This window comes from Pinus tabuliformis, chromosome 3_2 (assembly GCF_031772625.1).
Source record: "Pinus tabuliformis cultivar Carrire ecotype Pingquan chromosome 3_2, CPIR1, whole genome shotgun sequence".
Lineage (NCBI taxonomy): Eukaryota > Viridiplantae > Streptophyta > Pinopsida > Pinales > Pinaceae > Pinus > Pinus tabuliformis.
The window spans coordinates 339,009,326-339,081,414 of record NC_142302.1 but is presented as its reverse complement, the minus strand read 5'-3'; positions in this window follow the sequence as shown (position 1 = coordinate 339,081,414).

The window sequence follows — 72,089 nt, the reverse complement described above, 5'->3', positions numbered from 1 at the left end:
GGTTGAATCGGAACTAAAGTAATGATAGTTTGCATAGGGACCTGAGAGGTCACGTTAGGAATAAATGGACCAGAAGTAGGCATATCATTTGATGACAAAATTGGATTTTGGTATAATGAAGAAGCAATGGGAGTTCCTGAAACTAGGTGAGCCAAGGTTGCATAACGATGTGGAAGCATAGACCCACTGTTTTCTGGAGGCGTTTGGGATAAAACTCTTCCTACATAAGGAAAGCCTTCTAGAGGAAACTCATATCCAGATTCATTATCAACGCTAGGAGTGTGGGTAGCGGAGTCTTCTCGAGGACCTTGAGGAGAGATTGGAATCTCACCTTCTGAGGCCACAGGTGGAAACAACTAGCGAGGAAGAATCTGAGATGGATGAGGGGATAACTCCAAAGGAACACCAGGTTGATCTTATGGACTATAAGGATGTTGAGGAGATATCACAAACGGGTCAAATAGCGGATTTGAAGGGTATAAAACAAACCTTTGTGGACTCTCAGGGGTTTTTGGATCAGACTCCTGAGATGACGATGAGTCTCGAGGTGGAGGATGAGAAGCAAGGGGTTGGATGCTTGGGACAATTCCAAGTTCAAAGCCTTGAGCTTCAAGTGACTATGAAATTTTAGGATGAACTCCTTGTGAAGACCCTTCAGTATCAGACGATGAAGGGGAACTGTGAGGTGAACGCAATGGTTCAGCCACGATGACTTTCTCTCAAGAGTAGAAGGAGAAGAGATGATTTGTTGAGGGTTAATTAAAATTAAAATTTACAAGGAATTACTCAATGTGAGGCCAAGAAGCAACTGCATGGGTTCGACATGTTATTGTTGGCAGTTAATTTTATGACATGAAACAACAAATAAATCAAAACGGGTAATACTAGAGAAGAGGGTTTACCAAGTATCAGTGAAACATTATATACACCTTAGCTAAAGCCAAGGACTTGACGTATGATGACCGATATTCCCAAATGATGTGTTCAGTGTATCATGTTTACAAGGTGGCTGACTTGTTTACCTGTGGCTAAAGGATAGAAACCTAGTGGTGTCTCCCAATATATACTCGGGGGTACGGGGAGCACAAGTCCGTATTAGCGTTGTCTAATGCATAATCGTTTGATGAGAGTGTCCCTATATACTTGTCATACTGAAGTGCCTCCTATATACCCGAAATTATTGGAGAAACTTCGATATACTTCCGTACTGGGACGAGATTTCACCCCCAGGATACAATGCAGGTAGTTAACGACAATTGTTATGTTTAAATACATTGGAACACGTCTCTAGCCTAGACCTCTAGATATTTGTGTTAGGTTACAAATGCTCCTTAGGTTAATTGAGGTAAATTTTAAGTTTATCTTGAATTAGGTTTCAGTTTTATGGCTCAACGATGTCACCTGAATTCCTATAATGCAACTAAATGAGAAAAATGAAATATTTTCATTCGATGAAGGCTAAACTAACGAGGGAAGAGAGACAACCAAGAAAATGCATCAATCAAGAAAAATGCATCAAAACATAATTCTTTAACTTTCCAATGCAAAATGTAAAAATGAAATCTACTCTTTCACTTTCACTAACAAATGCAATGCCAAAATGAAATCCTATGAGAAACAAAAATCACTTTTCTTTCACTAAGATGCACTAATCTTTTTGTTATTTTCCTTTCACTTTGATTCAAAAATGCAAACTAATGCAATGATAAAAGGGGAAAATGCAATCGAAAACAACTAAAATGAAATTTTCATTCACTTTTGGTTTCGAATGAAAATCGTTTAAAAAAAACTCGAATGAAGAAGTCCTTTCACTTTTCTTTTTGAAAAAATGAAATCAAAACAAGCATTCACTTTCAATTTCACCAAAGCAAACAATTGTAATCTATGTTTGACAATGGAGCAAAATAAATTTTCAAAGCACCAATATGACTCAATACTAATGAAAATAACTTCACAAAATGAACCAAAAGCAACTTGAAAATGGTGTCCTGACTGTAGTAAAACTCCAAAATGGAAGCAATCAATCTCACAAAGACAAGCCAAGCAATGAGTGAAGGGTGACCTAGACCTAGAAGGCAACCAAGCTCCAAACATACATCAACAAAGACAAGAGACAATTGCAATCACACAAGGATAACAATCAAGACAAACACACTGTAGTTACACTAGAAAATCACTCACAAAGGTTGAAAACCACTGAAAACAAGAAGAAACCCTAATTTTTCTTCTATCCTCTGGGATCAGCATGCCTGTTAAAGGAAAAATGGCGATGAAAGGCAGAGCAGCACGACTGTAATTTGAAAATCAGCACTGTCAGTGCTTCTGTCAAAGTAGAAAACGCGTTGGGTGAGAAAAATAAGGAAAAAAATTAAAAAAAGACTTTAAGATCAAAGCAGGCTTAACACTCTCAAGCAAAAACCAATGACTGCATAAATCTACAATGATGCATACAAGCCAAGAAATCGACGGTTGGTCAAACTCATCAGAGAATCTGATCGAAGGAATGGATGGAAAGGTTATAGCTTCCCCAGCAGAGTCGCCATTTTTTGTCTAGGTAAATCCTCTCTGCGGACAAAGATGATCCCTCTAGCCCAATGAGTGGGACTAGCAACCTATGTGACAATCTACAAGACACTTTCCTAAATTAGAATTGAAATGAGAGAAGAAGAAGGAAACCTACCTCGTTCTGATGATATAATGCACTCTCTTGTTGAAGATCTTGATTTCTCGCTCCTCAGGCTTAGTTCTACTGCTCACAGTGTTTGAATGCCTACACAATAGATCAAAGGCACAACAAAGCATACAATTGAAACAAGCATAATTGAATGTAATCCACTTAACAAATCAAGGAGCATTAATATAAATGATGCATTAATAGAAGATTTTGTGGAAAGTGAACCAGAATTTGTATATATTAATGAATAAAAGAGGAAGAATACAACCAAATCCTTGATGTCAATAAGCCCTCCTTGAGTGAATGTCCAAGTCCAAGCTCAAGCTCTCCAATCACTCCTTCTCCAAGCCAAATGAGTAGCATGTAGGCACTATCTTAGCATAAGGGTGCAAATAATTAGAGACCAACCATTTGGGAATGGGAGAGGATGAATATATAGGTAGGGAGAGGGAGTTAGGATCTCACCAAAGATAGGGGAAGGCCCTCATCTCAAGTAGGTAGCTCATAGTGATAAGATCAAAGGGAAATATTGGGAGAATTCAATGACATCCACAATGAAAAACCTCCAACTCGTCGTTCTGGAAGCCTTTAGATCATGAAGCTTCTTGTCCTCTTTGGGAAAATTTTGCTTTTATGGATGAACACGAGTATCCAAGTAAAAAGCACGCTGGCAATGCGAGGCCAGTATAATGCAACCTGCCATTAGCACTAGTTGCTAGTGTCAAGGTCACGCTGATTGAAATTAAGGTTTTAGAGCTTACTTCTTTAGGGAAGGCTCAAGGGATGTTTTCATTAAGTCTTCAGGGAGGATCTGGAATTCATATCAGGATGGGTACACTGCATAATTTCCAAGTTTAGGGAACTCTAGGGTATGAAACAGGGAAGTGCAGGAGGTGTGACAAAATATTGTGTAACAGGTATGCTTTGAATACATTGATTGAAAGGATTATTCATTCGATGATCTATTACTAACCTTGTTATGACTAGCTGTATTGAATCTTAGTGATTCTTGTTTGGGTGATTCATCTCTTGATAAATCTACCCACCCCACTCTTATCTATTCTTGTAGAACCCTAGATAGGTTCTGGAAAACCCTAACCGAAGGGTATGCTATTGTGAATGTTTAAAATCCTTAAGTTGATTAGGGATATTGTGAAATGCTAGTTGAAGTTTATTGATGATGTCATGTTTGGGATTTTGGTATGATCAGGAAATCCTAACTTGTTAGGATGAAATTATAAGATCTAAAATCCCATAACCTTTGAAGTTTTGGTAATATAGGGTTTGCTATGTTTCCACATTGGAACCCTAGCTCATTGGGGTTTGTTGGAATGTGTATTCTACATTGGAACCCTAGTTCATTAGGGTTTGGTGGAATGTGTGAGAAAGACCCTTATATTGTATTAGAATTTATTTACTTGGTATTTGTGTGTTGTTTGATCAAATCCTAGTACAATCAATATGTTTGTGTGTCTAACTCTTATTGATATTTGTGAAGTTGGGTTTGACTATCTCATGATGTGAAATGTATTTGAATGGTGATGAAATCTAGGCATATAGAGATATGTCCTTTTGGTTGAAGTCCTAGGTTGGTCTAGGTCAAATGTACTTATGTTATTAGACATATGATATGATTATGTATGGTTATGATTTCCTAGATATGTGTTGACCTAGTCATTGATGGTCATGAGTGTTAGGATTCAATGAGAGTCCTTGTCTGAGATTCTAGGATGTTGATGTCTGAAATATAGTGTGTTATAGCTAAACCCTAGTGAAGTTAAAATTTGTTTAGTATGTGTGATATAACAATATGAAATCTATTAAGTGATTGTTGAATGTGAAAATCGAGGGTTTTATAGTTAAATCCTGGTAGTGACATTGTCTAGTGTGAAATATAACAATCTCAGATCTATGCATTTAATGATTGTTGAATTCTAAGGTTTTGGAATTAAACCTTAGTCAAAGTAAAATCTCTGAAATATTATGATTCAAGATCTATGTGAGGTTTTTTAGTTTGTGAAAATGGAATTCTAGGGTTTTGGAGTTGAACCTTAGTCGAAGTAGAAACCTATGATGAATGTTGACTATATAATTTTAGAATTATGAAGAAATTGTTGAAATTTGAATTTTTGGTTGAGTATGATGATTGCTCGAAAATCTAGGGCTTGCAACTAACCTTAGTAGTATTTTGTCATGTTAGTAATTGATTGATGGTTTATTGAAAATTTAGGGGCTTGTAATTAACCCTAGTGGAAGTTGGTCAGGCTGATGACTAAGCTGTGATTGACTTTGATTTATTTGTTTGTATGAAATCTAGGATTTATTTGAATCCCTAGTGAGAAGTATAACATATGTATTTTGAAAGGTTGTTAGATGCTTTGAAGATCTATATTTGTTTTGAATTGTTTCTAGGGTTTTCTATATGTTTTAGTAAATCATTTATACCTTTGGAAGACACATTGAAACCCTAGATGGAATGGATGATCTTACGTAGGAGTCTAGGATGTATAAAGTCCCTAGCAAGATGTTGAAGAGTATATTCCTCTTATCTGTAATTAATTTTGGGTATGTGATATGTATAATGATGAAATTCTTCTATGATTTTTATATGGATAGCATCATGCTTATTTATATTTGGTTGTACTTGTTATCCAAGCTGTGCAGGTACACAATCTTCAACTTGGTGAAGATGCTCGATGTAACAAGAAAGGTGTGCAGGTACACAACCTTCAACTTAGTGAAGATGCTCGATGTGACAAGAAAGTTGTGATGGTTCACAATATTCAACTTGATGAAGATTCTCGATGTGACAAGCATGATGAGGATGATAATAACTTTGATGAAATGGTTGGAAGCCATGAAATATTCTCCTATGTCGAAAAAGAAGAAGTTGATCTCCTGGAGGAAGCATGAATAGAAGAGATCTCCCTAAGATTAAGAGGGAGTCTAGATAAAGAGGTGCTTCCTGGTTAAGAGGGAGTGTCAGATATGGTTCTCTGCTTCATGTGTCATGCACTAGACTAGGACTAACAGTTGTAAGTCTGAGTGAAGACCATGAACAGGAAAAGGAAATTGGAGAATGCATTTTGAAATGCTACTGAAAGAAGGAAAGCAGGATATGATTGAAGAATATGTTGTTGCATATGAAGTAGGAAGAAAATGTATGATTGAGGAATATTTTTTCAAAGATTCGGTTGATAGTCCTACTATGGAAATTTGAGAAGCAACATCTATTTCCTAGAAGACCTCGGAGGTTTGTGTTTGATTGTATACATGTGAAAGTATACTATTGATTGGGTTTGTGTTTTTACATGTGAAATTCTCGAAAGATTTGATAGCATGTTGGTTACCAATCAGTTTGATTGGGAGAGATTGGACACTCTTGATCTACTGGATCAAGGAGTGTTGAGGCTTTGTGAGTGAAGCATTTCCTGGGCAGACATATGGCTGACACTTTGTGTTAATGTCTGGGTCCCGAAGTTGGAAAGGTGGCGTTGGTCATTGAACTCTAACACGCACCTGGATTTTGGGTTGATGGTTAGAAAATAAGCCTGATGGTACCTAGAGGGGTTGAAAGATTGATTCCATCTTAGTCCCACTTGGATATATTTCCCTAGTTAGAAATCTAGTACATGGCATTGTGGTGCCTAAATTGTTGAGTGACTCGTTGGATAGATTGCCTTGTTCAGGAATCTAGTCCATGGCATTGCGGTGCCTAAAGTTTTTCATGGTTCATATAATTTGAGATATTCCATTGTATATGTACATTATGAATACCTCCCTAGTTAAAAGGGAGTGTTGGAAAAAGTAACTATGTTCAGTCTTCAATAATGTACTTGAGTCATTATGTAATGTACTTGTCAAAAGAATAAAGAAAACAATTTGCATTATTGTTATTGTGACTTATTAAAGCATGGGTTTCATGCTTGGGTCACCATGTTTTAGGTCAAAGTCCCAATTAAGGAATTATAGTATTTGTTCTAGGTATATAGAATTATTGTACATTTAAATAGACCCTTCTTGGGCTTTTGAATCATGTAAAAATGTTTAGTATTGAGTCAAATATGAATTATGGAAACTCCACACCATGTCAGCCTAAGGGGAGATCAAGTCGGCCTAAGACCCTATTTGACCCCACAAGAATCCTATAAAAGGAAGGACATAAAATTCATTTGGGGCATCACTTCTCATCAAGTTCAAATTCTATCTGCAGGGAAGAAGTGCGAAAATCTATTTTTTGGGCAGAAGTGCGAAGTGGGTAGCTAGGAAAGTCTGTTGTCGGGAGGCCGAAATGAATGCGAGTTTGGGGGAGTCTAAGGAGTCAAGACAAATCGAAATTTTGGTGGTCTTCTCTCTCTATTTCGTGCTCTGGATTGGGAGATTGAAGTCTTCCAAGTTGGACTATTGCCGGAAGTTGTTGGTTGCTGCAAGTTGCTACATAGTCGAAGTTCCTGGGAAGAGGTCAATATTTTGGAGGTTGACTTGGTGTGGAGGGAAGGTCTGGTCTTGGTCTAGGGTGAAGAGTCTCAAAGAACATTATTGAAAGGAAGAATTACTTTGACTAGGTTTTCCCCTCGAGGGGGGTTTTTCCCTAGCATGTGCCTACATCTTGTGTCCATTGTTTTATGTGCTACTGCTTTTGGTAATTGTTTGATGAACTAAAGAAAGAATATATAAAGAATTTTAATAATAAGAAACATCACAAGTAATTATCAAGATCGCGAAAATCTTTAATGACTTTCTGATTTTCCAACAAGGACTCGGGTGACGGATGCATCATACTGACCACAATTGGTTTAGTATTCTAAATTTTTTTGTTGCAGTCGTTCCAATTGCAGCAAAAACAATTGGAGAGGGTTGCAGTGTAGATGTAGTGTTAGTAGTAGTTCAACAGAGTCAACAGCAACACAAATGCAACAAACAAAGTTGCACAACAGTTGATGGGCAGCAGAGCCAGACATCAGCATCACAGCATAAGATGGTGAAGAGACAGAGTGATCCTTCAGTGGGTTGTAGGACTATAGCACATCCTCACTAAGAGGGCATGTTTATTTATGTAGCATCGGATGTGCTCTAGCCTCGAGATTTTGTAGAGAGGCTAAGACACATGCATTCTCCAAGACCTAGAAATAGTTTGGGAAAATTCCACCTAGAGATAGTTTAATTAAAATAATTAATCATTTTTAATGTATTCCTAAGTCTAAACTTAGGAAATGTGATTAATTAAAGGGTATTAATTAAATATGGTGTGAATCTTATAGATAAAGATGAGGATCAACTCCCAGTTCATGTTAGCCTTCGATTATGTTTTAATATTGGTTGTTGGTGCTCCAATGAGAGATTATAAGAAGGAGCTTGATGGGTAGTTGGAGAACACACTGAAATAGTGAGATATAGAGATCGAATTCTCTAGAGTAGTAGCGTTGAGTTGCTGGAGAGAGATCGAGTGATCTTCTTGTAGTCACGGGTAGGGATAATAGACTAGAGGGGATTTTTCTAGTCCCAGTGAGTGCAAGGCAGAGAAGGCATCGAGAGGTCTAGAGAGGTAGTGCAGTGCTTCAGAGGGAGTCCACAATTTTGCTAAGGAGCGGTCGAGATCCATTGCCAGAAGTCAGGATGTGAGTCTGGAAGGCGAGGGCGTCGAGTTTCTAGTGGGCATAAGATCATAAGGAAGGGTGATGCAGTCCCTTGAGTTGTGACACATTGACTGTGTGATCCCACACAGAGATAGCATAGGGCAGCTGATCCAGAGCTCGGATCAGTGTCGGATCTCCAATGACAGTGTGAGATATTTTCTCACTACCTCTTTGCCAGTTTATTCTTTGTATCAGATAGCCAGTTTGGGAATCCAATGATTTTTATGCAAGTTTCTACTGCATAATAATCAAACCCTTAGTTGTTGCACCGATTTCCCAAGTTGGGTTTTTCCAAGGACATTTGTCCAAAAACAACGGTGTAATTGTGTGTGTGTTTATTTCTCTCTTGTGCAATATTTTGTTTCCACAGTATTTTATGTTGTGAAGGCTGAAATAGATTTTATTTCGATGTTTACTGTGTAACACTGTAAATAACTTGATTCATAAATTAACAAGTAGGAAAAATTTAATCAATTACTGCAGTGGGATTCGGGTTTCTGAATTCTCATAGTACCCATGCCTTCCCTTGTTATCACTATTGCTCCCCCTCGACCCTCCCTCCCTCCTTTCCCTGTTCCTTTTTCTCCCTACCCCCTCTACCTCACATCATTTGTAGGGAGTAGGAGTGGAGGAGGCATGGGAGGGAGAGTGAGGGTATAAGGTAAAGTGTAGGTTCTCTATGGAAGAAATTCTTAGAATTATGTTTGCCCATATTATCACTTTTTTGTGTTAGGTTATGTGAATCATGAGATGACAGACATGTCTAAGCAATGGCTTGAGTAGTATTAACCAAGGGGAATTTAAGTCGTTAAAATCACTTGGGGATCACACCTGGCCTACACCATACTAGCCCTTGAACCGATGACCTTTACACCACGGAGTGCCTTAACATAACTCATTGCCACCATCTCCTCTATGCCCTGTGGGATTTTTTTTTTTTTGAAATTTTGGTTTCATAATAGGTTTTTAAATTTTTGTTTTTAATTATCGTTAATTTTATTTTTGTTCTTTTTAAATTTTTGTAATTAGTTGTAAATACCATGTGGGTTTTTTTGGTTTTTATTTTTTATTTTTTATTTTTTTAATTGTTATTTATTTTTATTTTTAATTTATTTTTTAAAAGTGTCGTGAAAATGAAGTGTTATATATCAAGAGATTTCAGGTTCAAATCCCCGCGACCTACCTGAGTCTGCGGAAAGGGAATACATAGGTGCATAGGGGTTATAGTGGTAGCAGTCAGAATCAACCCCAAGTCACACAAGTACGAAACTGACCCAGTTGTCGATTCCTCTAGTCTAAAAAAATCGAAATTTTTTCTTTTTAAAGGGTTAAAGGAAGGCAAAAACCCATTTTTAAAGTTTTCTTTGTATTATTTTCAAGATTTTATTTTTTATTTTTTTAATTTTGTCATGGATTTCTATTTTTATTTTTAAATGTGGTTTTTTTATCATTAGTTTGTAGAGTTTTTATTTCCATTTTTTTAAGTGTAAATTTTAAAAAATTAATTAAATTAATTAATCAGTTTTCAAGTAGTGATTTAGAAGATGATTTTGTGTTTCTTCTCTACAATGGTATTGATTGTAAAGGTCATGGTCACAATTAAGTTATAATTTTAATGCCCAAAAAAGTGGTATTATTAGTAACATCAATTGTTTATTCGAGGGTCAATTTTAAGGTTATTGTCTAGCTGTCAACGTTGTGATTTCAAACAATCCTGAATTTTGACAACCTTCAAAAAAGTGGTGTTATTGGTGCTGACATCTTTTATTCAAGGGTAAATATAGCCACTAAATGTGACCTCTAAAAAATGAGAACTCTAAAGAATTGTCATTAGGTTGGAAACTTAATTTCAAATGGGATCCAGTTAATGTCATTTTGGTTTCCACCATTTGGTTATGTATTAGTTATTTGTTATTCTACATACAAAATAAAATAAAATAAAATTCTACAATTTAGAAATAATTAATTGTGATCATATTTGTAGGTTTTAACCATGTACAATTAATTGTTGCAAACATATTCTTAATAAAACGAAAAATATTAAGTCCCGAGGATTAGCTCGATTGGTCGAGTTTTCGTCACAAAAGCACCATGCTAGTGGGAGGTCACAAGGTCAATTCTCCTCGATGCCCTCAGGGTTAGGCTCTGCTAATAAGTTGGCGGCATGTGTTGATCCCTTTGGGTGGGTCTACCCATATATTTCCTCAATTAAAAAAAAAACACCATCGCAAACACACATATAAACACAGAGATTTCCTAAAAATCCAAAATTGGGAAAACCAACAAATTTTTTCAATATTATTCTTTTGTATATTGTTATAATACAACAAATCTATCCCAAGGCATCCATGAATGGCTAATCCATTTACCTTAGATTAGAATACAACCATAGTTCCTTAACTAAAACTAGAAACCACAATTTGCCACAAAACTACTTTTAGCAAAACTGTGTACCAAAAATCGCCAAAAGCACAAAAAAAACCATGCAATTTTTTTTAAGGGTGGCCCCTCGTGAACCCCCCAAATAAGGGGTACTTCCACCCCACCCTGTGACCCCTTTCTATGCATCACATAGTGTACGTCGTGTGGGGATAGTCGTGTAAAGAATATAACACATACCCAATATTCTTCAAGTTCTTATTTTCTTTGCACTAAAGGGGTCGCAAGAGTACATGATAAAAAATCTAGGGAAATAATGCCCATTTTTTCTCTACACCAATCAAACTTCTTGGTACTCACAAATTTTGTTAATGAACTTGCAACATTCTTCAAAGAGTCCACTTTTTCTAGCATCACCTTTATGCCTTCAAACATATCTCTCATGAAGTGATATTGAACATCAATATGTTTTTTCTTTGAATGATAAGTTGGTTTCTTTGTTAGGAAGATTGCACTCTGACTGTCACAATCTATCCTTATAGCTTGCTATATAAATCCAATTCTTGAACACCATTTTTGTAACCATATTGCTTCCTTGTTTTCATGAGTAGCTACCATGTATGTAGCTTTTGTAGTTGAGAGTGCCACAACATATTGTCTTTTTCTCATCCAACTGATTGTTCTTAGAAGCATACCCACTCATAGATCTTTTGTGATCCAAATCTCAATCTCAAATTGCATCAATAAAGACATGTATGTCCAACAATCTATCCTATCCTAGTCTTCCTCAGTAGCACAATCCATAGTCAGTAGTGCCACAAAAATAGCTAAAAACCCCTTTGTATTATTGTCTAATGCTCCTTCCCTAGTTTTAACATGTACCTACTCAATACTTCCACTGCATGCGCAATGTATGGTCTAGAACAAACCATTACATATGTCAATATTCAAACCACATTTTCATATGGAACATGGGACATGTCATGTTCCTCTTCCTGTGTCTTGGTACATTGATCTGCAAATAACTTTACACCTATATGAATAGGCACCCTTACCATTTTACATTCCTGCATATAAAAGCTATGCAACATTGTCTCTACATACTTCGTCTGAAATAGCAAGAGTTTCATGTTTTCTCGATCTCTTTCAATTTCCATGCCCAAGATAAAATTTGCAGCACCAATGTCCTTCATGTCAAATTTAGAGGACAAATGAATTTTCACTTCCTAAATGATTTCCCTATCATTTCCAATCAACAACATATCATCCACATACAAAACCAAATAAATAACACAATCACCAATTAATTTAAAATATATGTAGTTATCTTCCTTTCTCCTTATGAAGCCACTTCCTAGTATATAAGTATCATTTTTTTGTTACCACATCCTTGGTGATTGCTTTAGGCTATACATGGAAATTTTCAACCTCCATACTTGCTCCTTCTTTCTTTTCACAGCAAATCCTTTTGAATGCTTCATGTACATTTCCTCTTCCAAATCCCCATGTAAGAATGTTCTCTTCACTTCCATCTATTCTTAATTTAAGATCAATATCAACAACAATTGATAAAAGAAATATAATATAATTTATCTTGGAAACAGGAGAAAAAATATCATTAAAGTGGATTCCCTCTACCTGGGAATAATCCTTTTCTACTAACTAAGCTTTGTGTTTCTCCACTTTTCCTTTTTCATTCAAATTCTTATTAAACAACCATTTTCTAGCAATGGGATTTCTTCTAGTCGGAAAATCCACTAGAACCCAAGCGTCATTCTTGTTCAAGGCTACCATTTCTTAAACCATAGCTTTTTCTAGAGTTTTCAATCCTCTAAATCTATTGCCTCCTTAAAAATTCTATGATCATCATCAGTAATAAAAAAAGCAAATTTTGAATGAAAATCAAGTGGAATATAACTTTCTTATTGTCTTTTTCCAATCCAATCTCCTTAGTTCCAAAGTTTGTGCTTCTTCTTCTTCTAATTTGTGTTATTTTTTAGAGTTTGATTCATCATCCTTCAATTCAAACTCTATATTTTTGGTTCTTTCTCCCTTAGTAGGACTTCTTGTTTAACAACATCAATGAATTCTCTCAATAACACATCTCGACTATACACAAACTTCATAGTTTCTAGATTCCAACGCTTATAACCTTTAAGACCATATTTATGTCCAATAAATATGCACCTTTTAATTTTCTTATCCAACTTCCTTCTATTATCCTTTGAAATGTGCACGTAAGAATCATAGTTATTTATACCCTACGATTTTTAAGAGAATGTTTCTTACCAGGCCATACCTTATGTGGAGTCTTGTCATCCAACATTGATGAGGTGATTTATTTACCAGATAATACACAATGTCCGCTACCACTACCTGGAATTCCTATCCTAACTCAGCACCACTGAGCATGCTCCTTGATTTCTCCATCAATGTCTTATTCATCCTTTATGCAACTCTATTATGTTAAGGTTTGTATAGAGTGGTATTTTTCCTTGCTATACCACACTTCTTACAAAATTCTTTGAATTCATTCCCACACAATTATCCGCCATGATTTATCCTTAGCACCTTAATTTTCTTCTCTATCTGACTTTCCACAAGAACCTTAAATTCTTTGAACCTGTCAAAGACTTCAAATTTCTTCTTAAGGAAATAAATCCATGTATTCCTCAAGAAGTCATCTACAAATGAGACATAATACATAAATTTACCCAACGATGGAACTGACACAGGTCCAAACACATCACTGTGCACCAACTGTAATATATCGTTTGACCTCATAGAACTAGAGTAGAATCTTGCCCAAATTATGCTTCCCATATAAACAATGTTCACAAAAACCAAAATCCAGAGTGAAATTAAACATACCTTCTACCATACCATTATTGTGTAATAATTTAAGGCCCTCCTCTCTGATATGTCTCAGTCTTTAATCCCATAGCATAGTCTTGTCTCTAGAAGTTGTAAGAGTTTTTCCTTCTTCTACTCCACTCTCAGAAACAACGAAACTATTGCACCATCACAAACATTGCTTTCCAACAACTTATATAGAGTTCCAATCCAAACTCCCCTCAATAATACCATTGAAGCTCCTCGAACCATCTTGTAAGTAACCTTTTCAAACATTATTTTACATTTTCCTTGCTCATGTTGCTTACATAAATCAAATTTCTAGCTAATCCTCATATGTGTAGAAAAATATGAACTATTCTAATCCTTCCACCCATGAACTTGAACTTGAATTTTTCTCATCCTATGCTTCTTGTTATCAATTCATCTTCTAAGAAAACATCACCACCATAAAATATTTAAAACTCAAAAAACCACCCCCCTGTGAGGACTCAAATGAAATGATGTACCTAAGTCGATTAGCCATGCCTCATGATCTAGACGAAGAAGCCAATTTTACATCCCCTCCTTCATCTGAAGAGGTTTTTTCTTCTGAAAAAGGAGCATCTTCAAGTCCCTTCCCTTTTTGAGCAATTTTAAATCTACAATATTTCTTATAATACCCTTCTTTTTCATCTCCAACATACATTAACAAACTTTCATGGAGATTTATATCTCCCACTTAAGGAATTATTTGTATCTCTATACTAGGAGAATCCTCTTACATGCAAGGCATCTTTGTTTTTTTTTTCCATGTTTTTCCATCTCGTCTCCTCTAATAAAAAGTATTAGACTATTTCATTTAATCTTAAAGTAGTTGTGTTACTACCCATGGAAACAAAAAGGCTACCCAAAATTTTAGTAGAGAACATAACAAATTGATGCACTTATCTTCATCTGGACTATTAATATCAACATGTAATAGCTAACTTACCATATTATTGAAGGTGTTTAGACACTCTATCACTAATTCTTTGTCCTTCATCCTCTGATATATATCTTCTTCTATAAGAACAATTTTTTCAGCAAGGACTTAGACTAATACAAATCCCCTAAGTTGTCCCAAAAATATTTTATTGTAACTTCTTCTGAAACATTCAGTAACGCTGACATTGAGAGACACAATCATATTTTTCTCTTTTCCTTACAATCAAACTTGGTCCAATCTTCTGTTGAAATCCCTATTGGTTCAATACCTAATCCATGGTTATCCACATATCTTTGTCCACTAATAAATATTTCTTTTTGAGCTTTCATAGCTCAAATATCTACCCATTTAATTTCTTGATGTATATATTTGAATTGTTCGATATTTCCTTTTCACCAGAACAATCAATTTTGTAGATCTCCCATTGTAATAGAGTTTACCACATGCCCAAGCCAATTTCCTTAGCCAAAAAGGCATCCCCTTGAAGCAAAAATTTCTCTAATACCAAATCTAGGTTTTAACCTCGTACAATTATTTGCTACAAATAGATTCTTAATAAAATAGAAAATATGCAATCGAAAATCGCACATAAACATAGATATTTTATCCTAGAAACCCAAACCTAAGAAAAATACCAAGATTTTTCTATATATATACTATTTTGTACAATATTACAATATAACTCATATATCTAGTGGCATTTGTGAACCACCAATCCATTCACCCTAGATTAGAATACAATTATAATTCATTAACTGAAACTACAAAACCATGGACTAAACCACCATGCACCATGAAACTGCTTTTAGCAAAATCGTGTACCAAAAATCACCAAAAAGAACAAATAAAAAAAGAACAAAACAAAACAAACAAAAAATTGAGTACAATGTGCGTCACCCATTGTATAGTGTGTGGGAATAGTCGCGCAATGAATATAACATATACTCAACAATGTTTACCATCCCTTAAGATCAAGAAGGTCTATTAGACAAATAAAAGGAATATTTATAAACATTCTTCAAAATTTCATTTATGCATTTGATCATAGTGCAAATGAAAATATGAAGATCATTTTTTTAGTTGGGGCCTCTTAAAAGGTAATTTTCTAATTGATTATATTATGTCTTGTATCATTAAACATAGGGAATGTTAAAAAAGTAGAGTTTATCCTCAACCTTCTTTATATTCTAAATTTTACAAATACATTCATCCCAAGTTTTTTTTTGTATTAGTCCAACAACCAATTTCACTATGGAGGTTAGGAAATTGGTTGTAATCTTCACAATATTCATTTGTTTTTTAAGTTCATAATGTAGAAAAATGGTTTTGATCAACCATATTAGATTGATCAAATTCTTATATGATTTCAATTTCTTCTTATTCCATTCCAAATCTTAACTTTAAAATTCACTGAGATATAAGAGTTGATATCATCAACGGTGTCAAGTTGATTGTTTTCCTTTATGTTCCACTAGTTATGACTAGCCTCAAAATTCCTCAAAATTTATGGGCTAACCTCTTTTGAAGCTATCATGGCTACTGCACAAAGTAGAATCCATAATAAGGAGTCTATTCCACTCAACTTGATAAATTTATGCTTATATTAAACATCTAAGAATGCATTTAAACTTGATAAAAATATATCTCGAAGCATTCAAGAATAAGGTAAGGAGCATTGTGTTCTATTTTAAAATTGTAATTAGACCAAAACCCACAGGTGTTAGTCAACGATCACACCTCTAGAGATAAGGATCCATGAGAGGCGGTTAGTCCATGTCACAAAACACGCAAGGAGAATTGGTTTATTGAATGTCCAATAATCTCCCCCCCAATGCGAGCCGGGTGTATACCGAACTGATGACCTACGCTCTTATACCAGTTGGAGCCTTAATTCTTGAAGCCCCACATAAATTTGTATGGACTAGTTTTAAATCTATGTTGGTGGATGAATGTTCCTTTGTTTTGAAAGGTGCTTGGGCTTGCTTCCCATTTGGCATGATTTGCAAATTGTATTGTTTGGCTTTGAAATATTTGGAAAGTCCCTTATCGCTTCCTTTTACTAAGATTTATAATATGATCAAAATTCAAGTGCCCTAGTCTTCTATGCCACAACCATATTTCATCAATTTTCCCCAAATAAAACTCCTCATTTTCTTCCTTGAGAATGTATACATTATTTGAGGTTCTAACAGCCTTTGCTACTATTTTTCCTGTGTTTCTTGACTTTATTTCACAATCAGAGGAGAAAAAAGTAACATCATACCCTTTGTCACACATTTGACTTACACTCAATAGGTTGTGCTTGAGTCCATCTACAAAAAGAACATCTTGAGCTTTACCCTTTCCATTGTCTAGACTCATTGTGCCTTTTCCCATGATCTTGCCTAAAGCGTCATTACCAAAAGTGACATTTCCTAATTTATTTTCGTTGGGAGATGAGAACTTATTTTTATCACCATTCATATGCCTGGAGCATCCACTATCCACATACCAATAGCTATTTTTGTTTTGGTCATATAGGACAAAGCCAAATTTGTCTTTGTTTTCCTCTTTTTTATTCTTCCAAAACTTGGGTACTTCTTGTATTTGCTTATCCTAAGAAGTTGGTTTGAATTTTCTAATTCAACATTCAATTGCTTTATGGCCAAAATTGTGACAATTATAGAATTCAATAACATCAAATAAGGGAGAAAAGGGGATTTTGTCTCTATCATTATTTCTATGTGGATTTGAAAATCTGATATATCTACTTGACTGGTAATAATCATTTATTGTATTTCTTATTTGATTGTGTCTAAGCTATGTTATGCAATTCACAACCTTGTGACCAATTTTTTTGCAAAAATAACAGTAATTATAGAAGAAATTTATGTACCTAGGAATAGCTTTTCTTTGTGGATTTGATCTCATGGGAACTTGATGACTTTGTCTTTGAGGGAATCAGGGCTTCTGATTATTTATTTCCTTATCTTTAAAGTTGTTTGAAACGTTACTATAGAAATTTTTTGGTTGTTGCTGAGTTGTAATGTTATTTTGTCGTTGTTCATTTTTCACGTGTTCAGTGTGTTTGTTGTTTTCAATCTTCTTTGACTATTGTTGAGATGTATTGCCGTCATTTTTCTTATTTTGTGATTGTTGATTTTTTTCATTCCCTTGAATTCCATTGCCATTACTTTATATGAGTGCTTTGATGAAGTTGATTGGTCTTTTGTCTTCAAGTTTCTTGTTGCTAGTTTCTCCCTCATAACCCAAGCTAGTCTTTATGAGATAGGATCTCTGAGCATTAAGAATTTCATTAATATTTTCAGATCCTTTAATATGCTTTAGATTTTGGTTTAGTTGAGGCCGGGTTTTATCCAATTCCTTTCTTAGAGAGACAACTTTGTCTTCTAGTTTTTCACATTCCTTACCTTTCTCTTTCAATTGTTGCAATAGAATGTATTCAACATTTTTAGCTTATTCCAACTCTACCCTTAGAAGGAGTGATGAGTCTTCATATTCACATTATTCTTTTACATATTTAATCAAGTCTACTTCAACCTCTTCTTCGCTTAATTCACATTCATTTTGTCCTTCATCTTGGGTTTCCAAGGTCATGAGAATGAAGTCATTGATTCCTTATTCATTAGAATATTTTTCATTTTTTTCTTCTGAGAAGTTGTTGTCTTCTTGGGTATAAAATATTTTCTTTTTTGAAACTTTTCTCCTTCTTAACTCTCTTATATTTATTCTACTATCAAGTTTATTTTTTTCCTTTTTGAATGGACACTTTGATGCATAATGGCCTACTCTTCCATAATTAAAGCATTTGAAAGGTATCTTACCTTTATATTTTCTAGTTCCTTTCTTTAGTCTTATGTAAAACTTAGCCTCTTCTTCATCTAATCTAGAACTTTAGCATTCTTGGTCATCTTCAGTTTTCCTATCTGCTTTAAATGATTCTTCCCTTTATAGGTTGTTAATGTTCCAAGTAATTGATCCATTGTTAATTTTTCAAGGTTAGTCATCTCCTCAATGAATGATACCTAAGCATTGAATCTGGTAGGAAGACATCTCAACACCTTTTGAACTATAGTGGACTCCTTCATAGTTTCATAAAGACCCATTATGACATTCACTATTTCATCCACTCTTAGGAAAAAAATTGTTATATCCTCATCCCAATTCGGTTTTAAAGACTCAAATTGCATTCTATAGACTTATAGTTTGGCCTATTTTACCTTACCATCACCTTCATAGCCATTCTTTAACTTGTCCCACATTTATTTTGTAGTCTTGCAGTGCATAACTTTAACAAATTTTGAGTCAGACAATCCACCTATGATTGTATTCATTACTTTGGCATTAAATGAGAACTCAATCTTATCCTATTTTTTAACCAATACAAGTTGCTTTTCATGTCCATTCACCATTGCATCCCAAACATTTGCACTAAGGGACATTCAATATGTCCTCGTTCTCACTTTCCAAAAGGTATAGTTTGTTCCATTAAAAATAGGATCCTTTTTTGTAGAACATCATTTTTGGCTAGCCATGTCTCGGTTTTAGATCTTCCTTCCAATTGTTAGACTGATGTTGAAGGAACCTAATTTGATACCAAATGTTGGGAATCATGATTTTTGTTAGACCAAAACCTGTAGGTGTTAGTCAATGGTCGCATCACCAGAGAAAGGTTCCACTTGAGGTGGTTATTCCATGTCACAAAACATGCTACTAATGTTTTCTCATTTGCTAGTGTCTGTCTATATGACATTCTCCAATATTTGCTAATTCTCCCCCTTTGGCATCAATGGCAAAGGGCCTGGATACTCCATACCTGACATGAATACTTTTGTCAATTGACGAAAATGTTTATGTCTCTTGGATTTTGTATACCGCCCCACTGTGTCAATGCACCCATCGCTAAAACTTCACTTGACTTATTCTTGGTGCAATGTGATGACTTGTCCTTATAGTTGTCATCCCACATCATCACACTGCCACCTGTCACCCTATGAGTTGTTCCACGTGTCTCGAAAAGGACCACTTTGGCACCCAAAAGTGCCAAATCTACATGTCGTGTGTCCTTTCCATGTCATGCCACATCATCCTCATGTTGACATGTCAAGCTAGCTAGATGCCACATAATCTATCTCCTTCAATCACATATCACCACATATCTTTGACTCCACATCATTTGTATGGGGAAAGGGTCCAATATATTGTGGTTTTGCAAAAAAATCCTTCATTAATTTAAAAAAAATTGGGTGTTGGATTCACATTAGTTTCCATATTCCGTGGATTCTATCACCGCGGATTTTGTTAACTGTAGAATGAAACATCGCTAGGATCTCCAATCAAAATCTTTGCATCACACTATGAAATCACACAATAACTAACAGAAACATTTGTCATCATGCACCTTCTATCTACTAGAGGAGCCATGAGCTTGGAACCTTGTCGAACTTCAAAATTGAATAACTCCTAATCTCTTAGGAGTTTTTCTAGGTGTCGTATTTTATTGGAAAGGTCTCTTTGAGTGTTATCCAACTAAGCACTTTGCAAGAGCACTTGAGTTGATCTAATGCAGTTAAAATTCCCCCAAAGATGGGCCATTACAAGCTCAACCTAAACTTGACACTACTTGACATTAATAACAACATCTTGCTCAACAATCTCCCCCTTTGGCATTGATGGAAACACTACCAAACATTGTTGGTCATTAATCGCAATACTTCTTGGAAAAACTCCTCCTAACATGCTAATAATGTTTTTTAATTTGCTAATGTATTTCTATATGAAATTATTCAATGTTTGTTAATTCTCCCCCTTTGACATCAATGACAAAGGGCTTGTATACTCCATATCTGAACATTCTCCCCTCAAGGAAATATAATAAGTTGTTGACGATTGTTGTTGTAAGTACATGCCACCCGTGAACTTTTGAGAGACCAATTCATCTCTATTGTTTCAATTTTTGCTTATTCTCAATTTATGTATGATTTTAAAAGTTAATTTCTGAGGAATCTCCCCGTTTTGACCATCCTCCTAAAAATATTTCTCAACATACATTGTTACGCCCCCAAGCCAGCGGTAGTCTTTCAACCGCTCTTAGCGAGGTGCGGCACCACCGAACACTTTCTTTTTACCAATACTTATGTTCGTGGACTACGCCTAACCACTTACTCCTACTTAGTTTGTGTTTCGGAACCAAGTATTATTATGTTATCCTTTATACCAATGAACACCCATACACATTCATTATCAACAGCAATTATAAATGATGAACACAATTGCACAGTATAAAGGGAGGGGCAACTCCCTGAACAATGAGTCTGCCCGATAATATATTATACAACAGTTTACAAAGCTTTACAAGTATACTTGGAAACCCCAAGTTTCATACTTAGCCAAATTTACAATCCAAGGCAAAACTCGGTTGCCTAGCTCGTCGGCACCTCTGCACGGTTGCCGCATGACTCACCAACGCTTCGTTCACCTTGTCACATGATCGTGTTGTTTGCCCAACTTGGGTGCACCTCCAAGTCGCCACACACGGGCGCCTCTACCCGAGACACACCTCCGTTCACAATCTCAACACTTCACCAAGTCACCATGCACACTTGCACGTCGGGCGGGCGCTCACCCGAGTCGCCAAGACACCCGCGCCAAGTCGTCGCACAAACCGGGCGCCACACCCGTGCACGCCTCAACCAACCGTCGGGTGCCACACACCCGTGCACGCCCTCACCCAACCACCGGGCACTCCTGCCCACGCCTTCACCCAAAACCGAGCTCAACCAAGTCTTCCTCGTGCAGCCCTGCCCAAGAATGGGCACATCACTAATTCTGCGCCTCCTCCTTAGTACTGCGCACTAGACCTACGCCTTTACTCTCTTGAGCGAAGATGTTGTGTGATTGAATGATTTTGATCGATGGTCGAATGAGCTCCACACTCTCCCAATATATATCCATGGCAGGGCGAGATGTCTCACCCGGCCGACTCATCCTCCAAGCTCCACACGCACCCATACTTCTTGCAATATGCCGTCGGCTTGCCTTTAAGTCATAGGTCAGCCTTCATAAGTTTTAACACATGCTCCTATGCGTATATACAGCTCACCCCCTTCTCACTCATGCGCATTATCCTTCGCACCTCAAGTCATGAGCTCGCTCTTCAACACAACCGCAGCCACCTGCGCGCACGTACGTTTCACCCGCGCGCCCAGAACTGCAGGTCGTTACATCCTCCTCCACCTGAAATCGTTGTCTTCCTCGACAACATACCATCCTAGTAGCCATCCACCAAGATCATCATCAATGTCTGTCTCATCCTTGGTCCATGATGTTAACTCCTCCACATACTGCAAACATCTCTGCAACATATGTAGAACCATCGTCTCCATCATGTCTCGTCCCTTCGTAGGCTGCCTGTCAATATACTCCACCTGATAAGAACACATCTTTGCACATTGGTACCCCTCATGACTCGAACTAGTCGGGTGATCAGTCCAACCATACGCCCAAATCACAAGAATGCACATCCTTATGCCCCCATTAGTCTTTCCCTGACTTCTGCTACATCTCGGACTCATCAAGAATGTGTCCAATTCCCATGCTCAGGTCCATGGAAACTCCATCCCATCTGCAACATGTTCAAGCCATGGCCTTGTTGTACCAGGGTGTACAACCTCTCCACTGACTCATACATCTCCATGTCATAATAGCATCTGCACAACATCCTTGCTTCGGCATTCCCCATAGAATGTCCATGAATGACACCTCTACACATGCTCCTGCATAATGTCCCTGCATAACTATCATGCTCCATGTCTCCCACCTGATTTCCATGACTCTAGTTGTCCATGAAGTCCAACCCATGTAGACTCCATCCCAACATCTGGCCATCTGCATCCAAGTCTGCAATCTATCATAAAGAAGCCTCCTCTAAGGCCCCTTGTTAAGTTGGTGTAGCCCCTCCCAAACAAGGTCCCTACACCAACCCTTCTCCAAGGTTGTCTATAGAGAAAGGAGGGCCAAGAATTTTCCTCCCTGACTCTCATCCACCCATGTATCAGATTGATGTTGTGTCCTCAAGTATCTATGCACAGCCTCAATCTCCTCACATGTACATCCAAGCTCACCTAGCTTGTCCTTCGTCAACTGAAAGTCATATATGCCCATAGCATACCTGCAAAAATCCACTATACCAGTCGGATCTCTACCTTCATAATCCTCATCAATCACTGCCTCTGAAGTAGTACTCGGACTCCCTTCATTCGCAACTCCATTGTGAAGATCATCAGTAGAAGATGTCTCTGTCAAGTGCTTCAAGGTTCGTGAGATTTCCCTCTCACTTACTTCATTCTTCCTCGCTCTTGCAACGAAGTCAATCAGCTTCCCTTCCTTCGTTGTTTGAGTCATACTCCCAAGTCCTCTTTGCTCCACATCCTCATGCTTCACATTCGGATCTTTGGATACAAATTCATAGAATTCATCTTCGGTATATACCCCAAGCAACTCCTTCTATTCATCGGAATCGTCATGATTCTTCCCTCAGCCGTGATCAAGAGAATGTCCCGGTCCACCATTGGTATGGCTTGTGCAAGTCTCATGAAATCTTGCCCCAGCACCATAGAATGATCATCCATGTCCATGATCCTCAAGTCCAACTTCCCAAACCACGATCCCACTCTCATCTGAGTGTTTTCCATCACACCAGTAACAGCTTTCATGGTAGAGTTGACCGCTTTGAAAGCACTCCATTCCCGCTCCATCTTTGCTTTCTTCCCAAAAGAATTTGTTGCTTTCCTGCTTAAGAAGCTATGAGTAGCCCCTGTATCCACCAAAGCTGCAAATATCTTGCCCTTCACGGTCACCTGCACAAAACTCAGCTTCAAGGCATCACCTCCTCCTATCGGCTTTGTCTTGTGTCTCACATCAGCAACCTTCGTCAAGAATTCGGCCTCAGAAGTGTCAATTGGCTTGTGCTCCAACTTGACATTCCTCCTAAGGTACTTCACTTCCTTGCTTGGCTCTTCTAAGCAACTCGATCCTAGTCTAGCTTGACTTCCTTCAAGCTTGTCCTCCATCGCATTCTGCTCAAGTGCACCAACCAAGTGTCCATTGACTACTTCCATAGAACTAAGCTTCCGAACATCCCCTGGATTGTCACGGTAGTGAGTTCCCAGCCTATCAATTTAGTCGAGCTCTTCCTGCTCAATTACAATGATCTTCTTACCAAGAAGCTTCTTCTTTATCTCTTCCTCAACTTGCTTGATTTCGGCTTCCACCATGGCACTTTTCTTCCTTAACTGGGCTCTTTCATCCAAGAGCTCTTGAAGACCAAGACCACTTCGTCAGATCTCCTCATCAATTTCATTGAGTTCAACAACTGTCGTACTTCTGCATTGGCTCTTGAGTTCTTCAAGTTCCCTCCTTAGTTCCGAACAGCTTTCCCGAATCTTCATGTTCTCAGCCTTCATCAAAACCCAATTAGAACTCCATCGACCCATCTGTTCCAACACTTTGTACCGAAAGACTTCACCTGTATCATCGCTAGATTCACCTGTTGTAGGCCAATCCACCATCTTCACCTTTTAGCCTTCTCCAAGTTCCCTGCAAACATGACCAGCTCTTGTTCCACTTGTATGTGAAACCAGCTTCCTTCACCTGCAAGTACCTATCACCAACTGTCAAGCTTCTTCAACCCTGAATTAGCTTCAATCACCAGCCTCAACCGAGCTCTGATACCAACTGTCACGTCCCCAAGCCGGCAGTAGTCTTTCAACCGCTCTTAGCGAGGTGCGGCACCACCGAACACTTTCTTTTTACCAATACTTATGTTCGTGGACTACGCCTAACCACTTACTCCTAATTAGTTTGTGTTTCGGAACCAAGTATTATTATGTTATCCTTTATACCAATGAACACCCATACACATTCATTATCAACAGCAATTATAAATGATGAACACAATTGCACAGTATAAAGGGAGGGGCAACTCCCTGAACAATGAGTCTGCCTGATAATATATTATACAACAGTTTACAAAGCTTTACAAGTATACTTGGAAACCCCAAGTTTCATACTTAGCCAAATTTACAATCCAAGGCAAAACTCGGTTGCCTAGCTCGTTGGCACCTCTGCACGGTCGCTGCACGACTCACCAACGCTTCGTTCACCTTGTCGCATGATCGTGTTGTTTGCCCAACTCGGGCGCGCCTCCAAGTCGCCACACACGGGCACCTCTACTCGAGACACACCTCCGTTCACAATCTCAACACTTCACCAAGTCACCGTGCACACTTGCACGTCGGGCGGGCGCTCACCCGAGTCGCCAAGACACCCGCGCCAAGTCGTCGCACAAACCGGGCGCCACACCCGTGCACGCCTCAACCGACCGTCCAGCGCCACACACCTGTGCACGCCCTCAACCAAGCACCGAGCGCTCATGCCCGCGCCTTCACCCAAAACCGAGCTCAACCGAGTCTTCCTCGTGCAGCCCTGCCCAAGAATGGGCGCATCACTAATTTTGCGCCTCCTCCTTAGTACTGCACACTAGACCTGCGCCTTTACTCTCTTGAGCGAAGATGTTGTGTGATCGAATGATTTTGATCGATGGTCGAATGAGCTCCACGCTCTCCCAATATATATCCATGGCAGGGCGAGTTGGCTCACCCGGCCGACTCGTCCTCCAAGCTCCACACGCACCCATACTTCTTGCAATATGTCGTTGGCTTGCCTTTAAGTCATAGGTCAGCCTTCATACGTTTTAACGCATGCTCCTATGCGTATATACAGCTCGCCCCCTTCTCACTTATGCGCATTATCCATCGAACCTCAAGTCTGAGCTCGCTCTTCAACACAACCGCAGCCACCCGCGCGCCCAGAACTGCAGGTCGTTACATACATGGACTGATTACTCTTTCCAATTGCAGATGGTTGCTCTATTTTAATAACTACTCTCAGTCTTCTCCCCCTATGAATGTTTCCATTTGTGTTGGTTTCTCACTCTTCCACTTTGCTTTTGAGAAGCCACATGCTAGTCATTCTCCGACCGCTTCCCCCTTTAACCTTGTACTACTTCTGCTAGTCTTAAGGCTCCCCCTATTTTCACTTTCCCTACTTATCTTTGGAATTTTAGTCATACAAGTATCCTTGACTAAATTTAGATAATTTCCTTCATTTAAAATAGATTATTGAAGAGATGAGGAATATATCAATCCAATTATTCTCCAATTTTACAATCTGATCAGCTACCTATTCTCTGAGGAAGTGATACTTGATGGGTATATGTTTGGTTTTTGAGTGAAGAACAAGATTATTAGATATAATTATTGCACTAGTATTATCACATTTGATGGAAACAGATTCATTAAAAAATATTCATGTATTGAAAACATAGTTACTAATCAAAAGAGAAAATTATCTAGTAGCCATTTTTTTGAGGTAGCAAAAACTCACCCCTCACCTAGTTTTGAAAAGTGGTGATTCAAAATACACCCTTTTTTAAGCATATTTTTGGCACTTTAAATTTTCTTATGTATCAAGTATGAACATTTTCTTTAAAATGTTAGTGATTTTCGTGTTGATTTTGAAAAGTATTGATGCAACATGAACACATTTTTTTAGGGCTTATTTTTGACACTTTCAATTTTTTATGTATCAAGTATGAACATTTTTTTTTTAAATGTTAGTGATTTTCATCTTGATTTTGAAATGTGATGATGCAACATCAACCCTTTTTGTTTAGAGGGCTTATTTTTTATACTTTAAATTTTCTAATGTATTAAGTGTGGATTTTTTTTTAAATGTTGGTGATTTTCATGTTAGTAATAAAACATAAAAAAAAATTAAAAAAACATGACAAAAAAAAAAATCAAATGTAAAAAAAAAAAACAAAACAGACAAAATTAGCTTGTAAAAATAAAAAATTTAAACAAAAAAAAATACATATATATATATATATATGGAAATAATTTTAAAAAACACATAATTTAAAGAAAAAAATAACCCAAAAAAAACATCAAAATCGATTTTTTTTAAGTTAAAAAAAAAAAAAAAGGAGAAGAAGAAGAAGAAAGAAAGAGCATAATTAAAAATAATAAAATAAAATATTAAAATAAAAAATTTAAAAATAATTAAAATTTAATAATACTACTACTAATAATTAAAATAAAAAATTTATATCCCGGATCCGGGTGGCATCACCGACTCCACAGTTCTCCATGCAAGAAGTTAATGCCCAGTACTGCCAGCTGCAGAGCAGCGTGGCCTCCCGGGACGTAAACTCATGCGAGCAGGGAAAGAGTATTAATGTGAGATCGGGTGGCGGATTTGCATTAATGTTCTGCGTTGATCGACGCAACATTCCTTCTGTTATAATCATGCCGCTCCATTGTTCTCTCACCAAGCCTTGTGCTCAGTCGCGCAGTAATGGAACCTGGTTTGTGGAGGCTGTGGGTGATGGTTTAAATTTGGTTCACTGCCGCAAGCTCCAAGCCATCTCTCTCAAGGGTAATTTCTCCCCTGTTCTGGATTCATGCTCTCTGTTGTTGTTTGCAAGTTTTGTGGTTGTATATAAGCTCTGTTATATTGTGGTGTCGGTCGTAAGCTCTGTTGGGCATCCCTCTTGCCTCATTTGACTCCATCCTGTTGGTCATCCCGTCCATAACCCATTTGTGTCCTACCTCTTGTCTGTCATCATGGTTCGCTTGGGCAAGAGGCATCGTTCAGGGGGGCATCGTGACAGTTGTTTGCATCCTCCAGTCGGTCATGCCATGGAAACGGCACCGGAACCTTTCAATCCCTCCCCCGTCCATGATGCTGAGCCTTTTGTAGGTTCTGGTTGTAAACCTATTCCGAACAGTGCTTTCCAAACAACGCACTTTAAATTTCAAAGTAATCTGCATAGGCCCCTGGTCACTGCCCACATCACCCTTATTCTCTCGGAAGAGGAAAACCTTGTCTCCCCTTTGGCCTGCATCGCCCCTAATCCTTCTCCAAGCAGGGAGAATTCCTCGGACAAAGACAGCATGGAGAATTGGAAAAAAGAGAAAGCTGAACAGGAGGCTTTTCTCAAAAATCTTCCTCCCCTTGAAGATACAGGACCTGCAGCTGAGGACAAGACTCATGGCGAGGCAGATCATGCCATAGCAATCGCTGACAGCGATTTAAGCGACAATGAAGGTTTGAAGACTGGTGATATAGGTCGGGATGAGAAGAAGGACCATGGCCCAGCAAAGGAGAAGTAGCGCCACTTGGGACTGTCTCTTTTTGTTTCGGCTTCTGTTTCAGGCTCGTGGTCAAGTTTCTATGCAATTGTCCTACTATTTTTTGGCTCCCAGATGGGTATTTGGTGACTCTTTATATGTTGGGTTGCAATGTTTTTTGTGTTTCTGTGCTGGCTCAGTTCTCCTTCTCGGCAACACATGTCTCTCTCTATGTCTGATATCTGGTTTCTTGCACTTTGTAACTGGTTTCCCCAGCTTATGTCTGTAATGGGGCAGTTATGTTCTGTCGAGTGCTGTCATGCCTCGATAATATGTAAAAATATTTTGCCTTTCAGTTAATAGAAGTTAGTATTTGCAGAGAAAAAAATAAAAAATAAAAAATTTATAATAATTAAAAATTTATTTATTTATTTTTATTTATAAAAATAAAAATAAAAAATAATATATATATATATATATATATATACTTTTTTTATTTTTAATGTTTTTAATTTTTATTTTCAATGTTCTTAATTATTATTTTTAATGTTTTTTAAATAAGTTTTTATTTGTTTATTTATTTCTTCCTTTTTTTAATTATTTTTTTCAATTTATTTTTTTAATGATCTTTTTTATAAGTTTAATTTTTTTTAATTATTTCTTTTAAAGTTTTTTTATTTGTATTTTTATAATTATTTTTATGGCGTGTTTGTTTGTTTGTTTTTTTTTTTTTTTTTTTATTTTATAAGTTAATCTTTTTTAACATTTTTATGTTTGAATATATATATATATATATATATATATATATATTTGATGTATTTTTTTGGGTCATGTTTTTCAATTTTTTATGTTAAAATATATATTTTTATTTGTTTGTTTTTTTTTAATATTTTTGTGTTTTTTTTTTGCCTTTTTTTCAATGTTTTCATATTTTCAATATATTTTATTGGATATATATGTCAAAATAAAAAATAAAAATATGGAGAAGTAATAAGTCTAGGAGAACAATTTTTTTTTGATGATGTACTTCTTTAGTGGTTGATAGGATTGGAAATGACTCTTTTTTCGCGTAACCTTTAATATGTTTAATAGTTTCGATTTATTAAATTCAAAAGAAATTTAATTTTAATATTAAAGTGTTATTATTATTATTATTATATATGAAAATAAAATTAAAATATATATATTTCTCGATAATAAATATTGTTTTTAAAAAACAATTTGTAAATTTAAAAACCTTAAAATTATTTAAAAAATAAATATTGACACAAATTTACAAAAAACAAATGTTTTAATGCAGAGAGTATCAAAAACTCCAAAATCACATATAAATTCATTTGTTTTGTAAAGTTGTTCATTCATCATAACTTAAGTGTTTCTTATCCAGTAACTTCAATACATTATATAAAAAAAAAACATTATATTTAATAAATTGTTATTAATATGATAAACTTAAAATAAAAATAAATTAATATAAATTAAATGGTAGTAAATTTTTAAAATAATATTAACACCATAATATTAAGGATTTTTATAGAGTTGATATTTTATCTTTAATGTCATCCTTGGAATTTTAAGGCTTTTCAGAGACATGATATTTTATCTTTAATACCATGCCTAAAAATCATTGGAATTTTAAGGCTTTTGATATTTTATCTTTAATGTCATGTCTATCATTGGAACTGTAAGGTTTTTCAGAGTCATGATCTGTTATCTTTGATGTTATTATTAAAAGATGTTGACAATTTACCTCGGTAAAAAAAAGAAAAAAAAATCTTTTAATGTTTAATTTTTTATTTTTTATTTTTAATTTTCAATGTTTTTAATTTATATTTTCAATATTCTTAATTATTATTTTTAGGTTTTTTTAATGTTTTTTTCATGTTTTTTAAATAACTTTTAATTTGTTTATTTATTTCTTCATTTTTATTTTATCATTTTTTCCAATTTATTTTTTTAATGATCTTTTTTATAAGTTTAATTTTTTAAATGTTTAAATTTTTTTAATTATTTCTTTTAAAGTTTTTTAATTTTTTAATCGTGTTTTTTTAATTATTATTTTAATGTTTTTTTTAACTTTTTTTTTTAATTTATCTCATCAATATTACTTATTTATTTTAGATGTTTCTTTTTTTTCTATTTTTAAATTATGTTTTTTTCATTTTATTTTATTTTTGTAATTTTGATATTTTATAAGTTAATTTTTTTTAACATTTTTAATGTTTGATTATATATATATATATATATATATATATATATATATATATATATATTGGTTCATGTTTTTAATTTTTTTATGTTAGAATATATATATATATATATATATATATATATATATATATATATATATATATATTTGTTATTATTATTTTTTAATATATTTTTTTCAATGTTTTCATATTTTCAATATATTTATGGGTTATATATGTCACAATAAAAAATATCGAGAAGTAATAAGTCTAGGAGAACAATTTTTTGTTGATGGTGTACCTCTTTAGTGGTCGATAGGATTTTGGAAATGACAAAAAAAAATTGCGTAACCTTTAATATGTTTAATAGTTTCGATTTATTAAATTTAAAAGAAATTTAATTTTAATATTAAATTATTATTATTATTATTATTATTATATATGCAAATAAAATTATAATATATATATTTCTCAATAATAAATATAGTTTTTAAAAAATAATTTGCAAATTTCAAAATCTTAAAATTATTTAAAAATAAAATATTGACACAAATTTCCAAAAAAAAAATGTTTTAATGCAAACAGTATCAAAAACTCCAAAATCACATATAAATTCATTTGTTTTGTAAAGTTGTTCATTCATCATAACTGAAGTGTTTCTTATCCAGTGACTTCAATACATTATATAAAAAAGACATTATATTTAATAAATTGTTATTAATATGATAAACTTAAAATAAAAATAAATTAATATAAATTAAATGGTAATAATTTTTTAAAATAATATTAACACCATGGTTGAAAATTGTTGGAATTTTTTCATAAAGGTGATATTTTATCTTTAATGTCATTATTAAAAGATGTTGGCCATTTAACTCGAAAAAAGAAATATATATATATATATATATATATATATATATATATATATATTATTCCAACATCAACGCTTTTCGGTTTCAGGATGTTTTTTGCACAAAAAAATTTGCTATTACTTCCATTTTAAAAAATGTTGAAAATTTACCCCGAAAAAAAAAAATATAAATGATAATAATAAAATATTCCAGCATCAACCCTTTTGGTTTTTAGGCTGTTTTTTCATGTTTTTTTGGGGTTTTTGGACTAGAGTGCCCATATTTAGGTAATAGTTCTCGTTTGATCAGTAACTATGTTTGAAGTGTTTTCTTCATCCATAATACTTGAGTGCAAGATGTTGTTGTTGCTATGTACTCGACTTCAACAATAGATAGTGAGACAAAGATCTGTTTTTTTCTCAACCATGCTACCAATGAGTTTCGTAGAAACAACACACCACCACTTGTGTTTTTTCTATCATCCATATAACTTGCCCAATCTGCATCTGTGTATGTTGTCAGTAAGAAGTTATTTTTCTTTGGTTACCACAGTCCATAGTCCATTGTGCCTTTTAGATATTTGAAAATTCTTTTTGTAGCTAACATGTGGCTTTGCTTAGGTGTTGATTGTTATCTTGCTACCAAATCGACACTTTGCATTGTGTTTGGTTGTGAGGCTATTAGATACAACAAACTGCCAATCATTGATCCGTACAATTTTTTATTAACTTATAGTGACTCATCATCTTTACTTAGCTTACAACCAGTGACCATAGGAGTGTTAATAGGTGAACACTCTTCCATTCTAAATTTCTTCAAATTTTCTTTTATATACTTTCCTTGGAAATGAACATGCATTTTGAAGTTTGTGTAATTCGTAAACCAACAAAAAATGAGAGTTCTCTAGGAATAGACATTTCAAATTCAGACTTCATTTCAACTGCAAACTCTTGGCTTAATGAATCTATATTACTACCAAAAATTATATTGTCAACATAAACAACAACAACCACATATCCTCATTATCAAATTTTATATATAAATTATTGTCAATTGTCCCTCTTTTGAAGCCTTTCTTCTGTAGATATTTGTTTAATCAGGAGTACCATGCCCTTGGTGCTTGCTTGAGTCCATATAGTGCCTTTTTCAACCTGCATACATCATCAAGATTGTCTGATAGTTGAAAACCTTTAGGTTGTTCTATATACACCTCTTTTTCAAGTTATCCATTCAAGAATGTTGATTTCACATCCATCTGATATAATTTGAAATTCTTTTTTTTAACAGGAATGGATAAGTTTTTATTTAGAGATGGAGAGTTGGGTCGGAGCCTCAACAACCTCTATTACATTCCTTCTGTAGTTTGTTCCCAATCCACACAGCATCAGCAAAAAATCAATGTTGTGGTATTACACAGGACACCTTGCACAAAAGTTTAATTTCGTTTCACTGTGATAGGGAGGAACGAAGCCTGAAGGTGTCCAGCGACAAGTCCAAGAAACACCGCATCAGCAAAATCAGTGTTGTTGTGTTACACAAGCTACCCTGCACAGAAGCGCTTAATTTCGAGAAGTGAAACCTGAAGGCATCCGGCAACGAATCCATTCCCCACGTCAGCACTATTCTACGTCTTCCTTCATGGAAATTTTTTGACTGAATCGTTGTTTTATGAACATTCTTGCTTTTGTATGCATAGATAGTGCCTTGGGCAAGAAGAAGTAGTCGAACAGAGAGGGATGAACAGGGAATGAGATCCTTTCTATTATGTTGTAGCAGTGCCAATACATAAGCCAGACAATCACCAGAGATTTGATGTATTGAGTTTTGTTTGTAGCTTGTATTAGAAGAACACGGGGACAGGTGCTTTTCCAATTGGAGGGCTCTGCAAGGAGAACATTGCCGCCATTATCCTATTTTGCACAGCTCAGGGGTCTTCTCTCTTATGGAATAGGTTTCCATACAGGTGCTTCTTCATTCTTATAAATTTCTCCTTGGGCTAAGAGGCAGCCCATGTTTGCCCTTATATCCGCTTCCTTATTTAGATTTCGGAGGATGTGGTAGAAGGAGCTGGTGGTGAAGTTCTGCAGCACTTTCCTGATTCTCTGTAGGGTCTTATTAAGCACTAGATTGTTGAGGTAGCCACCTATATTTAGGATTTTTATTAGTATTTCTGAATCCCCAAAGACTTGGATGTTTTTTCCTCCATTCCCCTAAGCAAGCTAGAAAGCTTTGAGCAATCCTAAGGCTTCTGCTTGGTTGTTAGAGCTTTGTCCTAGACCCCAGCGGAAGTTGTCTTTGTTGTGCCCGTCTGGGGAGTAGATTACTCCCCCTGCTCCTGATATTCTCAAATTTCCTTTGGAGGCTCTGTCAAAGAATATCGTGACTTTTCCTTGTTTCTTCCACCACTTTTGAAAATCCAGTTCAGAGGTCCAGAGCCTCCACTCTGGGTTGGAGCAAGGTCAAGTGGGGTTCTTTTTATTTCTGGCACGTCTCAGAGGTCCACCTAGCCAGCTAATCTCTTCTAGAAGGAGCTCATTTTCTGACTTATGTAGTTGATTCTCGATAGTTTCCAACAGAAGTGCTTTTGCTTTGCCAGCCACTACAATGGCGGTGCGCAGATTGTTCTTGAATATGGCTCCATTCCTTGCTAGCCACACTTCTCAACAAATGTATTTTGGTATTGCATACCAGATCTTGTCCCACATGGATTTACTTTTCAACGCATGAGGGGAACACCCTTTCCAAGAGGTGAATAAGTTAACCACTGTGAGTTGTGCTAGAGTTTGAACTTTGAGCCCGTGCATAGCCTGCGTCCATACTTCTTGGGTGAAGGGGAAGTCTATAAACATGTGATCAAGTGTTTCCTGAGCTGAGTAGCAAAGAGGGCATCTATGGGCCCAATAATTCCTCATTTCGCTAAGTTATCTCCTGTTAAGACCCTTCTGTGCATGAGAACCGAGCAGAAGAAATTTATCTTTGGGAGGCCAAAGGGATCTCAGATGTGCTTCCATAGTGAAGGAGAATGGATATGCGGACATTGGTCTTGAAGTGATGCAAAGCCCTGTGATGTTGTGTAAGCATCGTCTTCCCCCAACCCCACATTTTCTTTGAACGGAGGTGCACAGGAGCCATTCCCAATATCGCAGCAACGAAGAGGTGAAGTTGAGGAAGCATCCTATCTGGGAGGCAGTGGAGAGCCCATCCAGTCCAATTCCCATCAGAGTCCCATGAAGATATATCTGCCAGCTTGTGGATGCCTTGTTGAATGTGCCAGTCCCACATATCTTCAATTTCAGGGGTGGATTTGAGGGGTTGGAGGCCCATGATCTTGTATTCCCACAACCCGATTCTTTTCCCATTTCCATGGATTCTATGCAGGTGATCTTTAAAGAACTCCCAGCCACGACTGCAAAGCTTCCATAGAGTGGTTCCTTTGCAAGAGGCTCCTTCATCCATATTGTTTATTGAGAGTCCACGCATATACTTTTTAATGAGAACTTGGCTTACCGGGTGACGATGATTTAAGAATATTTTCCAAAGAATCTTTCCTCCCAAAGCCAGATTGGCCAACCCATGGTCTCTGACTTGAAGACCACCTTCTAATATTGGCCTTTTCACTATGTCCCAGCTAACTAGGTGAATTTTTTTTTTATTCCCCTTTCCTCCTTGCCACAGGAAGTTTCAAATTAGCTTAGAAAGCTGCTCGGTGATCATTTTTGGAGCCAATAGAAACGAAGCCTGGTAGATTGGAAGGGAGGAGAGGACAGATTTTACAAGGATAAGCTTCCCGGCTGTGGTGAGCCACTGGCCACCCCAAGCAGTCACTTTTTCCTTGATTTTACTAATAATTTCCAGCCAATGAGGGGCCTTGTTGGTTCCTAGAGTTACAGGTAGGCCTAAGTACTTGAGTTTATCCCAGGAGGTGAAGCCCATGAAGCCCTGGGATTGAGCAATCCGAAGAACGGTGTGTTGATCTAATTCCCAGCCATACACAACACTTTTCCTTCTATTAACTAGAGCTCCAGAAACTCTGCAGAAACTTTGTATAACATCGTTAAATTCCCTAGCTATTTTAATGGAGGCACCTCCCATGAGCAGAGAGTCATCAGCAAACAAGGCATGGTTAATTGAGTTTGTTCCACTCATCGCCCTGATGCCTAGAAGTGTCCCATTTAACTTATCTGTTGTCAGCTTTCGGCTTAGGGAATATGCCATCAAAATGTACAGGAAGGGGGACAGTGGGCAGCCTTGCCTAATGCCCCTTAAAGCTTTGAAGTAGTTGGTCGGCCTACCATTTACTAAAGGGGCTATCCATGGCTCTACAATACATGCTTTAATCAATTATATAAAATCAGAGTTGAAGCCAAAAGCGGAAATAACTTGGAGGAGGAAAGAGTGCCTTACTCGGTCAAAGGCATTCGCCATGTCCAGCTTTATGAGCATCCCTTGCTCTTTGCATTGATGGCTAGAATGGATGATTTCCTGCACCAGGATCACATTATCTAGGATATGCCTGCCTTTAACAAATCCACCTTGGTTGGGATAGATGATTTTTTCCAACAAAGGCTTGATTCTATTCGCAAGAAGTTTGGAGAGAATTTTGTAGGATGAATTACACAGCGAAATTGGCCTAAATCGATCAAAAGCCACCAGGTTGGCTTATTTTGGGATTAGCGCTAGGAAAGTGGAGTTTGTGCTTCCTCCCACTTTTGATTATTGGAGGAAGCCTTTGATCATTCGGAACAAATCAGCCTTGATGATGTCCCAGCATATTCTATAGAAATGAATGGAAAACCCATCGAGTCTTGGAGCTTTTCCTGGTTCCATCATCCATATGACATTGTTGATTTCATCTTCGGTGAAGAGCTTCAAAATTCTTGAGTTATCCTCCTCATTTACCATTCTTGGAATGTCGGAGAGGAAGTCTGTTTATTCCTCATTATTGTTGTTGGGAAAAGTATCCAATACAGAATGACCCTATCCCACTCTAAGGGTGACAGTACCTCAGCAAAAACTGAATACAAAGCTATTCAAGATTACTTCTTTATGAGATGAGAGAGAGAAGAGAAAAGGGATCCACTAACCGTTATCTTCCGCTAATGGTTGATCCAATCTTCCCTCTTGCTTCTTGCTCCTAGCTCCTTGCTCTTTCACCGGCCCAGCTACACAAAGATCCTGTAAAAGCACAAAGAAAGGAAACTACAAGAAGCATACATCCATAACTGATTCAAGGATTAGAATAAATCAAATATACAAGCATCAATTCACCATAGAGACACATGCATATAGAAGAACCTCAAATACTTTATTAATGGAAGAAGTAAAGTTCTGAGAGTGTTACAACCATAATAGGCCCAATCCAGCAACACCTCCCAGCAGAAAGAAATCTCCTCTTCACCTCCTTCAAAGCAATCACCTAATAGTTCTATACACAAACCAACAGCACTTCCTTACTTGCACAAAATTCCAGCCTGTACCTGGAATCCGCTGCTATCCCTGTTTATCACTCGTTCCTCAAAAGACGAGTCTTCTTTGAGCTCTTTTCATCTGACTCGTAAAATATGAAAAGTTTGCCGAGTTTTTGCCTTCCAGCTCGTTAAAGTGACCGGAAGAGCTATCCCTCCTCTAGATTTTAATCTTTTTGGACCTGAGGGATTATTACACAAAAAGGTCGAGCGCTTGTTTTATTCGGCTCGTTAAAGTTATCGAAAACTCATCCCTTCTGTATTGTTTTATACTTTTTCGGACTTAAGGGATTAGATGACGAAAAAGGAATTTTGGAGTTAACTTTCTGTACCTTTTCAGACTCTCTAAAAATGAAAAGGACCGAGTTTTCCTTGTCGTTAGACTCGTTAAAATGATTAAATATCGACAAACTTGTCTTTAGACGAGAGCGAGTTTCCCTATCGCTAAGCTCGTTAAAATATAGCGATGGGCTTGCCCGAAGGGCAGGTTATAGAACAAGCATATGTTATCCTCCTCAAGCTTGACAAAAATAAAGAGGTACTGGTCAGAAATGACTGGGGAAAAATTGGGAGAACCTCAAAGCTTTAATGGTAGCAAGTCGCTCCTGAACATGACACTTTGTCCTCCGTATCACATCGGGTTGGGTTGTTTCATCCACCGGTCTCATCACCATGGTCCTCGCCAAACCATCCACCTTTGGGGTAATGCTACCGATCCATCACATTAGTGTCGTTATATGTTCAAGAGATGTGTTCAGAAAGAGTCAACCGTGTCCCATCCACTGCCATACATTATCCTTCATCCACCCATGATCGCCACCCTGAATCATATTTCACAGATTGTTTTCACCTCCACTAAAATCATTAACTCCGTTCCGTGTCACTGATATGGGATTCATTAAGGCCCTCCTTTGACGGATCGCTTCTTGTCGACTTCAGCTCATTATCCAGGAAGTTGATCTAGGAACACCCCCCCCAGTACTTTGAAGCTTGCATGCCTCAATGGAAAGTTTCTCACTTCCGGCGACAGGTATACATCAATGACCTTCGACCAGAATATTTTGCGTGGTGTTCGACGCCAAGTCCTTTATTCACACCACGTGAATTGTACTGCAGTACCTTCAGGGTCATTGTCATTATTGGTGATTCCTCTCGCGCTTGTTAACGGTTTACATTATTGACCGGTAATCAAGCGATGTCTTTCCATGTTCGACTTCAGCGCAATTCTCACATGGATCGACTTGTACTTAGAGTGAAGATCGAACGAGTTTGAAGACCCCGGATCTAGTTTCATCCATCCGGGCTGCGATATATATTCAGGATATAAAGACATTTGTTATGTACATCATTGCAACAGATGATCATCCTACTCAAAGGATGATAATTTCAGCAGAGAATTATCAGTCTACCATCAGACGATCGTTTGTTCTATGTACCAAAATGAATTTATAAAGCTGAGCATGGGAATGCCCGCCTCAGCTAGATCATGAAAGTAGAATGAAAAATAATGTATTTTATTGTATTTTATTACAGGGCACCTCTCAGCGATTGAATGAACTTCGGATCCTCCTAATAAAGCATTTCACCCGATAAACGACCTCATACTCTAGGGGGCAACTGTTATAGACATTTTTGTGCCTAACAGCATGGAGCATGAAATGTCAATAATCTGAGGGATCCAAAGTCCCTAAACATGTTGTTCTTACCCTTAGAGGAACAAGGTCAGCAAACCACAGCACTGAAAATCAGTTCTCCACCTGAAAACAAGCTATTTCTGGATCATGTCAGCTGCTCCACTGAGCATCTGCGCTGAATGTCAACTGCTCCACTCTGTACCTGCGCTGAATGTCAAATCTAATGAAGGCTACCTGCGCTGGGCGAGATTGGCCAAGTGGCACAGTCATTCTGCAAGGTGGCAATTGCCCAGGAAGCTTCCAAACTGACACTTGGGTCAAGGAATTCGCCTTGTGATGAGTAAGAGGGTCTTGATCTCCAAGTGGAAGCAAGAATCTCCAAGTGGACTCAAGAACTGAAGATTAACTAAAGTGGGAGAGGACACTAGTCAGCTTCATGTCAGTCTCAAGCTGACTCATCCTTTCTCCAAATCTCCTATATATAGAGCTCTCTCATGAGGTCTAAAGAGGCTGGAATTTTGTGCAAGTAAGGAAGTGCTGTTGGTTTGTGTATAGAACTATTGGGTGATTGCTTTGAAGGAGGTGAAGAGGAGATTTCTTTCTGCTGGGAGGTGTTGCTGGATTGGGCCTATTATGGTTGTAACACTCTCAGAACTTTACTTCTTCCATTAATAAAGTATTTGAGGTTCTTCTATATGCATGTGTCTCTATGGTGAATTGATGCTTGTATATTTGATTTATTCTAATCCTTGAATCAGTTATGGATGTATGCTTCTTGTAGTTTCCTTTCTTTGTGCTTTTACAGGATCTTTGTGTAGCTGGGTCGGTGAAAGAGCAAGGAGCTAGGAGCAAGCAGCAAGAGGGAAGATTGGATCAACCATTAGCGGAAGATAACGGTTAGTGGATCCCTTTTCTCTTCTCTCTCTCATCTCATAAAGAAGTAATCTTGAATAGCTTTGTATTCAGTTGTTGCTGAGGTACTATCACCCTTAGAGTGGGATAGGGTCATTCCGTATTGGATACTTTTCCCAACAACAATTATCATCTAGACCTTCTTCTTTGTACAACTGCTTGAAGTGAGAGGTTTCAGCCTCTTTTAACAGAGTTGTGCCTTTGAGGACAGTCCCATCAGGGGAGGTAATTTCAGCAATGTGATTTCTAGAAAGACGAGCTCGAATTTGTTTATGGAAGAAGGGAGTATTTTTGTCTCTAGACAGGAGCCAGAGATTATGAGATTTGAGCCTCAGGGATTCTTCCTCCACTTTGAAGGAATGAAGAGTGCTAAGTTGGGCTTCTTGCTCATTCTGAATTTTTGAATAGGTAATGTCTTACTACTCCATATCCAGTTGCAGATCGAACAGCTGCTTGGTGGTCTGCTTTCTAAGACTGGTGGGGGAGTCTGAGGGCTTTTTTATCCATTCTTTCAAGGTTGTTTTGGTGGCCTTTAGTTTTTGTTCCCACACATAGCTGGGCGAACCAAGAACATGGATGGACCAAGCCTTCAAGACTGTGTCCATAAACTCATCCCTTTGTGCCCAGAGGGGCCTGAACCAGAAGGGGATGGGCCCCAGATTTTCCTCTTCTTCGAACATCAAAAGAATGGGTTTATGATCTGATGTGAACCTGGGAAAAAATTTAGTGGATATAATCTTCTTTTCAAGAGGAAGGTGCTCTGGAGTAAAAATATGTCCATCCGGGTTGAAATGTGCTCCGCCCCAGTTTTGTTATTTGACCAAGTGTAGAGCCCTTTTTTTGGCTTGAAATCCAATAGATCCCATTGTTGAATCAGATCTTCCACAAAGGGAAGGAAATGGTCTCTACTGTTGTTTCCTCCTCTTTTTTCCTTTGGCTCAAGGATTAGATTGTAATCTCCTGCTAGAATTATGTTCTTGGGGGAGTAAGCATCTAGAAAATCAGACAGGGTTTGCCAGCAGTCTTTCTTTTCTACATAGAGGACTGGGACATAGAGATTAAAGAGGGCGAAGGTGATCTTACTTGCAAGGTGATGAAGTTCGGTGTAGATCCAGTGTTGCATTTGGAAGGAGCTCTCAAGCTGGAATTTGTCTTCCTCCCAGAGGATGGCGAGCCCATCGCATGTACCCCTTGCACTTGCTGCTTTTCCATATTTTGTTTTTCATTTTGATTTACAGAGATTGAGAAGGGCATCCCCTTCTATTTTAGTCTCTTGGAGCATGAGGATCTCGGGGGAATCTGATTTCAAAAGGTTATTCACTGCTTCAGCTTTTAAGGGATTCCCGATGCCTCTACAATTCCAAGAGACTAATCACATTATTTATTGGCAGAGGGGGGAGCAGACCCTCCCTTGGGAGCCCTGGTTCTAGTATTTATGTCGATGGACATCTCAATCATGGGCTGGCTGCCTTGCATTTTTTGTCTCTCAATCTCTTCTTACCTTACCTCCCTATGAGATTTCCTTCCAACTCTTTTCGAGGGCCTCTTGGTTGTCTCATCTTCCGAGGATCCATAGTTCTCTGGAAGCTTCATCCTTTTCATATCTGCATAAGATGGGGAACTAGAGGCGGATTTTGGAGGTCCAGCTTGTAGAGGATCTGTTTCCTCCACTCTTTTATCTTCTACCATAGTAATGGGTTGTTGTTCGGCCTTTTCTTCGGCTGTTGGGACTAGGGGTTCTTCTGATGTGCTGAGAATTTCAAAGGGATTGTTGGAGATCTCTACTCTTGGAGGGCCTGTGCTTCCCTCCCCTTGTACCAAGGGAGGTTCTCTGCTCCCTGAGAGCACTCCTTTCCCTTTGGTTCTGTTGTTCTATTTAGCTAGTGTTGTTTTCTAGACCTAGATCCATTGTTCTCCCTTCGATTTCTCGGCCTCTTCCTCTGTTTTCTTTTTGCGATGTTTGGCAAAGTGTCCGTATCCATGGCAATGCCTGCATTTAAACAGGATTTTATCATATTCCAGCACTTGAATGTGGGCCCAATCAACCACCGTAAGCTTTATAGCTTCAGGGAGGCCTTCCTCCAGATCGACTTCTACACAAATTCTCGCGCAAGAGTACTGGTCCTTCCTTTCTGCACGATCTATGTATTTGCTGAGCTTATTGCCTATGGTTTCTAAAGATTTTGGGTTCCAGCAGTGTAGAGGTAAGTGAGGTAGGTGTACCCAAACAGGGACAGCCGAGGGAACATCTTGAGTCAGGTAAAAATCTAGGGTCCATTGATTCAGGTACAATCCCTAAGGGCCCATGAAATATGAGCCATTTCTAAATATGAGATTCCTGTCCTCTATCGAGTCGAAGACAAACACGAAGAAACCCTTGCCTACTAAATGGCTTTTGATTCCTTCTTTTACCAGAGATCTCCAGTTCCTTTGCACCCAGGCATCCACAGCTTTGGGAGAGGGCCAGAGCCCAGTGAACTGGCCTATGAGCCCTCGTTCTGCTAGGTTTAGAGCCGATCTACAGGGTTCTTCTGTCGGTAGGGCAACCATGGGGATGGTTTCCAACCTTTTGATGAATTTCTGTTGGTGTTCATTGGCTAAGCATTTGTTGTAGGCAACTACAAGTTTCCTGACTACCATCAGCTCAGGCAGAAGAGGTGGATCAGCATCGGGCCCCCTTCTGGGGCCATATCGGTGGAGCATCATGCAAATGTGCTCTGTAACAACTCGCCGATGGAGATCGCGCGCAACAATTTTCTGCGAACAAACACCTACCCCGTTTTACATTTTTTAAGTAGGTGCCCTTCTCCACTTTGTTGTGCTTGCGTTGCTACTTTGAACTTCTTATGATAGGAAAATGATAGGAACATTTTGATTGCTTCTAATCTTGCTATAGGAGAAAAATTTTCTTCAAAATCCAGTCCTTCAACCTAAGCATAACCTTTGCACACTAATCTAGATTTTTCTTTTGATAATTTTTCCATCTTCATTTAACTTGTTCTTGAAGACCCATTTTGTACCTATGACATTCTTATTTATTGGTCTTGGAGTCAATTCCCAAGTCTAGTTCTTTTCAATTTGGTCTAATTCCTCATTCATGGCACCTATCCAATACTTGTCTTCACTTGCTTGAGAGAAGTTTTTAGGTTTAGTCATGGACAACATGGCAATATGTGCTTGACTAGAAGTGCCTACTAGTTTTCTTCTTGTTTGAACTCCTACTTCCTTATTACCAAGAATTTGACTTTCAGGGTTGTTCTTTTGTACATAAATTGAGGGAGGTTTCGGATGAGTGTATTTTACCTCCTTTTCTTCTTCTTTTTATAATTCTTCATGCTCATTGATGCTCTAATCAGGTGTGTTAATGAATCTTGGTTGCTTTCTTTTGAAAGGTAATTCCTCATCAACTTTTACATCAATACAGTCAACTATTTTGTGTAATATTTTATTGTAGCATCTGTAGCCCTTTCTCTTTGTTGAATATCCTAAGAATATTCCTTCATTAGCTCTAGCATCAAACTTACCTAATTTTTCATCATTATTTTTTATGTAACATTTGCTACCAAAAAAATTGAAGTGCTTTATTGATGTTGGTTTTCCATGCCACAATTCGTAAGGTGTCTTGTCACTGTTTGGCCTCAGATGTGCTTTGTTTAAATATGGATTGTTGTATGAATAACTTCAGCCCAAAATTTTTGTGGCATATTTCTTTCATCCATCATTGCTCTTTCCATTTGTTGTACCAATATATTCTACCTTTTAGCTACTCCATTTTGTTTAGGAGTGCCTACAATTGTAAATTGTCTTTTTATGCCATTTTCTTCACAAAATTCATCAAAATCATTTGAAGTAAACTCCCCACCTTTGTCTAACCTTACACACTTTATTTTGCAATCAGTCTGATTCTCATCCAGGGCTTTCAAAATTTTGAACTTTTCAAATGATTTTTATTTCTCCCTTAAGAATGTGACCCAAGAAATTTTAATGTAATCATGAATAACCAACATGAAGTATTGCTAACCACTTCATGCAAACACTCCAATTGTGGACACTTCACCATTTTATTGAGGAGTGTCTACAATTGTAAATTGTCTTTTTATGCCATTTTCTTCACAAAAGTCATCAAACTCATTTGAAGTAAACTCCCCACCTCTATTTGATGTTACACATTTTATTTTACAGCCAATTTGATTCTCAGTCAGGGCTTTGAAAATTTTGAACATTTCAAACGCTTCTGATTTCTCCCTTAAGAATGTGACCCAAGTAATTCTAGTGTAATCGTCCATAACCAACATGAACCTGCTTAGATACTAATTGTTGGAAACGAGGAAAATACTGAGAGGGGGGTGAATCAGTATTTTATAACTTTTAACAATATTTAGCCAGTTTATTTAACAATGACTTGATCTATTTAATATTAAACAAGTAACCATGGAATGAATACACAACAATGCTATCAACATCACAAATATACACAACACATAGAGACATTGTATGTACATGGAAACCCATAAAGGAATAAAACCAAAGAAAACCACAAATATTTTATTTTTGATGTAAATGCAAGCACCAAATTATTTTTACATCATATTATGTAGGCACCAACCTACCATAGGCTCCAACCTCTTTTTCTCTCCAAGCATCCACTTGTTGGAAGCACCAACTCCCATTGTTCACTGGCACCGACTTGCTAATATTTTTCAGGCACCTACCTAAAAGAGACACCAATCCCATAATAAATGAGGTAAATATTTGTTCTAACAAGTTCTTGTGATCTTTTTTCAACAACACTCTATATGTTTCTGATCCTATGCACTATTCTTTACAACAGATTCAACTTTCACCCAATCTCCTCCTACAACCATTGTTTTTTTCCTTCAGTTCTTTCTATGCTCTATACTTCTGGAAAATAACAACTTTTTCACTATCTCTCTTTGTCTCTCACATGATTTGTTTGATCAAAACAAGAGCAAAAATATTAATTACAATTCAAAGGACTAGTTTATATCAATATCCTCTCATCAATCATATTTTTTCACATTCACGGTTTTTCAGGTATTAAATTGCTTCAAGTTCATGTTGTTTTAAATTCACTCATCTCCTCATTTTAGATTCACATAATTTTTTAATTTATTGGTCTCTGAATTGACATCTTTGGTTCCCCATCTTCACGCAACCATAAAAATTCATTTTTTCATCTTTAACTGTCTTCACCTTAACTATCTCTTAACTGAATCTTGGTGTCCATAACACCAAATTTTATTTGTGTCGCACCCTTACACTTCAACCCTTAACATCACATGAAACTTGTTGGAAATATTGAGACTGGGGCGAATCAGTATTTCACTTAAATTAGTCAATTCTTAAAATTTTGGATCATTAAATGTCATTATCATCATATCAAAACATAAACCAATGTCACATCACAATAACAGTACATAAAAAAATTTAGGTGGAAACCCTTCCAAGAGAAAAACCACCAAATACTTTTCTAATATAATTATGAGTACAATATCTATCATCTCTGACTGAAGGGGAAGCTCCAACTTCCTAATACTCTAGAAAAGAATTCAATTTATCAGGAAGCTCCAACTCTTGAAAGGATGCTCCTACACCCTAGTTTTACTATATCCAACTAAAACTATGCTCTAATGCCCTAGTTTTATCAACTCAAACTGAAAGGATGCCTCAACACCCTACAAGATCTAACTTTCCCTAGTACCACCCAACCACCCTCAAAAATATAAAATAGAGAAATAAATTGTGATATTGTGTACCAGGGACAATGATCCACTTACAAAGATATTCAATAAACCCCATTTTGTTGATGTATACTTAAGATATGCAATGGAGATCCAAAATTAATCAACCCTTCAAAAATTTAGAATTGCATCTTAATGATTCTAAAATTCCTTCTATCAAAAACCTTCACTTCTCTGATTGCAATACTTGATAATGCCTTCAGTCAACAACATTCACTTCAACAATTACTTAATATGAACAATTCACATAACACATTTCATACCTTAAGTCTATTGATGTGAAGTGTGCTACTGACTACAAGGTGTGACGCCTAAATATTCCTTTGAGTGATCTCAAGTCTATTGAAAATTGGACAACCCTCAATACACTACTTCCTTATGATGATCTTCTTACTCTTCTGTTGGAATTAGCCAAGTGTACTACCTAGAAGATGCCACTGATTTACTTTATATTTTTGTCAGGTATACTTCTGAGAGATATGCTTTGAAATGCTTTGTCTAAGTTATTGAATTATTCAACTATGGACAATGGGAAACTTCTTGTGATTGATTTAGATAACAACACTAATTAACCCTTCAAAAATATGTCATATTTGTTTGTAGATATGACTCCCTTATAGACTTGTGTCAACCCTTGATTTGAAATTAATGGTGACTTGATACAATCTATACTTTCCATAAGATGACGTAACAATTTTTATGAACCTTCATATTTGGCACAATTGATAGATCCTTAATCCTATTGCAAATATCTTAAAATAGTGCCATATAAATAGGCAATAGGCTGCCCTAACTTCACCAATAAATTGATGCGAAGAGTATCACATATAATCTCATATTACAAAGATGTAGTCCACATTAGAAACAACCTCAGACTTGCTGCATAGATTAATTTGGATATGCTTCTATCCACACTATTAAAATCAACCTTCAATGCTCTGGATTGTGATACTATCTCAAGTTATTCCCACAAATATCCCTCTACTCTATCACTAAAATTCCATAGAGATGTGACTTAGAAACATCAGATAGCTTCATACCTAACCTCATAAATATTTGAAAATTACCTTAGGGATGAACCTCAGATGGTGGCCTCATGTTGCCGGAAATAGGCCACAAGTATCCACAAAAAAAGTATAGAGATCAATCCTAGAAAATTTTGTGAATGGTGCCAAAGAATTCCCTTAAAAATGAGCCAAACGAAGCCTTGGAAATAGTCCACAAAAGGGTTTGAATTAACCTTAAAAAACATGTTGCAGTGACATGATAATTATCTTTGAGAATACCTTACAGGTGCCCATAATAGGCCCTGGAACAGTCTGCAAAAGGCCTCAAGAACAATCTCATATCATCCTCAAAACTTTAATCGTGTCACAACTGAATCTTAACAAAAAGGTGTCTTAGAAAATTCCCTACGACAAAGGGTCGAATGGCCTCATAGGATCTGAATTTATTCATATATATGCCCACATTTACCAGCGATAAATCATTAACTAAAGATAACATATTAATCCAAAAGCCTCTCCAAAACTCGACCTTATTCTTCAACTAGGCATGAATACACAAGACCATAGGAAATTGTAGATAAAATTTGCAAAAGATGTGTGTAAACTTGTGCTTTTGCAGGGAAAACGAGCCCTTATTTATACCATTTGAAGAGACTTCTAGACGGGGGAGGCCAACCTGATCAAAAGGAGGGATTAGACCTTAACTAAATTTTGAATTTTGAATTTTAAAAATAAAAATTATGGAGCCAAATTTAATTTTCCTTCGAGGATGAATTGAAGTGGATTTTCTTGCTTAAAGGAGGACCTATTTGGGAAACGCGAGGCCCATAAGAATTATCAAAAATATTTTTAATATTAATGCCATCTTTAATCCTGAAAATGACCAATCATCAAGCTGCCATTAGTATTTCAATTTGGGGCTTCTTGACCACATAATGGGGCTCCAACTTTGATGAAGCATTTCTCCTTAGCATTAAGGAGTTATGGGGCACTCCACCTACCATTGGAATTATCACGATGAGGAAAATCAAATGAAGATAGTCTTCAACCTAGAAACATTGATATTCCCAACCAATTTTCTCAACAAATGTGAGGCTTCTTCTGGTTGTTGCTTGGGTTGACATCAATGACAACCAAATTCCAACAATCTCTCCCTTTGGCATTGATGACAACACACCTACTCCCCATGCAACTTTTTCTCCCCCTAACTCCATGCCTCTGATCTTCATCTCTTGATTTATCTCCCCCTTTGACATCAATGGAAAAGGATAACTCCCCTTGACAAAATATCTTCCTCTATTTTCCTGCAATATGCCTTTATCCCCATGTTTGCTTAGCTTGATGAAATGCATATCAATGTGAACCTGGTAAAATATCAAGATTTTACCGAAGATACTCAAATGTCTCTCATGGTAGAGGCTTGGTGAAGATGTTAGTTATTTGTTCCTTTATCCCAATATATTCTACCTTGATATTCTTCTCTGCAACTCATTCTCAAAGAAGTGATATTTAATACGAATGTGTTTTGTTTTTTATTGCAGTACATGATCCTTGGAAATACTTATGGCATTTATGTTGTCACAGAATATAAGAATGGGCTCATCAAACTTCACTTGGAGATCATGTAGAGTTTTCTTCATCCAAAGAACCTGAGTACATCATGTTGTTGTTGTTATATATTTTGTTTATGTTGTGGACAAGGAGACTGAAGACTACTTCTTACTCAACCAGGACATGAGACAATCACCCAAGTAGAAGGATCCTCCACTGGTGCTTTTACGATCAACAATATTTCCTGCACAATCTACATTTGTATAGGTTTTCATATTTAGATATTCCCTTTCAGATACCATAAGCCAAAATTTGTCGTTCCCTTAAGATATTTGAAGATCCTTTTCACTGCCACAACATGGTATTATTTTGGTGTTGCTTGGAATCTTGCCACCTATCCAAAATTCCTGCATTACATCTGATCTCGAAGAAGTCACATATAATAGGCTTCCAATCATTGATTTGTACAATCTTTGTTCTTCTTCCTTGGAGTCATCGTCCTTTCTTAACTTATATTTTGTCATCATGGGAGTACTTATAGGTTTGCAATTTTCCATTCATAATCTCTTCAACATTAATTCCTTGATGTACTTTGTTTGATAGATGAATAGGCCATCATCTTCCTGAGATATCTGGAGCCCCAAGAAGAAGGTCAATTCTCCAAGTAAGTACATCTCAAACTCATTTTGCATATTTTTGGAAAACTTATTACTCAACCTGTCATCATCACTTCCAAAAAAAATGGCATCCACATATACCTTGATGATAGTTAAGTTGTATTGTTCAACCTTTATATATAAATTGTTATCGTCACTTCCTCTTTTGAATCCTAATTGTTGTATGTATATGTCCAGATGTGCATATTAGGCTCTAGGAGATTGCTTGAGACTGTATAAATATTTATTTAACCTACACACATAGTCTATTTTTTCTATAAGCATAAATCCTTCTGGTTTCTCTATGTAGGCTTCTTCTTCCAATTCTCCATTTAGAAAGGTTTATTTGATGTCCATCTGGTATACCTTAATCTTTCTTGAGCAAGCATATGCCAAGAACATCCTAATACCTTACATCCTAGCAAAAGGGGCAAACATCTCTTTGAAATTTATTCGTTCAACTTGTGCATATCCTTTGCATACCAATCTTGCTCATCCTCTGATTCAGTTTATTCCTAAAGACCCGTTTTGTACCAATGACATTTTTGTCCCTAAGTCTTGGAACCAATTCTCATGTTTTATTATTTTCAATCTAATCCAGTTCTTCTTCCATGGATTTGATCTAGTGTTCATCATGGCTAGCTTCTTCAAATATGCTAGAATCAACTGTGGATAACAATACAAGATTTCCTTATTCTTTCGTGTTTATTTTCTTACTTCTTCTGGTTCCTATTATTGCATTCATATCAATGATGATTTTATCTAATGGATGATTCTTCTAATACCATCGTTTGTGATTTTTGTAAGGTTCCTGTTGATTGTCTTTTGTTTCTTCCTAGTTGATAGTTGGCTCTTCTTCTTATTTTTCTTCTTCTTTTATTCTTCCTTCTTTCTCTCATTCTTTTGTTTCTTGCTTCTTTGAAGATGAGAATCCTTGATTGGTCTTTGGCCCATGAACTTCATCAAATGTTAGAATAATGCTTTCTACTATCTTGTTGAGTCTCAAATTATAGCATTTGTATGCCTTGATTTTGTGTGAGTACACAATAAATATGCCTTCATCTGCCTCAGAATCATATTTTCTGATCTTCATATCTTTCCTTTTTATGTAGCATTTTCTTCCAAAGTCTCTAAAGTGCTTGACATTTGTTAGTCTCCCCGTCATAGTTCATATGGGGTCTTGTCACTGTTTTTTTTAAGCATTCCTCTATTTAGAATATGCACAGTTGTCTCCACTACTTGAACCAAAAAGATATCTCTCAAGTTGGAGTCATTCAACATGGTCCTAGCCATTTCTTCCATCATTTTGTTCTTTCTTTCAATGACTCCATTTTGTTATGGTGTCTTGACTGCTCAAAATTATCTTTTTATTCCTTGTTCTTCACAGAAGTGTTGAAATTATTTAGATGTGAATTCTCCTCCATTATTTGATCTTAAACACTTGATTCTCAAATTAGTTTCGCTTTCAACCATCTCTTTGTAAATTTTGAATCATTCAAATGCTTCGGAATTTTTCTTATAAAAACTTACTGACGTCATTATGGTGTAAACATTGACAAATAGCATGAAGTATTGTTCACTTTCCAATTCTTTGGTTCTCATTGGTCCACGTAGGTCGGTGTGTACCAACTCTAACATTTTTGAAGTAGAATGCTCCTTGGTCTTGAACTCAACCCTTGATTGTTTTCCATGCCTGCAATTCTTACACATGGTGCTTGTTGGTTTTGAAATTTATGGCATCTCTATTACAACTTCCTTTTTATTGAGTTTTACCAGATTATCAAAGTTCATGCGACCCATTCTCTTGTGCCAAATCCAACTTTCATCCTCCTTTGTCAAGAAAACACCTTCCTTTCTAATTTCATCCGAGGTGTATATATCATTTGGGGTCCTTGTTGTAGTCACCACTAATCTACTTGATTTCTCCCTTCTTATTTCACATTTCTTTGAGTTAAAAATAAGTGTGTCCTTGATCACACATTTGACTCACACTCAGTAGGTTATGGTTCATATTTTCAATGCACAAAATGTTTTCTTCGATGAAATTCTTGCTTCCAAGCTTAACTGTACCTTTTCCTATAACCTTAGCTAAACCATCACTTCCAAATGAGATTTTTCCATCATTTTCTTCCTATAAATATACAAATTTGTTTTTATCCCTTATCATATGTGTTGAGTAGCCACTGTCGACATACCATACACTTTTCTTGCTTTGGGATTTTAGAGCAATCACACAACTTTCATCCTTCTTTTTCCAAACTTTTGAAGTTTCTTTTGGAGAAACATGTGAAACATGCTTTGTCTCCATTGGAGGAGTGTTCAACCTACAATATTTTGCTACATGTCCAAAATTGTTGCATTTGTAGAACTCTACTTCATTACTTAAGACTCCAAACCTATTATAATTTATGTTTTAATTTTATCGATATTTTCTAGGATATCATTCCTATAGTAGCTTCCATTGTTTCTTTTGTTCCTAGCATAAGATTTACAATCTATAGCTTTATGCCAAAAATTATTGCAAGAATAAACCACACACAAATGAAGATAGTTTCATACCTGGGAGATCTTCTTTGCAATGAAATTATCCAGAAACCTTCTTCTTAAGTTTTCATCATTACAGGTTGTTGATTTTGAATCTTATCTTTTAAGGGCATGCTTTCCTCTTTCTTGATAGGGTCCTTGATGATATCTGGAAAAAAAAAAGTATTTTGTTTGGCTTCTTTTCTTCTTGTCATGGAGCTTGAACCTTTAACTAAGGTTGACTTGTATCCTAATCATGATTTGTTGTTGCATGACCTTTAATTTATAATGATTTCATCTAATTATTTAGTGATGTTCATAAACTTATATTGTACATTCATATTTTGCACTTATTTTCGTAGAGAGACTGTCTTTGCTTCCAAACCTTGCTTTGCCTTGGCACCTTCTTACAATTCCCCTTTAAGTGCTTCTTCATTTTTTTTGTCCTCCTCTAAATTCACTTTTGGATTGATGATAATCTTCTCTAATTCTTCAGTCTTCTTATTGATACTTTTAGTGTGTTCCCTTAGTTCACTCAACTCGGCTTTCAATGCCTTAACATTCTTCCTTTCTACCTTTAGATCTGTTAAAACACTAATAAGATATCTTTCAAGGTTTACCTCACCTTCTTCTTCATCCTCTTCAAGAGATTCCTTTCGATTGTTCCTCGCCATAAATAAAACCCTTCTTGTGTCACTTTCGTGGTCATTGTCGCTTTCTTCATCAAATGAAGAATTGTCTTCTTTTGAGTAGAGACTTTTCTTGAAGACTTTATTTTTACCTTGTTTCTTGTATCTTTTCTAATTTTTATTTACCTTCTTAGGAGCTTCTTCTTCTTTAGCATTATTTGAACATTTTTCATAAGGACATTTTGAAGCGAAATAACTAATTTCACCACAATTGAAACACTTCAAGGGGAGCTTACCTTTGTAATTTTCGGTTCCTCTCTTCAACTTTCTCACAAAATTGGCTATTTCTTCATCTACGATCTCACTGCACTTGCAAATGGTGCTTGGATTTGACTGGCGGTTGTTCTTTCCTATATTCTTAGATGTCATAAAGGTTTCCTCTCTTTTGGATGGGTTTTCTTGTTTTGTTCTCATTTTGTAGGTTGTAAGTATTCCATGCAGCTCATCCATACTGTCATTTTCTAATTCTAATTTTTCTTATAGCATTGGGACTTTAGTGTCAAATCTCATTGGGAGTGATCTCAGTGCCTTTCATACATTTACCTTTTTTTATATTGGTTCTCCCAATCCTTGCATGGAATTTACTACTTCATCAACCTGGAGAAAATAAGTTGCAATATTTTCGTCTTCATTCATTTTTAGCTACTCAAATTGTCCTTCAAAATTCTTAAGCTTGGCCTCCATGACCTTTTTCCCCTTCATATATGTTTTGGATTTTATCCCAAAAGTCTTTTGCAAATGTGTAATGCATTAATTTAACATATGTTGAACCTATTAAACCACTCAAAATAACATTTTCCTAGCTTTAGCATTACTTACACAAAGCTTCTTACAAGCATCATACGTTAGAGGAGTTGAGAGCTCTTTGTATCCACTCATTACAAAGTGATAGACATAAAATCCTTGTGCTTGCACATATTATTTCATTCTTACACTCAAAAATGCATATTTATATCCATCAAACAATGAAATTCCAATCTTAGTGCAATCCATGATCTCCCTTCTAGTGATTAGACTGCTTGTGAAGGAACCCCACTCTAATCTTGATTGTTGGAAATATTGAGAGGGGGGTGAATCAATATTTCACTTCAATTAGTCAATTATTAAAATTTTAGAGCATTTAATTTCATTAACATTATATTAAAACATAAACCAACATCACATCATAAGAATAATACACGAAAATTTGCAGGTGGAAACCCTTCTGGTAGAAAAACCACATAACGTTTTTCCAATATAATTTATGAGTATAATATCCATCAGTTCTAACTTCCGAGTACCCTAGAAAAGTATTAAATTTATCAGGAATATCTAACTCATAAAAGGATTCTCCTACACCCTTGTTTTACCAACTCCAACTAGAAGGATTCTAACATATTCACCAAGCCACCTACCGTTGGAATCAACACAACGAGGAAAATCAACTAAAGATGGTCTTCATCCAAGACACACTACTCTTCCCAATAAACTTTATCAATGAAAGTAGGGATTCTTCTCTATGTTTCTTGGGTTGACATCAATGACAACCAAATTCTAAGAAAACCATGGCTTAAGTGCAGGAGGTGCTTATCTACTCCATGATTCAAATTGTCGCACCCTTAAACCTTTAGTGCCTAGGTTTAATATGCTCGTATGATAGAACCATTAAATTCCAAATAATGCACTTGAACACACTTATTGGAGATATGGATGCCTCGGATGGCCCAAAACACCAAAAATCAATAACACAAAAAATGGTCAATAGAAATGACCCCCTGGCACAAAACTCAATGCTTCGCCACATCAACCACTGATGTCATCATTTTTCAAATGCAAGCCTTTGAGTGGTGTCAATCAGATTCATTCCACTTGGGCACCCAATAAATTCATTTCCGCCTACCACATGTCACTATATTAGTGCACCATGTCATCACTCTACCATGTTTCACTCGATCAATGTGTCATGTCATCACTTTACCACATTGCCACCAATTGTCACTTTCCTAGTGGTCCACATTGTCTAATTGTTGTATCACAACCAAATATTAGTGATCTAGTTTGGATCATTATATTTTTTCCATCCATCTTGATGCTTTCAAAGTGTAAAAATTGGAGGAATCATCTCACGAGACCATTTTTATCGGCAAGACCCAGTTTGGAAAAACAAGGTTTGAAACCTTATGGGAGAATTTAGAGGCATCAAACAACATTTTTGGGGGTAAAACCATGTTGCTTCAACAAATCACCTTTTTTCCTATTCTACACACATAGACCTTTCCAACGGCACAAGAATCCCCTCAATCAAAGTCCATATCTGAAAGTAATGCCACTCAAAAGTTGACCTTCATGTTTTCACCACCATAATTCGAGAGGATGTTATGTAAACCCCCATAATTGATGGAAAAGGAGATATCCATGTGATTATGATTAATAAGAATATAGAATATTCTATATTGTAACTATGGTTAAGAGTTGAGGTAGTCAAACGTAACCACTAGTAGGCTATATGGTTGTGTTATAACTGGGCAACTAGGAGGAGAAGGGTTTCATTCTTTTGAGTGCATTTGTTCCATAGCATAGAAAAATAGCCAAGAGGGGTAGGAGATAGAGAAAAAAAGAGGGTTTATGCACTATAGTATCCCATAGGCCATAGGCCATACTTCTTTATAATCACAACCATATTTCCATTTAGAGAAAGAGAGTGGAGCAACCTCACCTTCTAGTAGGGTTTTTCTCCCGAAAGGGTTTCCGAAGTCATATTGTGTGTCAAATGTGTTTGTGAGACTTTATTCCATTGTTCTCTATTTTATGAATAATTCTATTTCACATGCGTACATTATTAATAATAATCTACAAATCTAGGAATTTAAAAAGAAATAAAATTTTAATAGTGTAGAATTTCAGATTTTTAAATATAATTTTGTCAAATATGTTGTGACGAACTACCTAGTGGAATATTCACAATAGTTTATAGATCATATTGGTATCATAGTAGGTTTCTTTGGGTATATTATGTATATTTTCATGGGATCTAGATCGGTTGGGCCAAAAGTCGCAAAACCTTAATCATAGCTGACAAATTTGTGAATAACCCTTGTGATCCTCTAGAGGAGAGGTTTTAACGGCTGGAAAAACAAGTCATGATATAAATGATAATGTAAATCTCCTCATGATGGCCCTCAGCAATAAGCTTGGGATATTTGAAGAAGATGGGGGTTCTAACTTAACGGAAAAAATCAGAGGGGGGGTCAGGAGATCAATAAGAAATAGAGAACTAGTCGAAGAAAGGACCCAGAAAAGATCAACCCATTTTAAGTGTCATGAATAATTCACATTCATTGTTTAAAAAGAAAGTGAGGGTCTTGTTGATAGTGTTGGACCCGCCAACATCCAAGGGATCATCTCGGTATGAAGTCCCAACTAGACCTCACATTGTTTGGTGTGGGAATCCTATCTAGTATGATGGCCTCGTTGCCATTATCTTAAGGATTTGCCTCAACTCTTGCTTGTCAACACATGACAGTGGTCTGCTTTGTCTTTGAGAAGTGAGGTTCGCGTGCCTAGAGAGTGTAAGTGTCACTTGTGTCAATGGTTCTTTCACTGTAAAGGCAGAGGGTGAGAATGAGCCCCAAGTCAGTTGGGAGAAGTCCCAACTCTGCTAGGAACACATGACACAACAGGACGTGCACAACGTCCGACGGAGCAGTCCACATGGATGCGACAGTCACAACACAAAAGGGAATATAACATGTATAACACTCAGCGGTTTAGTCCACACGAGTGTAATGGTTGTTACAGCAAGTTTCATGTGAAATGTATGTCTAATGTCCAGGAAGGTAGCCACCACGGGCGAGACAACGTTAACAGCATAACAACACATTTTCATTAAAAGATTATGTATTACAACAAGTGAAATAGTTCAAATGTGAAACACGGGTTAAAGAAACATGCATAAAAAGTGTTAAAGATTAGTCTTACAACAGTTACAATACATGTGTGAAAATGTGTTGGCCTATTAGCAGGCTTCTGAATTAAGCGAAAGTTCCAAGACACATCGTTACACGATACATCACTAACCCCATGAGAGGGGCGTTGGAGCCACTACTTCTCAAATAAAATATTACAAACTCTCTTGGCTATGTGGGAGTAGATGAGGTGAAAAATTCCTTTGCATGTACAAATGAGGGGGTATTTATAGCCAAGGGTGAAACTAATCCTTGTGGATGTTCGACTACCCTCATGATTGTTTGACTTCCATGACTTTTCGCTTTTACATGACTCTTTGTAAAAAAAGTGGGTCTCTTTGACTTCCACGTTACATTACATTGATAGACAGTATGACCCACAGTAGAGATGTGGACGACATGACAGTGCTGGTACATTCATGTTGTTGTTGGTCTGCATGTCGAGCTACAGTGTTGTTGGGTGATGGATGTCCTCATGGTGTGTCACAACTTCACCTCTGCATGGCAAAGTGCGTGGAGTCTTTGATGGTTGTTGGTTTGCTTGATGTTGCTTTTGCATGTTTCTCCTTGCTTTTATGTTGGAAGGCTTGATAGGTTCGTCTGTTCGTGAAAGTTGAATGTTCATTCATTCATTCATCTGTGAGCACATCTTGAATGTTTTCTCATCCGTCCATCCGTGAACACATCCCTTTTCATGCATCATTTGTTTTTCCATTGGTGAACCTGCCCTTTTGCATGTGCCCCCCTTTGTTCATCCCATTCGTCGTCGCGCCATGTTTGTTTGTGTACCTGTTCCTGCAGTCACTCATGACGAGATGGCATCAAATCCAAAAACCTCGTAGTCTACCATGATACATGACCATTTTAGATACAAGTGATTGGGAGAGGCAACAAGGTTGCGAGGCGGGATGGAGGCTCCAGGCATTGCTGATGAAAACTGTGCAAGAGTCACTGGGTGATGGAGATGGGAAATCCGGATCAATAGTGACTGTCCACGAGGTCTGGCCCAGCTGGAGGACAAAACTACATAGTTTTTTAGGGGAAAATTTTGGGTTGCAGGAAGGCTGGGAAGGAAAAATCTGCGTATTTTCTAGAAAGAGTGGGCAGTGGGGCTTGGCAACAAAAACTGTGCAATTTTTTGGAGGAACAGGCCGAGCCGCATGGAGGCTTGGTAGACAGAAATTTCACAATTTTTTGGATTCAGTTGTCGGGGCCTGGCAGCGAAAACTGTGCAATTCTTGGAGGGAACTAGTAGTTGGCTTCTTAGTCACTGGCAGCAGAAACTACGCAATTCCTTAGGGGAGCTGGCAATCAGCTTTCGAGAGCTTGGCATTAGAAACTGCGCAATTCCTAGAGGGAACTGGCAATTTGCTGCTGGGAGTTGTTGGTGAGAGAAATTGTACTGATGCTGGAAGGTCAGTTTGTTGATCATCTCTACACAATTTCTGAGTTGAGCATACTGCTAGGCAGCAGAGGGCTTACTCATGAAAACTGCGCAATTTTTTGAATGAGCAGTCAGTTGACTATCAGGAGGGTTGGCTAGATAAATTGTGCAATTTTCTTAGAGAGATAGGGACGGGCACTAGGTGTCTGTCCGACCTGTCTGCACAATTTTATCAGTCAGCAGAGTGGGAAATTCTTGCAACCTCTGCACAATTTTTCAGGGGAGTCAGTCCCAGGTGGCTACCTGGTGAAACTCTCGATTAACCAGCATGGAGACTAATTGATTTTCTTACGGGAAACGCTGCTTGAAATAACTTGCTTGGTTCTCCTGCATGTTTTTGGGTGACAGTCACTTGAGTCATTGGCGGGGTGATGGTTCAGTTGTCAAAGGGGGGTCTGGTCATTATAACTTCAGCGAAATAACTAAGTGTGTGAATGAACGAAAGATGCATATGTGATCTTGCAACACACACTTGCATGACTTGACGACGAGATGACTCAAACTGTCCAAACACATATGTACAACATGACTGACCGACGGTGTAGGCGACAAGTGCAACACTTTTGATTGATCATTGGTCAATCGTGACGATGCTTGCGCAACAGTGAATTTTACTCTGTGTGTGAGTGCGATAGATGTTTTCATAGCGAACACAATAAGTACACATGAAGCGAAGACTTTGAGCATAACCATAACATGGTCGCAAGCATGAATTTGACATCAACATGCAAGACTTGGTGAAATGAACAAGCAAGGAAAATGCAAAGACTCACGTGAGCTCATGGAGTGAACCTGAGTGTGTGCAGTGATCAAGTGAAACTCTCAAGGGAAGCTCTGAAATTGGGTGCAGGCCAAAATTTTGGAGGGTGGTTGTAGCCGCTACAACACTTGGCGACAGACTAGTAGAATTCCAGCTTCTTTGTTTTGGTTCATTGACATCACAGGGCCTTGGTCTTTCGGGGAGTATTAAATCGTTGTGCGGGTTACTTCGGCTTCCCCATTTACCCCATGGACATACATGGTTCACCTTTTTCCAACTCATTCAAACACAATCAAAATTTCAGCTTGATCACGGTGTTTCAAATTCGTGAAGGGTAGTTTAGCTCGCAAGTTGAATATTTTCATAGTATAAGTTTTCATCTCTAGTGTTGCTTTGCTACCAGCAGGCCTGGACAATACCTCAATGGAGTCATGCAGGAACACATGCATTGCTCCACTACCAGCGAGCCTCGTTAGTACCCCGGTGGAGTTGCATGCTTCACCTCTCTGCGCAGGAATCCTTTATCTTCTTTTGCCTTTGTATTTTTTCAAGAGGACAATGCATAGGCACTTATTTATTTTTGGGGTGGAACATGGATCCCGACTTATTGAGAGCAGAAGAGGTTGTTCCTTTAGAGAAGCATCTAAGTCCCTCTAACATAGGTTTACTTGTTTAGATTTTCCCCTTCTCCGTTTCTACCTGTTGGATGAGCTTGAACACACAGAGCAGAAGGCTGAGTGTAGGCATGAGGCTTTCCAGTGTGGACACAAGCTCGTGGTTGTACCAAAACTTCCCTTGCATACGACTTGTATTTTCTTTCAAGACTTCATCAGCCAAAGGTTGTAACCAAGCACATAGAAGACGGACACAAGATTGGCCAAGTCCTGCAGTGTCACAAGTCTCTTCATATTTCAACCACATACTCTATTCAAAAGACAGAACGTAGTAGTTCGAAGCACTTATTTCCGGAAGGAAAAAAATAGTAATATATCAAGCAAACAAAATGAACATAAACAAAAATAACAAGTAGAACAAACAAAGTAAAAACAAAGATAGTAAGCAAAGAAAACAAGATGAAGACAACGAGCAGTAAGCAGACTATGTACATGGCACGGGGCGCGGGCCGGCCTACTGGAAATAATTCTTGAGATCTTGGCCATTGACAGGAAGGTTGTTAATCCTCTAGTCAAGTGATTTCAAATGATCCGTGTGTGGGCCAAGCTTATCGTGGACTATGTACGGACCAATCCACAGGGACTGGAACTTCGTATGTTTGCCCTTGCCTTCATGGGGCTTATCCCATTTCAGAACTAAGTCGCCAACATCAAAGTTATCTTTCCTGCAGACTTCTTATCGAACCATCCCTTGATATGGTTCTGGTGGAGTGTGAATTTTTCTTTTGCTTTCATCCTTTCTTCTTGAAGCTTATGGAGAGCATCCATCCTACACTAAACTATCTGGTAAGCCTTGCCTTGGGATTCTTGGGAAAGCTAAAGTGCAGTCAAGTAGATATTTGGTAGAAGGATGGCTTCTTTTCCATAGACCAGGAAGTATGCTGAGGTATTCAGAGAAGGCTTGGGTGTTACACGGTCAGCCCATAATGCATTCATCAGGGAGGTATGCTAGTTGTGTTGTTCATAGAAGGCGATCTTCTTGATTATACATATGAGGTTTTTATTCATGGAATCTGCGAGACCGTTTCCTTGTGGGTAATAGTTCAATGAATGCTTTAGCACAATACCATTCTGTAATGAAAATTCATAGAGTTTCAAAGATGAAAATTAAGTCACATTATCAAAAACAAGTGATACCAGAATGCCAAAGCATGAGATGATGTTCTGTTGGAGGAAGTTGATGACCTCCAAGTTGTTCACTTTGTTTGAGCAGAACTGCTTATGTCCACTACGTGAAGCAATCAGTGGTTGTTAGAATGTAGTAGTGTTGCTTTGATGAATGTGGGAATATTTCCCCAATGATGTCCAAGCCCCACTGTTGGAATGGTTCGGTCACTACAACGGGGTGCAGTGGGATTGCTGATCTCTGTGTTTTGTCGACACATCGCTAACAAACTGGGCACTTGCGGGCATAAGCATGTGCATCCTTCAACAATGTGGGCCAGTAGAAACTAGATAGCATAACTTTGTGCACAATGGTGTTTCCCACAAAGTGACCCCCGGCGGGTCCATCATGCAGATCTTGAAGTACCTTCTCTGATTCATGTGCCTCCAGGCACCTGAGAAGAACTCCATTACTGTGCTTCCTGTAAAGCACTTCGTGCATCGACTGATATGCTAAGGCTTTAAGGCATAATGCCATCTTCTGTTTTATTGAAAAGTGAGAGGGTACGGTGCCGTGCTTAAGGTACTGGCATACATCTGCATACCAAGAGGTTTTGTCTTTAGTGGTTGTGGCTCACCTTATATCATACATCTCAATTTCCTGCTCCCAACTAGCGATATCTTCTTCATTCTTCGGTGCATGTATTGCTTCAGCTGCAAGTCTGCAGAGCCCATGTCCTTTGATTGTTTGAACCGGCTTGATTTCAAGATCATACTCTTGCAAGCCTATCATCCAATTCACACGTCGTTCACCCAATTCTTGTTGTACAAGCAATGTGCGAACTGTTGGGTGAGGGACGAAGACTATGCAATGGTTCTTCAGCAAGTAGGGCCTGAAGTGTTTCACCCCTTGTAAACTGCATAAGATTTCTTGTCAATAGTGGGGTAGTTGAGTTCTGGTCCCTGCATGCTTGCGCTCATGAAGGAGATTGGGTGTTCATCGTTCATCTCATCCTTCTGAGTGAGTACTGTAGCTAGTGAATTATCAAAGGCGAAGGTGTATAGCAGGAAATACTTCTTGAAGTCTGGGTTGTAGAGTGCAGGCACTTCTGCAATGGCTTTCTTGATCTGGGTGAATGCGTACTTTTCCATCTTGCCCCAGCTCTAGACTACATCTTTCTTAATCATGTCCTGCATGGGCTTAACTATCTTCACATAATCTGAGATGAACTTCCAGAGGAAGTTTATCTTGCCCAAGAAGGACTACATGGATTTCTTGTTGACTGGGTAAGGGATCTATGTAATAGCCTAGACCCGGTTCAGATCTATCTTGATCCTGCTTTTGGCGACAATGTGTTCGAGAAGGTTCCCCTCAGACACTACAAAAATACCCTTTTTTGGATTCAAGGAAATCCCGTATCTTGGACATCGCTCAAAAATTTTCTTCAGATGACGTATGTGGTCTTCTCATCTTTTTGAGAACATAGTCACATCATCGAGGTATACCACTATGCTCTATCTGATGAGTCTGTGAAAAGCGATGTCCATGGCGCGTTGGAAGGTTGCGCCTACATTCACAAGCCCAAATGGCATTTGTCTGTAAGCAAACGTACCCCACTTGGTACGGAAAGTAGTTTTAAGTTTGTCAGGTTTTGATACCAAAACCTAATTGTATCCTAAGAAACCGTCAAGGAGAGAAAACATCTGTGCCCCAGATATTATTTTCAAATTGTGGTCCATAGACAACACCGGGTAGTTGTCTTTGTCCAAGGCGCGGTTTATGTTTTGGAAATCGACACAGAAGTGGATTTCCCCAGACTTCTTATGTACAGGAACAAGATTTGAAACCCATGTGGAATGATGAACTTTGTATATGATCCGTGCATCCAACAACTTAGTGAGCTCTTTCTGTATGAGGGGTTCAAGCGACGGATGTACTTTCCTCAGATTTTTTTGATATGGCTTGACCCCTTCTTTGATCGAGATGATGTGTTGGATGATTCGTGTGTCATAAGTTTTCAAATCATCATACGTCCACGCGAACACATCTCGGTACTGTTTGAACAAGCGGACAAAGGCTTGCCGCTCTTGTTGTGTACAACATGTACCAAGATTGACAAACTTTGGATCTTGCTCTATTCCTAGGTTTATCAGTTTGTGCCTCATGGTGGAACTGTGGGTCTTGTTGTTCCTTAGCCCCTAAAAACGTTCTTGCAAGTCATAAAGCTTTTCCAATGTTGCCACACTTTTTGTGATAAGGTGGCCTTTCTTGTCACCAGCTTTTGCTTGTAGAGAGCGCTCATGCTCGTCATCATCTATCATTGCATCTTTGAAGATGCCAATGTTAGCCATGAAATTTAGTATCTGTTGATCATCATTAAACACACGTAAATTAGTTATGTTATCCGGGATAGATGGTTTGTACAAAATTTCAATAGTAAATCTATCCCTAATCGGTGACATTCTCACAGTTGCATTTGCTAGAGCATTAGCATATGCATTACACATACGTGGTACAAAAATGATGTTAAATGCTTGGAATTTTGAGATTAATTTCCATACCTCTTGCTGGTAACTTTTGAGATGTGGTGACAAACAGTGAATGGTGTTACGTACCTATCATACCACTATCTCTTAATCGAACACCAATTTGAGTGCGACCACATTGAGGTTGATGGCCTTCTTCAAGCCTAACACGAGTGCTTCATACTCAACAATGTTGTTCATGCACTTGAACTCCAAGCGACTTGAAATTAGATGCTTCCTATTGTAAGGGTCGATCAAGAAACATACGGCTCTTGAGCCGTCTTGCGTCTTTGATCCATCAAAGTACATGTTCCATAACTTGTCTATACACGGACCACTTGATGTGCCAGTACTACTGCTACTACTGTTGTTGTTACTACATCTACTATTGGTACAATGTACTGTACAAGTTTCATTACCATCAGTTGGGCAAGGAAGGAGTCCCAACTGCGTGTCCGGTGGGGTTGGAGCTAGCCATGTGGGATAACACCCCAATGTTGCTTGAAGGGGGCAGTTGCCAAACATGAGTTCTACGAAGGCCAACAGTTCATTCTCGTCCTTAAGGGGAGTGACATTATGTTTCATATACCTCTCGGATAACACCTAGATCTAGTTGCATTTTCCCTTGTACTGAAGCCACATGTGAGACCAATCTATAGAAAAATATTTGTCTAGCTTGTTGGACCAGTCTCTGCTGAGTAGTAGACCGTATGCTTCTGATATGTCCACAACCACTATGTTGATGCATTGGTGGACTCGACCATCATGATATAATCAGATGATCACATCTCATAGTTCACCAATTGGTATTGATGTTTGATCAAGCTATATGATTCGCGTGGATGTCTCGCTCCATTGTGCATTGATATTTTTCGCAATGGAGAGAAGAATGACATTGACTGTCACGCCGGAATCAACCAAGTAGCTGTCAACATTGCAGTTAAATATTTCGAATGATATCATGAATGGAGGATAACCTAAGATCACTTATTCCATCCAGAGTGTGTTGAGCACAATGGAAAGCAATCCGGGAGGCGTGCTTGTTCCCTTACTGGTTGAGTTGCGTTGTCCGTTGTTGTCTGTCCCAATGCACGCAGTAGGATGTCTCACTGACTCTAGATCTTGGATAGCTCGAACAAACTGATGTTCGCTCGATTTTTCTTCATGTCATCTACAATGTTGTATTCCATAGGCAGTAGACTCACCAAGGTGTCCGAGGTAGAACGAATGTTCGTGTCATCCAGCGAAGTGTCCTGTACCTTGCTGCTCATGGATGTACCCTTGTAGGCCATTGTCTTCCCAGACTTTTTTTTTTTGTTTTCTTCTTTGGGGTGGCCGATGGATCGGCCTTCCTCATCAGTAGTCTCATCTTTTTTTGGTCTACCCCAAGTGTAAGGGGAGCCCCTCCACTCCTGAGATTGTATCGATCATTTTGTTTTTGGGGCTGCTTCTCGGTGTTCATCTTCGACCTTACTTGCGAGCATTGATATACATTCACCACATGCCCAGAACTTGATGGTTCATCAAGTGCAACCTCTTCGTCATCATCAGTGTCTTCCAACTACTCCTGCATATTGTTTTCCGCATCGAAAGTATGACTGCATACAGAGTTCGTGACTCACTTCCAGTCCGAACAAGAGTTCTCGGGGTGATGTTCTTCATGGTATGAATAGAATTTAGGATCTACACACTATTCAACTTGGAAGACAGAGCTCTGCGCAGTTTTTGGAGTGGACTGTTGCTGCTTGATGAGTTGCTTGCCTGTCTCTGCCTCAGCGAATGGCTGCTTGCAAATGTGTTTGTTTTCCATTGTTTGAGCTCAGACACTTCCATAGTCAAGTTCTTGACCAGGCGAGTGAGGGTTTCAATATCATTTGCTTCCTTATCTCTACCCCTTCTCATCATCGCTTGGGACTTCCTGCTCGCATCTTTGGAGTCCTTTGTTGATTCGTCATCCTTGATGACTCCAATTGCGCGCAGTTATTTCTCAACAACAATAGCCTCTTCGTAGTTTTCTAATATTGTTGGTTTTACAGCTCACTTGAAGAACTACGCAACGTTGGTTGGCAGTGTGAATGTGTGGTAATCAACAGTGATGGATTCATGAGGTTTAGTGTTTGTTGTAAACTTGTTCAATATGCGTGTAAACCACTGATTGAAGTCTTTTACCTTTTCTTTTCCCTCCATCTTCAGGTTTCTAAATTCTTTGAGTAGCATGGCTACGGTCTTGTTATCAGCAAACTTTTCAAGGAACTTGCGTTTGAATGCACCCTAGTTTTGTATAGAGTTCAGTGGAAGGTTGTGATACCATGCAGCTGCACGACCATCCAAGGTACATGGAACAATCTACATTCTACATCGTCATACCATACCTCAAGGGTCTGCAGCTGTAGGTAGAAGTTGTCCAAGTGATATTTTTCCTTTACTGTGTTGTCAAGGTTAAACTTGATGTTCATTCTCTCTGCTCGCTTCGGCATCTTGTGCAGAACAGTCAGGAGAGCCAAGGGTCTCTGAGTCATCCATTCTAGGTTTGGGTTAGCCATTTCTTCTTCTTTTTCGTCCTCCTCCTCTCTTTCAAAATCTGATGGTTCCGACTCTGATTCCATTGGTTCATCTCTACCTCTGCCTCCTCCACTTCCTTCCCCTCCGCCTCCTATACCAGAGTCTAATCTCAAGATCACAAAAGTGTCTTGTTCACCTTGCCAGAAGACAAGAGGTTCCTCTCCATCTTCAATAGATTCTGCCAGACCTTCAAGTGTGGCAAGGACTACTTCTTCCACTAATGATACAACAACTCCTGTAGGAGTGGATTTTGGCTTTTGTAATGGGTATGGAAGATGTTGTATACCTAGGATTAGTCTGATTACTTTTGTGAACTAACGAGTGATGGGACAGATGGAGTGAAGTTGATGATACAGAATCTCGTGTTCAATCCTGGGAGGTGAGGAGTAACCAACTACAGAGTCGCGTGTAGGTGAGAGGGTGTGCGAGTTACTTCCTTGACCAGATGGTTGATGAATGACTATGAGAGGATGTCCAGCCATATACAACTGGCTGCCCTCCTTCTAGCGCCAGAAATGTTGACGTTGATGGACCTAACAACATTCAGGGGATCACCCCAGTATGAAGTCCCAACTAGGCCTCACACCATCTGGTGTGGGAGTCCCATCCAGTATTATGGCCCGATTGCCATTATCTTAAGGATTTGCCTCAACTCTTGCTTGTCAGCACAAGAGAGTGGTATGCTTTGACTTCGAGAAGTGAGGTTCGCGTGCCTGGTGAGTGTAAGTGTCACTTGTGTCAATGGTTCTTTCACTATAGAGGGAGAGGGTGAGAGTGAGTCCCAAGTCAGTTGGGAGAAGTCCCAACTCTGCTAGGAACACACAACACAACAGGACATGCACAGCTTCTAGCGGAGCAGTCCACATGGATGCAGAAATCACAACACACAAGGGAAGTTAACACGTATAACACTCAGCGGATTAGTCCACACGAGTGCAACGGTTGCTATAGCAAGTTTCATGTGAAAGGTTTGTCTGATGTCCGAGAAGGTAGCCACCACAGGAAAGACAACGTTAACAGCATAACAACACATTTTAATTAAAATATTATGTATTACAACAAGTGAAATAGTTCAAATGTGAAACACAGGTTAAAGCAACATGCATCACAAGTGTTAAAGATTAGTCTTACAACAGTTACAATACATGTGTGAAAACATGTTGGCCTATTAGCAGGCTTCTGAATTAAGTGAAATTTCCAAGACACATTGTTACATCATACATCACTAACCCCGTGAGAGGGGCATTGGAGCCACTACTTACTCCTCAAAGAAAATATTACAAACTATCTTGGCTATGTGGGAGGAGCTGAGGTGAAAAAGTCCTTTGCATGTACAAATGAGGTGGTATTTATAAACAAGGGTGAAAGTAATCCTTATGGCTGTTCAACTACCCTCATGATTGTTTGACTTCCATAACTTTTCGACTTTACATGACTCTTTGTACAACAAGTGGGTCTATTGGACTTCCACGTTACATTACATTGATAGACAGTATGGCCCACAGTAGAGATGTGGACGACATGACAGTGTTCGTACATTCGTGTTTCTGCTAGTCTGCATGTCGAGCTTCAGTGCTGCTGGGTGATCGATGTCCTCATGGTGTGTCACAACTTCACCTCTGCATGGCAAAGTGCGTGAAGTCTTCGATGGTTGTTGGTTCGCTTGATGTTTCTTTTGCACATTTCTCCTTGCTTGTATGTTGGAAGGCTTGACAGGTTCATTTGTTCGCAAAAGGTGCATGTTCATTCGTTCATCTGTCTGTGAGCACATCTTGCATGTTTTCTCATCTGTCTGTTAGCGAACACATCTCTTTGCATGCATCGTTTGTTCATCAGTTGGTGAACCTGTCATTTTGCATGTGTTCCCCTTCGTTCATCGTCGTGCCATGTTTGTTTGTGTACTTGTTCCTAAAGTCACTCATGACAAGACAACATCAAATCCAAAAACCTCCTAGTCTACCATGATAGATGACCATTTCAGATATAGGTGACTCGAAGAGGCAACAAGGTTGTGAGGCGGGATGGAGGCTCTGGGCACTACTGATGAAAATTGTGCAAGAGTCAGTGGGTGATGGAGATAGGTAATCTAGATCAACAGTGACTGTCCACGAGGTCTGGCCCAGATGGAGGACAAAACTACACATTTTTTTAGGGGAATAGTCTGAGCTGCAGGAAGGCTGGGCAGGAAAAATCTTAACAGTTTCCAGAACGAGTGGGAAGCGGGGCTTGCCATCAAAAACTGCGCAATTTTTTAGAGGAACAAGTCAGGCTACAGGGAGGCTTGGTAGACAAAAATTGAACAATTTCTTGGAGTCAGCTACCGGGGCCTGGCAGCCAAAACTGCACAATTCCTGGAGGGAACTCGCAGCTGGCTGCTTTTTCACTGGCAGCAGAAACTGCGCAATTCTTGAGGGGAACTAGCAGCCAGCTACCGGGAGCTTGGAAGTAGAAACTGTGCAATTCCTTGAGGGAGATGGCAGTCTATTGCTGGTGAGATAAATTGCATTGACGCTAGGAGGCCATCCTGTTAATCATCTCTGCGCAATTTTCTGGATGAGCAGTCGGTCGACTGTCGGGAGGGATGGCTAGAAAAATTGCACAATTTCTTGAGAGAGGCAGGGATGGGCATTGGGTGTTTGTCTGGCCTATCTAGGCAATTTTCTCAGTGAGCAGAGCGGTTAATGATTGAAGCCTTTGTGCAATTTTTCAAGGGATTCAATCCCGGGTGGCTGTCGGGTGAAACTCTCCGTTGACCAGCATGGAGACTAATTGATTTGCTTGCGGGCAGCACATATTGAAATGACTTTCTTGGTGCTCCTACGTTGTTCTGGGTGACAGTCGATCGAGGCAATGGCGGGTTGATGGTCCGGGTGTCAGAGGGGGGTCCGGTCGTCAGAACTTCAAAAAAATGACTAAGTATGTGAATGAGTGAAAGATGCATATGTGATCTTGCAACACACACTTGCAGGACTCGACGACGAGATGACTCAAACCGTCTAGACACATATGTGAAATATGACAAATTGACGGTGTAGGCGACAAGCCTGACACTTGTGATTGATCATTGGTCGACCCTGACAATGCTTGCGTGACAGTGAATGTGACTACATGTGTGAGTGCGATAGATGTTTTCATAGCGAACACAACAAATACACACGAAGTGAAGACTTTGAGCATAACCAGAACATGGTTGCAAGCATGACTTTGACATCAACATGCAAGACTTAGTGAAGTGAAAAATCAAGGCGAATGCGAAGACTCATGAGAGCTCATGGAGTGAACCTGAGTGTGTGAAATCATCAAATGAAACTCTCAAGGGAGACTCTGAAATTGGGTGCAGGCCAAAATTTTGGGAGGGTGGTTGTAGCCACTACAACATGTCTATATCAAGGTGTACCACAATGATATCATGCTCTAAAACTAAATCATTAGTTGCAATAACTAGAAGTGTATTTTAATGTCCATCAATTTGAGGAAGAACATAATATTTCATTTGCGCAACTAAAATTAGAGGGAAATGCCTTGACTTGGTGGGAAAACCACACAAAGACCTTAAGGTTAGAGGGAGAACCTTCAGTGAATAAGTGGGAGGACTTGAAACCCTCATAAATTCACATTTTCAGCTTATTGGGTATAAAGAGGGTCAATGGATCTGGTTCCATTACTTCAGGTAAAAGCAGGGGAAAATTGTGAAGGAGTACACCACGAAGTTTAGAAAGATTATCATAATGCTAGGTATCTCCCCAAAGAACCTAGATGTACTTCTCAAATATTTGGGGGGTCTACACCATCATCTCTAGGAGTAAGGGATGTTTTTCACACCCAGATTAATGGACAAGGCTTGTGTACATGCTTAGTAATTGGAAATAATAGGCTTGAAGAAAGGGAAATCAAGTGGATTGAAGAAGATGGAGAACTCAAACACTTCTAAGGAGGGGAAGAAGAAGAAAAAAGGGGGAAGATAATAATATGGTATTCATGACATGTTAGCACAAATATCCCAACAACCAATGCAACATTTAGGGCCATATAGAGGAGAAATGTTGGTTGTTGCATCTAGAGCTTAACCCGAAGCGCAAAGAGAATGACAGTCAGAAGAAGAATATCATGGCCACTGATTCGAGAAACGAAGTTGAAAGAAACTCATACATGGATGAGAAGATAATATATACATTAGTGTAGAAGGAGGTGAATATGAGTAGCCTTCACCAATAGGAAGAGAAACAAATGACCAAACTCTTCTATATAAATATACAAATCAAGAAGACCAAGATTGATGCTCTGTTTGAATCAGGATCGTAGGTGAATCTCATTACAGTAGAGTTGGTCAATAAGTTGGGGTTGGAAGTTTGTGATCATGTAAACCCATATCCATTGGGATGGGTAAATAAAGATGTAGAGTTGAACGTAACAAAATAGTGCAAAATTAGATTTGTTATAAGTGTCAACTTTATTGGTGAAGCAGAACTAGATGTGGTTCTCCTTGATGTATGTGGAGTCATGTTTGGGAGTCCCTACATGTCCATGAAAGGTTCAATATTCATGTGGAGAACCAACCAGTATCGTTTTGTCAAGGATGGAAAAAAAATTCACCATCAACACACACAAAGTGTCAACCAAGCCAGTGTTGACTAAGCCAAGAAATTGATTAGTTCCAGCAAGAAGTATTTTTTATTGTTTTTAAGAGAAAATAAGTCTATAAAAGAGTCAGTGAGAAGCAAGGCATCCTTGGAGGGGTGTACTAAGGAACATAAAAAATAACTGGAATAGTTGCTACAGGCACACAGGGATGTGTTCCATGACCCTAAAGGGTTACCACCTAAGCGAGAGGTGGAGCATGAGATATAGTTATTGCCAGACTCCTCATTGAAAAATATTGGGTTGTACAGGAAATGTGTTATAGAAGCAAGTGAGGTGAATAAATAGTTGCAACAACTAGTGGAACAGGTTTCCATTCAACCAAGTGCATCACCATGTGGGTCACCCATCATCATTGTGCCAAAGAAGGATGGGACTTGGAAAATGTGTATAGATTGTAGGCGTTGAAAAAAATCACACTTAAGAATGGGTACCTCATGCCCAAGATAGATGATCTGCTATATTAGTTGAAACAAGAAAAATACTTCACCAAGTTGGACTTAAAGCCTCAATATCACCATCATTGAGTCAGAGAATAAGATACCTGGAAAGCCACCTTCAAAACCAAGCAAGGTTTGTATGAGTGGTTAGTCATGCCATTTGGACTATGTAGTACACCAACTACATTTGTGTGATTAATGAATGATGTACCATCCTTTTATAGATTCATTTGTTATTGTCTATTTGGATGATATACTAGTATACAATACTACCTTGGATGAGCACATCTCACATTTTACGTCGATGTTGGAGACATTAAAGAAGCACTAGTTGCTAGAAAATCTCAAGAAGTGTGATTTTGCGCAACAATATTTCGTGTATCTAGGATATGTGATAGGTGGAGGCGAGCTGAAGATAGATCTTGTCAAGATGGAGGCCATCATGAAATTGTCGATTTCTACTAATGTTTCTGAGTTAGGAGTTTCATTGAGACAACATAGTACCTGACGAAATACATGGCCTTGTTTTTAGTGGTAGCAACACCACTCCATGCCATAACAACATGTGACAAGGGTTTTCGATGGGAAAAGGGTCAGCAAAGGGCCTTTCAGGAACTAAATAAGAAGATCAATTAGGTGCCAGTTTTTGCATTACCAAACTTATAACAACTTATTATAACTTAGAGAAAACCCTAGTTGTGGGGAAAAACTTTAAGGTAACCTCTAACCACTTTAGGATTGAATTTTTCCCCTCGATCCGGAGGGGGATCTCTCCTCAAACTCAAATAACCTTGGTCACAACAGTAGTAGTTTTGTTAAACTATGACCAGATTAATGTAAAAGTTGTTGATTTTGGCCGGAATCTGGAGAAAAAGGCACACCATTGGGCGATGGAGTCTTATTTGGATTAATGTAAGATCAAACTAAAACATCCATCAAAGGCAAGGTAGCTGATCGAATTTGAATCATTGATTTGTTGCGATCAAAGGCAAAATATAAGAGAAACAATCTACTCAGAAGGAGCATAAAATAGATGAATTCCAATACCAAATTTAAAAAAAAAAAAATGCAAACAATTAAATCTATAAACATAGCATCGTAATGAATGAATTATGTTTATATTCTTTCTTTCAATCATTAGAAGATGATACATCATGGCAAGAAGAAACACATTAAACTAGAGAAAACACATTCATAACACTCAACACATGAATCTTTGTTGTAGATTCAGGATTTCTTCATTAAAAAATATCCCAACATATACAAAGCACAATAGTTTTTTCAACGAAAATTGAACCCTTCTCTCTACTTTTCCATCTAATTTTTATAAAAAAAATTACATCCGTTTTGAGATCTATAATATCAGGAAAGTTTAATTACAAAATTTAACAAACTATCAAAAAGAAATCAATATTTAAAAGAAATGAATATGAAAACCTCCTCATCCATATTTAGTTTTTTGTTTGAAAAAATCAAGGTGTTGGAAAATGTAACTAGGTTCGATCTTCATTTAATGTATTTGAGTCATCTTGTAAAGTACTTGTCAAAAGAATAAAGAAAAAAATTTTTATTATTATTATTTTGACTTATTAAAGCATGGGTTTCATGCTTGGGTCACCATGTTTTAGGTCAAAGTCCCCATTTAGGACTTCTAGGATTTACTCTAAGTCAATAGAGTCGTTTCACTTTTAAAGATACCCTTCTTGGGATTTTGAATCATGTAAAAAGGTTAAGTATTGAGTCAAATATGATTTATGTATCCTCCACACCAAGTCAACCTAGAAGATATCAAGTCAGCCTAAGGACCCTATTCGACCTCGCATGGAGCCTATAAATACAAGCACATCGAATTCATTTGGAACACACTCTCTCACAAGCCCTTTGATATCTCTTGTAGCTGGGAAAGGTGCGAAGTTTGTTGTTGGGAAGCCAAAGGAAGTGAGATTTAGGTGGATCTTATGGAGAAGAAGAAAATATAAATTTTTGTACCTCTCTCTCTTTGTTTCGTGCCTTAGATTAGAAGATCAAAGTCTTCCAAGTTTCACTGTTGTCGAAAGCTGTCAGTTGCCGGAAGTTTTTACCTAGTCGAAGTTGCTAGAAAGGGGTCGAAATTCGAGGAGGTTGAATTGGTGTGGAGGGAAGGTCTGGTCTTTGTCTAGGTTGAAGAGACTCAAATAATACTATTGAAAGGAAGAATTTCTTGACTGGTTTTTCCCCTCGAGGGGGGTTTTTCCCTGGCATAGTGCCTACATTTGGAGTCTATTGTTTTATGTGTTGCTGCTTTGGTAATTGCTTGATGAAATAAAAGAAACAAGATATAAAGAATCATAATAACAAGAAACATCACAAGTAATTATCAAGAATAAGAAAATATTTCTGCCTTTTTGATTTTCTAACATGATATCAGACTTTGGTTAAGAAGGAAGAAAAAGGCAGTCTCAAGCACTTGATCAAGGGACCATTCAAAAGGATTATCTCAAGGAAGGAATCTACTATATTCAAGGAATTATGTCTAACACAATCAAGGGAGAAGAATAAAATTGAAGGAGACTCTAACTACATGTCCTGGAAGAAGAGGATTGACCTCATCCTTGAAAAGTACAAGGTACTAGACTTGGTCAAAGGAAAATTAAAGAAGCGTATGGAGGATTCCAGTGATGATGACAAAGTGAAATTCAGGGAACTAGAACTTGTGGCCATGACTATGATGGTAGAAGGAATAAATGACAACCTTGTCCCATTCATAGCTAACATCGATCATACTCAGGAAATGTATGAAGCCTTGTCAAAGTTATTTACTATTAAGAACATTGGTCAAGTAGCATGTTTGAAGAATGAGCTAAGGACCACAAAGATGACTCAAGAAGACACAGTGACATCCTTCTTTGTGAAGATGGCAAGAATCAGGGATGATGTTTTGGTCATTGTTGAAATTGTTCCAGACAAAGAACTCATGATCACTACGCTATTAGGATTTCCACCTACTTGGGGTGCATTTTTTGTGGGACTTAATAGTTGGAAGGTAGCTCCAACCTTTGAATAACTATGGTGTCTGT